The sequence below is a fragment of the Trichomycterus rosablanca genome, chromosome 14 (assembly GCF_030014385.1).
Source record: "Trichomycterus rosablanca isolate fTriRos1 chromosome 14, fTriRos1.hap1, whole genome shotgun sequence".
Classification (NCBI taxonomy): Eukaryota; Metazoa; Chordata; class Actinopteri; order Siluriformes; family Trichomycteridae; genus Trichomycterus; species Trichomycterus rosablanca.
In genome coordinates, this window is record NC_086001.1 from 18,751,983 (window position 1) to 18,818,553 (window position 66,571).

Sequence of the window (66,571 nt, forward strand, 5' to 3'; positions counted from 1 at the left end):
TTTTGACCCTAAACAAAAACCAAACCCCGGGTAGAGGAGCTGAGTGAACGTGGTCTGAACTCTGTGGAGGAGCTTCATTGTATCAGAGACGCTGTAAAAGGACAGAGTTCCTGCTTCATAATCCACATACACTCCTATTCTAGAGAAACTCGGCATTGAGGGAATTTTAGTCTCTTTGTTGTCGTGCAAGAATGAAAATCTGGATGGAGAACAGAACAAACTCCAACACTGATCATTCCGTCCAAACCCACACTCACCACCACGTCCCTTCCTGCTGATGCTTTTATATGACACTGCTATAAAAACCCCATTAATCCCACTCCACTCAACCTCCCAGTAACAGCGTCCACTCACACTCTCTCTACACACAACCTGGCAGTAACCATCAAATCTATCTGGATGATCAGGATACGACTGTAATGTTCCACTCCAGGTCACCACTTTGTTCTCCTCAGACAGACGGAGGTTTTTATTTACTGTGTTTGGATCCAGTGTAAACCGACAAAAATCTGGAGAGGAAACACAAAATAACTAATTAACATAGAAGAGAGAGAGTACGGTGTGTGTGTGTGTGTGTGTGTACAGTGTGTTTGTATGTGTACAGTGTGTGTATGTCTAAGTGTGTGCGTGTAAGAGTGTGAGACAAACACACACACACATTGCACAAACACTGCACAAATACACACAGACACTACACATACACACAAATACTACTCAAACACACACAAATGCTATACAAACACACATGAACACTACACAAACATGACACATACACACAGACACTACACAATCACACAAACTACACAAAAACACAAATGCTACACAAACAGTACACAAACACACAGACACTACACAATTACTCACAAATGCTACACAAACACTACACACACAAACATGACACAAACAGTACACAAACATGACACAAACAGTACACAAACACCCACAAGCACTACACAACACACACATACATTACACAAAAACATACAAACCCTACACATACACACAGACACTACACATACACACAAATACCACTCAAACACACACAAATGCTACACAAAAGCATGAACACTACACACAAATACATAAACAGTACACAAACACACACAACACTACACAGGCATACATAAACAGAACACAAGCACACACAAACACTACACAGAAATACAGAGACACCCCACGAACACGACACATTCCCAAACAGTACACAGACACACACCAGCAACACACAATCCAACAAAAAACACACAGTCATGCTAATAAAGCTCTTTGAATTGTATGTGTGTGTTTCAGGGTGTGTGTGCATGTATGAGGGTGTGTGTGTACTTTTTCAAATACTTTTTCACTGTACTGTGTATGTGAGAAATTTACAGTGTAGAAAATCTTCTCTGATTTCAGGTTCAGGAGGTGAAGTAATCTGGACTTTCTTCACTGCAGAAAGAGTTACAGTACAATAACTAATCACAGTAAATACATATTTACACCAGAAACTGTCACAGGTACAGGCAGTAAGACGTTTGACATGTTCTCCCAGTGTTTGTCTAAATTGACCTTAAATCTGAGTAACTGACCAAGTGCGAGTGTATTTGATGTTTGAGTACTGAAGCATTTTGGAGACAATGAAACACTGAGGGCTTGAACTCACCTTCATCTGGTATCTTCTCACACTGCTCTTTCCAGAATTCTTCTACTTTCTCTCTCAGCTGAGATACAGACTTTGTAACATCATCAAATGAGAGAAAAGGACTGATTGTGACAGCAGCTGATTCTGCAGATCCAGCAGGAGCCGAGAGAGACTGAAAATTCTACATCCAGATAAATAATGTTCACAGAGAAACAACAAGATGATGATGATGAATCACAAATAGTTCAACTAATAAACTTGTGTCTGTAAAACTGTTGACAAAAGTTGGTACAAGGACAATTTTAGACTACTGTGAAGATTGTAAAATGTTCCAAAAACATCTTAAACAGATAATCCAGCTGTGTTTGGGTATAAAAGGAGCATTCAGGTACAGACCAGTTGTTATGAGCAACAACTCTAAAATGCATTATTAAACAATCCTACAGTTTAAACACAACATTCTTCATCAAGCAACACCAGCCCTGTTATTTCACTAGCTGTCCACTAGAGGCCACCATTACCTAAATATTCAACCTAATCTTTTGAAGTCTGCATAACGTGTTTTCTGTTTGCCCTCGATGTTCACAAGTCACAAAATACTACTTCTTGTCTTTGTGATGCTACTGTCATCAAGTTTTTTCACATTCTGAACATATTTTATTACTCAGACTGGTGCAGCAATAATATAATTATTATTAGTTCTGTTACCTGGAGGAAATGGACGGGATCCTCTGTGTGTGAAAGCTGTTCCAGTTCAGCATCTTTCCTCTTCAGCTCTACAATCTGCTGCTCCGCCTGTTTCAGGACATTTTCAGCTTGACTTACTTCTGCTGTCTCTCGATCTCTGATCAGATCTTTTAGCTCAGAGCATCTTCTGTTAATTGAGTTGATTAGTTCAGTACAGATCCTCTCAATGTTCTTCACTGCTGTCTGTGCAGAACACTGTTAGAAGATTCAAAAAGAGAAAACGTTTCTAAACTCAGATATTTAGAAATCAAAAGAAAGTCAGAAAACAAGTTAGGGATCTAATCATAGAGAAGCTTAGATGTATAAAAACCTCAGAGCTCAAGTTCAGATCATTACAAGAGACTGACAATATTAAAACTACAGCCACACTGCCAAGGTCAGTGTTGTGATGTGGTTGCTTCATCACATAAATGTGTCTTTCTTCCTGTGTCCATCCCTCACATTCATATGTAGCTACTGGCCACACTAAGACTTTCATCACTCATAGTTTGGTGGGCATTTTTGACTTCACCAGCACATTCTGCAGTATTTGATACTCTACTTCCCAAATATAAGAAATAATTCCATTCTTCTACCTTCCACCTTAAACTCCAGCACTTCTTCGGTGTTCATCATTTTTTCATCACAGATTTTACTGCATTTATCAGCATGTTATATTTCCTCACAGATTTCCGATGAATATCAGGAAACAGCAGCCTGGCCAGGTCTGGGGAATTCAATTTAGTGATCTTTTCAAGTCTTTACCAGAAATCTTATTCAGTAATTTATGTTTAAGCACCTTGATCCAAAGCAACAATCAATAATCTTTTTGGGTGGCTCAGTCAAAGTCCTAATCTGTTCTTATAACCCTTCTAATTATTAGCACAACCTCAGAATTGCTGTACAGCATCAATAATGAACTAACCAGACAGAATTTCAAGAATTTTTTTAATTCATGAACAAAAATGCTCCATCATTTGCAAAGTAACCTGAGGTATAAAATATCTCATTTTAATGGAGATTGGTTTAATGGAGGACAGTCGGACTGATCCTGAGAGCTTTTTGTTTATAAAACTTACCTTGTGAGACTCCACAGCATTTATCAGCTCACAAAGTTCCTTCTCTCTGTTCTGAATTATCTTCTGGAATTTTCTCTGGATCTCCAGCAGCTGCTTCTACACAGAATAACAATTCAGGATTTACTTGCATTGTGTACGAGCACCACATAACATCAGTGTAAATAATTAGTTGTTACTTGTTGAAAAGAGCTGTATAATATTTTACCTGTTTCTCAGTTCTTTCTGCTGCAGCTGATATTGTATCATGTCCTTTATGATTGTCTAGCATACACAACGTGCAGATACACTGCTGATCAGTACGACAGTAAACCTCCAGCAGTTTATTATGCTGAGAGCAGATCTGCTCCTGGAGTCGTCTGGAGGCTTTAACCAGCTTGTGCTTCTTATAAGAAGGAATTTGATAATGAGGCTGAAGGTGAGTTTCACAGAAAGAGGCCAAACACACCAGACAGGATTTAACAGCTTTGTATTTTGTCCCAGTGCAGGAATCACACTCCACATCTTCAGGTCCAGCAGGAGGTGGAACTTGGGATTCTCTCTTTTTCAGATTCTCTACAATGTTTGCCAGAATAATGTTTTTACTCACTTCAGGTCTTGGAGTGAAGGTTTTTCTACACTGTGGACAGCTGTATGTTCCATTATCATCCTCCTGATCCCAGCAGTTATTAATACACACCACACAGAAACTGTGTCCACATGATGTAGTTACTGGATCCTTCAGTGTTTCCAGACAGATTGAACAGCTGAACTCATCCTGAGTTACTGACATTTTTGACTCGGCCATTTTTCTACATGTAAACAGATACACCAGTGAACGCAGCAAGTTATTTACAGCAGCTCAGACTTCCTGGTTTAGTTTGTGAGCATTATGTTCATGTTTACGTTTCTTGATTTTTGTTAATTTTTAAAATGTTTTGATTAATAATAATAATAATACATTCGACTTATATAGCGCCTTTCATAATACCCAAGGATGCTTCACATAGTGATTACAGTCAAAAAACAACAATCAAATAGAGACGAGAGAAGAAGAGTGAAAGTGCTGAGAAAACAAGAGCGTTTTAAGAAGAGATTTAAACTCAGAGAGAGAGGAAGAGAGACAAAGAGGGAGAGGAAGAGAGTTCCACAGTGTCGGGGCAGCAACACTAAATGATCTACCACCCATGGTGGTCAACCTAAACCTGGGTATAACCAGGAGACCAGCATCAAACGATCTTAACCTGCGGTAAGGAACATAGCGATGTAAAAGATCAGCCAGATACAAGGGAGCCAGACCATGAAGTGCCTTGTAAATGAGCACTGAAATTTTATATTGGAGACGTTTATTGACTGGGAGCCAATGAAGTTGTTCAAGTACCGGGGTGATGTGTTCATGTTTTTTTGACCGGGTCAGTACTCAGGCAGCAGCATTCTGAGCAATCTGCAAGGGTCGGAGGGATTTTGATGAAAGTCCATAGAGGAGAGAATTGCAATAGTCCAGTTTGGAAGTAACAAAGGCATGTACCAGGGTCTCAGCAGCTTTAAAAGACAGGAACGGACGCAAACGAGTGACCTTTTGAAGCTGGAAGAAGGCAGACTTTGCCAATGAACGTATATGTGGCTCCAGTGACAGGAGAGAGTCGAACAGCACCCCAAGATTACGTGCCTTGGAAGAAGACTGAACAGAGATACCAGCAATAGTGAGGGATGTGTTAGAGAGAGAAGAGACAGGAGATTTAGAGCCAATAATAAGATACTCAGTCTTACGGGCATTCAGTAGAAGAAAGTTTGCACACAGCCATGAGTTAAGATCACGGCTGCATTCGGTGAGGGATGGGGGTGGAAATGGATCAGATGGTATAAGGTTTAGATAAACCTGGGTGTCATCAGCGTAGCAGTGAAAATTCAACCCATGATGACGAAATATTTCACCAAGGGGCAGGATGTAAATAAGAAACAGCAATGGTCCCAACACTGAGCCCTGGGGAACACCCTGCTTTACAGGAGCAGCATCAGATGTATGTTTACCCATGCAAATGAAATGACACCTATCAGATAAGTAGGATTTAAACCAAGTCAAAACTATGCCAGAAAAACCAGTCAGAGAGCCGGGTTATGAGAATTTCATGGTTAACCGTGTCAAAAGCAGCAGTAAGATCAAGGAGTAAGAGGATCGAAGCAGAACCTTTGTCAGAGGAAAGAAGAAGGTCATTGAGTACACACAATAGTGCAGTCTCTGTGCTATGACGGGCACGAAAACCAGATTGAAAGGTGTCAAAAAGATTATTAGAATTCATAGAGTCAAGTAGCTGGGAGGCCACGACACGTTCCAGAATTTTTGCAATAAATGGGAGATTAGATATTGGTCTGTAATTACTTAATATGGAACTATCCAAATCAGGTTTTTTAATTATGGGAGTAACAGCAGAAGTTTTCAGAGCTACCGGAACATGGCCAGATTCAAGAGAAAGGTTGACAAGGTGACAAATAGAGGGCAAAAGTGAAGAAACAACCTGCTTGAGAAGAACTGTGGGAGCAGGATCAAGGAGTGAAGTAGTGGTCTTGGAGCCTGTTATAATTCTAGCAATGCAGTTAGGATAGACAGATGCAAAAGACGAGAATGAGTGCGAAGAAGAGAAAGTACAAAAAGAAAACAGAGAAGAGAGCAGCGATTTACATAGCTGATCTTTCAGTATTTCCTGGTAAATGGTGGACACTTTATCCCTGAAAAAATTAAGAAATGCATTACATAAATCCGGTGATGGAGCCAGGGAGTCTGAGGGGGGACGCAATAGTTTATTCACAGTAGTAAAGAGTCGCTTGGGATCCACGCCTGCCTTTGTAATTGTAGAAGTGTAATAGGTAGTACGAGCATTATTTAAAGCCTCTTTATATCTGACCAAATGATCCAGATATGCTTGATGATGTACGTATAAGCCTGTTGTCCTATAAAGACGTTCAAGACGCCTACCAGCTGTTTTTAAACCATGAAGTTCTGCTGTAAACCAGGGTGAGGAAAGGCGAGGAGGGCACAGACCGAGTTATAATTGGGGCTAGGGTGTTAAGGGTATCGGCCATAGACTGATTGTAAACAGAGATGGCCTCATCAATGTCATGTAGTGAGGTAATAAGAGGTAAACTGGAAGATTCCAGGACAGACGAGAAAGCTAAAGGGTCAACAGAAGAGATATTACGGTAAGAGAGAAGGGTCTTAAAAGCGGGTTTAGCAGTGTGGAGTGAAATACATGATGTAATAAACAGATGATCGGATACGCCAATATCATAGCCTGATACATTAGTGATAGCTGGGGGCCAGTGATAGCTCAGTGGTTAAGGTACTGGACTAGTAAACAGAAGGTTGCCGGTTCAAGCCCCACCACCACCACCACCACCACCACCAAGTTGCCACTGTTGCCCTTAACCCTCAATTGCTCATCGTGTTCCGCTCATTGTGTAAGTCGCTTTGGATAAAAGCGTCTGCTAAATGCTGAAAATTTAAATGTAAATGTAGTGATAGTTCCAGCCGAGGAGCAAATCAAGTCCAAAATGTGACCATGTTTATGAGTTGAGAAATCAACATGTTGATCCAAATCAAAACAGTTCGAGAGTGACAAAAAACCAGGAGATACAGAGTCAATATGAATATTAAAGTCTCCAAGGACGACTAATGAACTTGACTCCATCAGTGACAGTGGTTAGGACCTCACCAAATTCAAGTAAGAAATCAGATTACCTACTGTACTCATGCTATGGGACTTTTATTATTTGTATTGTGGTTGTAGTAAGTAGTACAGATGACTAGTTAACTACTACAACCTTCGTCTTATCAAAATTTGCGTTTTTCAATTGTTGTTAATCTTTTAAATTTTATTATTGCTGTACCTTTACTGTAGTACATTTAATGATTCGTTACTGTACCCATGCTGTAGGACTTTTATAATGTGGATGTAGTAACTAGTACAAGTGATTAGTTAACTACTACATCCTTGGTTATTTGAAATTATGTTTTTTTTACTTTTAATTCTTTATTACTGTACCCATACTGTAGGGTTTGTTTCTGTAATTTAAGTGTAGTGGGTGGTACATGTCACTAGGTAACTATTGCATCGTTTATTATATTTAAATGATTTCTTTTAGAATTGTTGACACTATATATTTTAACTGTACCCATACTGTAGGACTTTATACAGTTGTATTGAATGGTACATGCCACTGGGTAATAACTACACCTCGGCTTCATGCACTTTTTAGACGCTCCCTTAGCATTTCAACGCAGATGAACCTCACATTTACAAATTAACAGAAAATAAAAATGTACAGAATAAACTTCTTAAACATATTTGATTGTAGTTTGTTCCTTGTTTACTGCAGAATCAGTTAATGCAGTTTCACTCATTTTTGGATGTTTATTAGCCGAGAACGAGCCGAAAGAAACACTGCGGTAAAGTTAGTTTTATATTCGACATTCGTTTAACATTCGCCATTCCGATCTATATAAATGGTTCAAAAAACACCTAACACCTATTTATTTTACGATTTCTTGCACAGATTTAAGTATACTACATACTACAAAAAATATTTTATAGTAATTTTAAGGTTAAATGTATTTATTTAAAGAAAGATTAAAATGAAACCGCTGATTAAGCGCCAAGTTCAGCTAAAGCGTTAGGGAGCGTCATCAAACTATCAGAAAAACGTAGGAAACATTTACTCTTGTCACGGTGGGGCTAAGGACTAAACAAAGACAAGACAAAGGGGGCGGACACACACGCAGAGATGTAGGGCAAGATATTTATTAATGAACTAAACAAGGGAATGACAAGAGTATGGAACATGAACTAGGTACACGGACTGGGAACACAGACTGGGAACACGGACTGGGAATATAAACTAGGGATACAGACTAAACATAGGTTAGGAACATAGGCTAAACATAAGCTAGGAACATTGGCTAAACACAGGCTAGGAACACTGGCTAAACACAGGCTAGGAACACTGGCTAAACACAGGCTAGGAACACAAACTAAACATAAGCTAGGAACACTGGCTAAACGCAGGCTAGGAACACTGGCTAAACACAGGCTAGGAACACAAACTAAACATAAGCTAGGGACATTGGCTAAACACAGGCTAGGAACACTGGCTAAACACAGGCTAGGAACACAAACTAAACATAAGCTAGGGACATTGGCTAAACACAGGCTAGGAACACTGGCTAAACGCAGGCTAGGAACACTGGCTAAACACAGGCTAGGAACACAAACTAAACATAAGCTAGGGACATTGGCTAAACACAGGCTAGGAACACAAACTAAACATAAGCTAGGGACATTGGCTAAACACAGGCTAGGAACACTGGCTAAACACAGGCTAGGAACACTGGAAAATAACCACCATAAACCAAAATAACCCCTGCCAGCCTGTTCCTCAGCTCTCCTTTTTAAACTGGTCCCTGATTAGGAACAGCTGGGGCTGATTGCTCAGGGGGACCAATCAGGAGTGAGGCATGGCAGGAGTGAGTGTGCTCACGGAGAAGAGGGGCGTGGCACATAAGAGCACACCAAGGCTAGCAGTGTGACAGATGCCCCTCCCAAAGGCACTACACCTGGAGTGCCTAAAAAAAACAAAAACAAGGAGGTCCTGGGCCCTGCGGGGTAAATTTGAAGTCATTAAAAATGTCCTCAGGCAGGCATGACAAAAGTTCAGATGCGCCGTCGGTGGGTGCTGATAAAGAACCAGGAGCACCCTCTGGGGGTGCTGACTTGACAGGAGCGCCTTTGGAGACAGGAGTGCCATCGGAGGGCGCCAACTCGGGAACAGAAGCACCATCAAGGGGCGCCAACTCGGGAACAGGAGCGCCATCAGGGGGCGCCAACTCAGGAACAGGAGCGCCATCGGAGGACACCAACTCGGGAACAGAAGCGCCGTCGGAGGACACCAACTCGGGAACAGAAGCGCCGTCGGAGGACACCAACTCGGGAACAGAAGTGCCGTCGGAGGACACCAACTCGGGAACAGAAGTGCCGTCGGAGGACACCAACTCGGGAACAGAAGTGCCGTCGGAGGACACCAACTCGGGAACAGAAGTGCCGTCGGAGGACACCAACTCGGGAACAGAAGTGCCGTCGGAGGACACCAACTCGGGAACAGAAGTGCCGTCGGAGGACACCAACTCGGGAACAGAAGTGCCGTCGGAGGACACCAACTCGGGAACAGAAGTGCCGTCGGAGGACACCAACTCAGGAACAGGAGTGCCATCAGGGGGCACCAACTCAGGAACAGAAATCAACTGCGGTGAGCCTGGCGAAGAGGCTTCGGGAGTCAGCTGCGGTGAGCCTGGCGAAGAGGCTTCGGGAGTCAGCTGCGGTGAGCTTGGCGAAGAGGCTTCGGGAGTCAGCTGCGGTGAGCCTGGCGAAGAGGCTTCGGGAGTCAGCTGCGGTGAGCCTGGCGAAGAGGCTTCGGGAGTCAGCTGCGGTGAGCCTGGCGAAGAGGCTTCGGGAGTCAGCTGCGGTGAGCCTGGCGAAGAGGCTTCGGGAGTCAGCTGCGGTGAGCCTGGCGAAGAGGCTTCGGGAGTCAGCTGCTGTGAGCCTGGCGAAGAGGCTTCGGGAGTCAGCTGCGGTGAGCCTGGCGAAGAAGCTTCGGGAGTCAGCTGCTGTGAGCCTGGCGAAGAGGCTTCGGGAGTCAGCTGCGGTGAGCCTGGCGAAGAGGCTTCGGGAGTCAGCTGCGGTGAGCCTGGCGAAGAGGCTTCGGGAGTCAGCTGCGGTGAGCCTGGCGAAGAGGCTTCGGGAGTCAGCTGCGGTGAGCCTGGCGAAGAGGCTTCGGGAGTCAGCTGCGGTGAGCCTGGCGAAGAGGCTTCGGGAGTCAGCTGCGGTGAGCCTGGCGAAGAGGCTTCGGGAGTCAGCTGCGGTGAGCCTGGCGAAGAGGCTTCGGGAGTCAGCTGCGGTGAGCCTGGCGAAGAGGCTTCGGGAGTCAGCTGAGAGGACCCTTGAGAAGAGGCGTCCGGAGTCAGCTGTGTGGACTCTTGAGAAGAGGCGTCCGGAATCAGCTGCGTGGAGCCTGGCGAAGAGGCGTCCGGAGTCAGCTGCGTGGACCCTTGAGAAGAGGCGTCCGGAGTCAGCTGCAAAAACACTGGAGAAACGTCATTAATCAGCTGCACAAATCCTTGAGAATCTCCTTGATTCAGCTGTGAGGACTCTGGAGTGGTGTCCAAAGTCAGCTGCGAAAACACTGGAGAAACGTCAGTCAGCTGCGAGGACCCTGGAGAGGCGTCCAAAGTCAGCTGCGAAAACACTAGAGAAACATCACTCAGTTGTGAGGACCCTGGAGAGGCGTCCGAAGTCACTTGCGAAAACACTAGAGAAACATCACTCAGCTGTGAGGACCCTGGAGAGGCGTCCGAAGTCAGCTGCAAAAATCCTTGAGAAACTCCTTGAAACAACGGTGAGGACCCTGGAGAGGCGTCTGAAGTCACTTGCGAAAACACTGGAGAAACGTCACTCAGCTGTGAGGACCCTGGAGAGGCGTCTGAAGTCACTTGCAAAAACACTGGAGAAACAGTACTCAGCTGTGAGGACCCTGGAGAGGCGTCCGAAGTCAGCTGCAAAAATCCTTGAGAAACTCCTTGAAACAACGGTGAGGACCCTGGAGAGGCGTCCGAAGTCACTTGAGAAAACACTGGAGAAACGTCATTCAGCTGCGAGGACCCTGGAGAGGCGTCCGAAGTCAGCTGCGAAAACACTAGAGAAACGTCACTCAGCTGTGAGGACCCTGGAGAGGCGTCCGGGGTTAGCTGCGAAAACACTGGAGAAACATCACTCAGCTGTGAGGACCCTGGAGAGGCGTCCGAAGTCACTTGGGAAAACACTGGAGAAACGTCATTCAGCTGTGTGGACCCTGGAGAAACTGGACTCAGCTGCGAAAACACTGGAGAGGCGTCCGAAATCAGCTGCTTGGACCCTGGATATGCGTCAGAAGTCAGCTGTTTGGACCCTGGAGAAACTGGACTCAGCTGCGAAAACACTGGAGACATTGGACAGACTTGGACAGACGAACTCGGCCTAGGACTGACCCGAACTTGAGAACACGGCACTGGGGCCGGTGAACAAACAAAAAGACCCCTGGAGCCCTTGGGGTGACGACGAGAAAATTGAGCTCGCATGAGGCCCTCAAACTCTTGCACAGAGTTCAGCACTGCTCCCTTCTCAGTCCAGAGCTGCCTCGCCCATTCTCGCGCAGCACCCTTCAGCCTAGACATCATGAACATCACCTTTTGTGTTTCAGAAGGCTGCGGGTCGAGAAGGTTTTGCAGGTAGAGCTGGCTCTGAAGCAGAAAGCCCTCAACCAAAAGGTCGCTTCCATCATAGGGAGCTGGCTTGTAAAGTAAGAAGATTAGAGGAAACCTCATGGAGTCAAACTCCGGAAAATTACAAAGACTAAACATCTCGCTGTGTCCTAGAGAGGGGTTATTATGTCACGGTGGGGCTAAGGACTAAACAAAGACAAGACAAAGGGGGCGGACACACGCAGAGATGTAGGGCAAGATATTTATTAATGAACTAAACAAGGGAATGACAAGAGTATGGAACATGAACTAGGTACACGGACTGGGAACACAGACTGGGAACACGGACTGGGAATATAAACTAGGGATACAGACTAAACATAGGTTAGGAACATAGGCTAAACATAAGCTAGGAACATTGGCTAAACACAGGCTAGGAACACTGGCTAAACACAGGCTAGGAACACTGGCTAAACACAGGCTAGGAACACAAACTAAACATAAGCTAGGAACACTGGCTAAACACAGGCTAGGAACACTGGCTAAACACAGGCTAGGAACACAAACTAAACATAAGCTAGGAACACTGGCTAAACGCAGGCTAGGAACACTGGCTAAACACAGGCTAGGAACACAAACTAAACATAAGCTAGGGACATTGGCTAAACACAGGCTAGGAACACTGGCTAAACACAGGCTAGGAACACAAACTAAACATAAGCTAGGGACATTGGCTAAACACAGGCTAGGAACACTGGCTAAACGCAGGCTAGGAACACTGGCTAAACGCAGGCTAGGAACACTGGCTAAACACAGGCTAGGAACACAAACTAAACATAAGCTAGGGACATTGGCTAAACACAGGCTAGGAACACTGGCTAAACGCAGGCTAGGAACACTGGCTAAACGCAGGCTAGGAACACTGGCTAAACACAGGCTAGGAGCACTGGCTAAACGCAGGCTAGGAACACTGGCTAAACACAGGCTAGGAACACTGGCTAAACACAGGCTAGGAACACAAACTAAACATAAGCTAGGGACATTGGCTAAACACAGGCTAGGAACACAGGCTAGGAACACAGGCTAGGAACACAGGCTAGGAACACAGGCTAGGAACACAGGCTAGGAACACAGGCTAGGAACACAGGCTAGGAACACAGGCTAGGAACACTGGAAAATAACCACCATAAACCAAAATAACCCCTGCCAGTCTGTTCCTCAGCTCTCCTTTTTAAACTGGTCCCTGATTAGGAACAGCTGGGGCTGATTGCTCAGGGGGACCAATCAGGAGTGAGGCATGGCAGGAGTGAGTGTGCTCACGGAGAAGAGGGGCGTGGCACATAAGAGCACACCAAGGCTAGCAGTGTGACAACTCTGCACTTATTACAGAGAAAAAAATCCATTAAAGTCTTGTAATGTATTAATGGATTCATGTCAATCTATTTTTTATGAACACAAAATAATGTATCTCACAACCTACAAACCTTGTTTTATAGATGATACCTTTATTTTTATTTTATTTTTATTTATACTTAAGATCAATGAATACGTAATACTTTTATATTGGAACTAAATAAATCTATTAAACTCTTACATGATTTAATATAATAAACCCAAACTATTTTTAATATACACATACTAATGTCCCTCACATCCTACAAAAGTTGTTTTTTAAATTATACTTTTATTTTTATTTTATTTTTTTAATTTATACTTAAGATCAATGAATACGTAATGTGTGTATAAGAGATAAATCTATTAAACTCTTACATGAATTAATATAAGAAACCCAAACTATTTTTAATATACACATACTAATGTCCCTCACATCCTACAAACCTTCTTTTTTAAATAATACTTTTATTTGTAATTTATTTTAATTTATAGTTTATATCAATGCATACGTAATAAGTGTGTATAACAGATAAATCTATTAAACTCTTACATGATTTAATATAATAAACCCAAACTATTTTTAACATACACATATTAATGTCCCTCACATTCTACAAAAGTTGTTTTATAGATACTACTTTTATTTTTAATTTATTTTAATTTACACTTAGGTTCAATGAATCCATAATACTTTTATATTGGAACTAAAGAAATCTATTAAACTCTGAAATCATTTAATATACTAAACCCAAACTATTTGTATTATACACATTCTAATGTCCCTCACATCCTACAAAAAATGTTTTTTTAAATAACAATTTTATTTTTATTTATAATTAAGATCAATGAATACGTAATGTGTGTATAAGAGATAAATCTATTAAACTCTTACATGATTTAATATAAGAAACCCAAACTATTTTTAATATACACATACTAATGTCCCTCACATCCTACAAACCTTCTTTTTTAAATAATACTTTTATTTTTAATTTATTTTAATTTATAGTTTATATCAATGCATACGTAATAAGTGTGTATAACAGATAAATCTATTAAACTCTTACATGATTTAATATAATAAACCCAAACTATTTTTAACATACACATATTAATGTCCCTCACATCCTACAAAAGTTGTTTTATAGATAGTACTTTTATTTTTAATTTATTTTAATTTACACTTAGGTTCAATTAATCCATAATACTTTTATATTGGAACTAAAGAAATCTATTAAACTCTGAAATCATTTAATATACTAAACCCAAACTATTTTTAATATACACATATTAATGTCCCTCACATCCTACAAACCTTGTTTTGTAGATACTGCTTTTATTTTTATTTTATTTTAATTTATAGTTAAGATCAATGGATCCATAATATGTGTATATCAGAGATAAATCTATTAAACTCTAAAATGATTTAATATAATAAAGTCAAGCTTTTTTTGATAAACACATATTAATGTCCCTTACATTCTAAAAACATTGGTTTATAGATACTGCTTTTATTTTTTTTATTATTTTAATTTATACTTTAGACCACTGAATCCTCAACACTTTTACATTGGCCACAAATAAATCTATTTAATTAATAATTTAATATAATGAAGTCAAACTATTTTTAATATACACATTTTAATGTTCCTCACAACCTACAAACCTTGTTTTATAATTACTGCTTTTATTTTTATTTTATTTTTATTTATAGTTAAAATCAGTACATTCATAATACCTTTATATTGGAACTAAATACATTTATTAAACTCTGATAAGATTTTATATAATAAAACCAAACTATTTTTATATACACATATTAGTGTACCTCACATCCTACAAACATTGTTTTATAGATACTGCTTTAATTTTTTTTATTTTAATTTATAGTTAAGATCATTAAATCCAAAATAAGTGTGTACAAGAGATAAATCTATTAAGTTCTGATATAATTAAATATAATTAACCCACACTATTTTTTATATACACATATTGATGTCAATAACATCCAACAGTTGTTTTGTAGATACTTCTTTTATTTAGATTTTATTTTATGGTTCAAATCCATAATAAAAAAACCATAATAAGTGTGTATCATAGATAAATCTATTAAACTCAGATTTGATTTAATATAATAAAATAAAACTATTTTTTAAAAACACATATTAATGTCCCTTATATCCTACAAACCTTGTTTTGTAATGACTGCTTTTATTTTTAATTTATTTTAAATTAAAGTTAATATCTGTAAATACATAATAATTGTATATCTACAATCATCCTCATCCTGAACATCTTTTACTTCCTGCAGCTTCTCCTGCAACTGAATCCTAACAAAACGTAACATAAACTTTAATATGAAATCAACCACTCGTAGTCACCATGTACTGACAGTGTTTACAGTGTACTTTGTAGTGGTTGTTGTGTTAGAAAACACTGCAAACACTGCAACACCCTTTTTATATCCTGGTTATTTACTATATTTATATAAAGATTATAATGTTTAGTCATTATCCTCATATAATCTGTTTAATTTGGTTATTTTATTGGACTGAAAGAACTGCTCTATACATGATTGAATAAAAACTTTATATAAGTTTACCATCCCATTACTTAATAATCCTACAGTAAAATACTTAAACGTTCATAAATATGATGAATTCATATGATAATTTGATTTGCTTATCTTATGGAGTTTTAAATGTAGCCATTTGCATCAGTTTGCCATCTAATTTCTTTAAATCATCAAGGTAAAAACAGAAGATGTGGTATTATGAGTAAGTAGGACAGTTATTTAAATATAGTGGATTTAACTGAAAGCAGGTTTCTTTATTTTTAATACCAAAGAAGGTCTGAATTTGGAACATGTAGATTGTTCTACATTTAGACTAGAACAGACTTTATTTCTGGTACATCTTTGTGCATCAGGACTCGATAAGTTTATTAAAATGTAAAACTTAGTTCTGTTTTAATCTCTGTACTTACAAATCAGTACATTCATAATACCTTTATATTGGAACTAAATACATTAAACTCTGATAAGATTTAATATAATAAAACCAAACTATTTTTATATACACATATTAGTGTACCTCACATCCTACAAACATTGTTTTATAGATACTGCTTTAATTTTTTTTATTTTAATTCATAGTTAAGATCATTAAATCCAAAATAAGTGTGTACAAGAGATAAATCTATTAAGTTCTGATATAATTAAATATAATTAACCCACACTATTTTTTATATACACATATTGATGTCCTTAACATCCAACAGTTGTTTTGTAGATACTTCTTTTATTTAGATTTTATTTTATGGTTCAAATCCATAATAAAAAAACCATAATAAGTGTGTATCATAGATAAATCTATTAAACTCAGATTTGATTTAATATAATAAAATAAAACTATTTTTTAAAAACACATATTAATGTCCCTTATATCCTACAAACCTTGTTTTGTAATGACTGCTTTTATTTTTAATTTATTTTAAATTAAAGTTAATATCTGTAAATACATACTAATTGTATATCAGAGATAAATCTATTAAACTCTGAAATAATCTACTATAATAAAGTAAAACAATTTTTTATATACACATATTAATGTCCTTCACATCCTACAAACATTGTTCATAAGATTTATTTCCAGTATAAAAGTATTATGGGTATTTTGATCATGATTATAAATTAAAATAAAATAACAATAAAAACAGTATCTATAAAACAAGGTTTGTAGGATGTGAGAGACATTAATATGTAATTAATAAAAATAGTTTGACTTTATTATTTTTAATTATATCAGAGTTTAATAAATTTAACTCTTATACACACTGATTATGGATTTATTATTATGGATTTTAACTATAAATTAAAATAAAATAAAAATATGAGCAGTATCTATAAAACAAGGTTTGTAGGTTGTGGGGGACATTAATATGTGTATTTAAAAAATAGTTTGTGTTTATTATATTACATCATATCAGAGTTTAATAGATTTATTTAGTTCCAGTATAAAAGTATTATGTATATAACAATTTTATCTATAAATTAAAAAAATAAAATAAAAGCATTTTCTATAAAACAGGGTTTGTAGGATGTGAGGGACATTAATATGCATATATTAAAAATAGTTTGGGTTTATTATATTAAATTATATCAGAGTTTAATAGATTTATTTATCTATAGTATAAAAGTATGTATTTTATTGATCTTAACTATAAATTAAAATAAAATACAAAAAAAACAGTTTTTTTAAAACAATGTTTGTAGGATTTGAGAGACATTAATATGTGTAGATTAAAAATTGTTTAGGTTTATTATATTAAATCATGTCAAAGTTTATTAGATTAAACTCTGATACACACTTATTATGGATTCATTGATCTTAAGTATAAAAAAAAAAAAATACAAATAAAAGCAGAATCTAAAAAACAAGGTTATAGGATGTGGGGAACATTAATATGTGTTCAAAAAAAATAGTTTGGGTTAATTATATTAAATCATGTCTGAGTTTAATAGATTTATACACACTTATTATGGATTCATTTATCTTAAAAAAAATAATAAAAAAACAGTAATAAAAGCAGAATTTAAAAAACAATGTTTGTAGGTTGTGAGGGACATTAGTATGTGTATAATAAAAATAGTTTGGGTTTAGTATATTAAATCATGTAAGAGTTTAATAGATTTATCTCTTATACACACATTACGTATTCATTGATCTTAAGTATTAAATTAAAATAAACTAAAAATAAAATTATTATTTAAAAAACAACTTTTGTAGGTTATGAGGGACATTAATATGTGTATATTAAAAATAGTTTGGCTTTATTATATTAAATTATATCAGAGTTAAATAGATTTATCTCTTGTACACATTTATTACGTATTCATTGATCTTAACTGTAAATTAAAATAGAGTAGAAATAAAAGCAGTATCTATAAAACAACTTTTGTAGGATGTGAGGGACATTAGAATGTGTATAATAAAAATAGTTTGGGTTTATTGTATTAAATGATATCAGAGTTTAATAGATTTCTGTAGTTCCAATATAAAAGTATTATGGTTTTCTTTGATCTTAAGTATAAATTTAAATAAATTAAAAATAAAATTATTATTTAAAAAACAAGTTTTGTAGGTTGTGAGGGACATTAATATGTGTATATTAAAAATAGTTTGGGTTTATTATATTAAATCATGTAAGAGTTTAATAGATTTCTTTAGTTCCAATATAAAACTATTATAGATTCATTGATCCCAAGTGTAAATTAAAATAAATTAAAAATAAAAGTATAATTTAAAAAACAACTTTTGTAGGATGTGAGGGACATTAATATGTGTATGTTTAAAATAGTTTGGGTTTATTATATTAAATCATGTAAGAGTTTAATAGATTTATCTGTTATACACACTTATTACGTATGCATTGATATAAACTATAAATTAAAATAAATTACAAATAAAAGTATTATTTGAAAAAGAAGGTTTGTAGGATGTGAGGGACATTAATATGTGTATATTAAAAATAGTTTGGGTTAATTATATTAAATCATATCATAGTTGAAAAGATTTATTTGTCTCCAATATCAAAATATCATGGATTTATTAATCTTAATTCTAAATTTAAAAAAATGACATATTAAAACAGTATCTATAAAACAAGGTTTGTAGGTTGTGAGATACAATAATTTGTGTTCATAAAAAATAGATTGACATGAATCCATTAATACATTACAAGACTTTAATGGATTTTTTTCTCTGTAATAAGTGCAGAGTAAATGTTTCCTACGTTTTTCTGATAGTTTGATGACGCTCCCTAACGCTTTAGCTGAACTTGACGCTTAATCAGCGGTTTCATTTTAATCTTTCTTTAAATAAATACATTTAACCTTAAAATTATTATAAAATAGCTTTTGAAGTATGTTGTCCACTTAAATCTGTGCAAGAAATCGTAAAATAAGTAGGTGTTAGGTGTTTTTTGAACCATTTATATAGATCGGAATGGCGAATGTTAAACGAATGTCGAATATAAAACTAACTTTACCGCAGTGAAAGAAACTCGAATGTCAGGCGAATGTCCAAGACTTCCTGGTTTAGTTCGTGAGTGTTCTGTTCAAAACAAGTGTGTTTAAATCAAATCAACAATCTGAACTACATAAAGTAACAATACACAGTCATGTACAGAAGTGTGGAAATGTATAAACTCACCTGCGTTCATCAACTTCAATTATCAACAAAACTACAAACACAGACACGGAACAGATCCGCACTCGAACAGAACAGGATCAGATCAGTTTCACTTCTACTGAACTAAAGGAGAGAGAGAGAGAGAGAGAGAGAGAGAGACCTGGTCACCTGGTCAGGGTCACGGTGGGTCCGTCTTTAATTGCTACAATACACGCTGGACAGAGCGCTGATTTATTGGAGGAAATAATTTATCATTCAGTTTGGTTTTAAATAAAACACAAACACATATTATTGTCATGCCTTATCCTGCAATTGTTTTCAATGCTTCTTCATTCAAATCAATATGTTCATAGTAGAGATGCTACACTTCTGGAAAACTGGAAATTTCAATACTTGAGCCAAATTCTGAACTTTTATATAGTTTTGAAAGTTGATTAGCCTAATACATTATATCTTTTTTGTTAAGTTATACATGTAAATGTTACAGTAAAAGTCTAAAATAGCCACATTTAGTAGTTTCCCAGCTAACAATTTTTGGTTCCCAGAACGTTCTGGGAACGGATCATTTTGGTTGCCCTTTGGTTCCCCAGGAAAGTTTTCTTTTACGGAAATAGAACGTTCCCGTTTGGTTGTGCATTATAGTTCTGGGAACGTTCCCCTAACGTTCCCGTAACCTTAAAATTATTGAAACCTTTAAGGGAACCTTGTACTAACCTTTAAATTATTGAAAACTTTAGACAAGAAAACCTCACTTTCTAGTTGTGCTAATGGAGAGTTCTGCTTGCTATATGCGTACACTGCAAAAAATGTTTTCCACATACAAACTGCTAGTAAATTTAACAGACCATATATTGAAGTAAAAGTTACTCACAATTCTATCTGGATTTTACTAAAAATTCTTCAGTAAAAGTTACTTTGCTACACACTGCTTCAAGTATATTTTAATAGCTGTATCTTAGTAGATTTTACTTAAACTTTGCAGCACTAAAAGCATTAAAACATGGCTTATAAAATGCTATATTATATATTATTAAAATGCTATATTATAAAATAATTTTACATTATTCAATTTAACATCAATGATTACCATATACAAAAACCACTTTAACAGACAGACAACATTTTTTGTCAAACTTTTTTGTTTTGCTCAATTAATGGAAATGCATTTTCACTTACAGTTCAGTGGACAAAATGTCTTTCAAACAGCGTGTTTTCTAAAGTCTCACTCGCTACACAAAAGTAAAAACTGTAAATGGAAAACAAACTATAAAAGTGTCACAGTGTAAGGATTAAATAAATGATATCAATCTTTCAAACATTTTTCTGAAAACTTGCAGTAAAAAATAAAAATAGATACAAGTAAAAGTTTGTCAGAAACACTTGCTCCAGGTGGACTGACTGTAGATATCCTCCTGAACTCATCTTTCACCTAAGACAAAGACAAAAAATTAGTAATTATAAAGTTTATGTAGACCTCAGAATGTTATGTTACATATTAAAATTCAATTTTACTTTCTCAAGGTTTGCTCACAGGTTGCCTAATAATGCACATTTGTATTTGAAAGACCCGGGACTATACAGCCTCAGACAGATTTATTTTTAAGTAGCAAAACAGGCTTTCATAATCATTAGACAAAAGAACTATTTTAGAACCAACGTTTTAAGCCCACGTTCATTAAACGGAAGAAGTTATCCTGATTAATATAACTACATAACATGAATTCTGCCATGCTAACGGATGCTAATTTGGAGTCAATAGTGTAGAAAGTTAAACAAATTTAAAATATTTATAATATTAACTGGCACGGTAATATAATTTCTTAAAAATGACAACTTACCATAAAACAGTCCCCTTTGGCTAAAGTATGTCCTCAACAACCGAAAAACTTTGTGGTGAGAAGACTTGAGAAGATTCAAAAGTCTCAGCAGCTCGTTTTGCACTCCGTGTGTGAAACTTGCCAGGCAATGCGCATGCGTGGAACATAAAGTAATATTTACTAGAAGTTTTTAGTTTTGCTTTGCTTCAATCCAGGGCCGGAGTTGGGCCCCTTTTTCAGCCCGGGAGTTTCATGCCCAAACCCGGCCCACTTTTTCCATGGAGGAGGAATTTGAATAAATGAAACAGCAGCTAGCTCTTACAATGCCTTTTTATTGGGTATAAGTTCAGGTATATGTTGGTAAGTTAACAGAAAACACTTCACATAAACAAGTTTAATTCAAATTTAAATCAGATAAAGATTTAAAAGGTAAAAAAATGTGATAATGATGAAAACATATTTACATTTGTACAGGAGCAATAAGTTGAAATAAAAATATTTGAAATTAAAATTGCATTTGTCTTCCCAACAGAGAGGTGCTCTATTGTTAGGTTTACACTAAACTCTTAAGTAGCTTCACTACACACATATTTAGTAGGCTACCTACAGCATCAAAAGCCTCCTAAGAAGTGCACTGGTTTCTGCAACTTTATTAATAATGGTGTCATTGTCTATAGATATGAGACATGGCTTATCTGCTGCTCTGAGGCTAAAAAAAACATTTCATTAAGGGTTAGCCTATTATGCTGAATAACATAACATGCTTGAATTTTTTTTTTTTTTTAACAATTTAGCCTATATTATGATGGTGTAAAATTGATAGTGATTTAGGCTATTTGTCTCCATTTGTTAAAATAAATTAGGCTATCGTGCTGACATCTTTCTGAATGTCTGAACAATTTAACATATACCATGTATATTCTCTACGTTACATTTTACATTACAAATAACTATCTTAGTTTAAATAACTCTGTTAGACTATCCTCTACCTGTCCCTTCTGTAGTCATGGCCTCCTCGGGATCATCAGTACAGTAGCGTCTGAACAAAAACATTCCATTAATGAGTTAGGCTATTTAATATATTACACTTCAAATTATGTTTATTATTTTCAGCTTGAAACTGGATATTTGTGATTAATGGTGTGTATTGGGTTCTACAAAATAAACAACGCTAAGTTGACGTTGCAAATGTTGCGCAATACCGGCTGCATGGGGTCTGTCCTCTGGAAAACAGGTCTGTTAATTTGGCACATTTGGCAGCATCTTCTTCCAACGCCTTTCTTTTTTTTAACCTGGCCTTTTCGGCTCCACCTGGCCTCTTCCTGCCCTCCATCACCACCGACTGATGGTTTGCGCTATTCTGTTGCTATATTTACTTTTACCGGCGCTCCAGAAAAGACGCCTCGTGGGCCAAACCAACTTAAACATTTGGGAGGGGAGAATTCCCTCAGATGGTAGAACCCATCTAATCTACTGCGATTTAGGGGCTGTGCTGTCAGATGAATGGAGAATGAATGCAAGAAGAAGTGACAGATAAGTGTCAAAAAAATTTTTCTCATCCAACCGGCCCAAACTCGAGATTGACATGAGCCGGCCCATCGGGAATCCTCCCGAATCTCCCGATTAGCCACTGCGGGCTTGTTTGGCAACCAGCACTGTGTAAATATTGGACAAAACACATGATGGGTTATTTTAACTTGTTGGGTTGTGCAGTTTAATCATTGTGCTGGATTAAATAAATGTAAAAAAATTCAGCATTAAAGCATAATCTCATTAAAATAGGCTACAATTTAACACTATAATACAATACAATTTATTAATTGCTGAATTATATTAAATAATTATTATATAATAACTGTGATTAAACAAAAATATAAAATACATCTAACATACATCTTAAACTGCTCTTCTTTACATGTTAAATTACTCCTCTGTTGAATAAATCAAGGCACCTGAGACGCTGCTCTGCAGGACTGTATATAAACTGAGAAAATGATCACGTCCAAGCTCTAATACCAACCGGAAGAGCTTCCTCTGTTCCTACTGCTGCAAATACTCAACCATGTTGGATCCAGACTGTTATAACATAAACATTTCATTCTCATGTTTCCTCTCCTTGTTTCTTGGTCTCCAGAAGACACTTCAGAACAGCAGAAGTTGGAGCTTCATCTCTGTAACCAGACTCAGTTCCAGAACTCTTTGATTTCTGCAGGTTTTGTAGATAAAGAGCTCTTGGACGCATCGATTTGCTCTTCTGCTCTCAAAGGTCGTCTTCTCAGCTCACTGTGCACAACAACATCTACATCAACTGGACAGTCAATCACTAAATGTTCAGTCTAATGACTTTAACCTTGTAGAAACTCTAGAAATGTAAAACTGTAATATGGGTGAACAAATCGAAGCTTTTTGTAATAACATTTATCCACTGCAGACCCTTTAAGTGATTTTTTTGTTGATTGCTCCAGTGTGGAATGAAAAAGAATGATGGTGATGCTGGAAGACACTGGATGAAGAATTCCTCGTTACTCTCATAACTCACATCATCCTCATCCTGAACATCTTTTACTTCCTGCAGCTTCTCCTGCAACTGAATCCTAACAAAACGTAACATAAACTTTAATATGAAATCAACCACTCGTAGTCACCATGTACTGACAGTGTTAACAGTGTACTTTGTAGTGGTTGTTGTGTTAGAAAACACTGCAAACACTGCAACACCCTTTTTATATCCTGGTTATTTACTATATTTATATAAAGATTATAATGTTTAGTCATTATCCTCATATAATCTGTTTAATTTGGTTATTTTATTGGACTGAAAGAACTGCTCTATACATGATTGAATAAAAACTTTATATAAGTTTACCATCCCATTACTTAATAATCCTACAGTAAAATACTTAAACGTTCATAAATATGATGAATTCATATGATAATTTGATTTGCTTATCTTATGGAGTTTTAAATGTAGCCATTTGCATCAGTTTGCCATCTAATTTCTTTAAATCATCAAGGTAAAAACAGAAGATGTGGTATTATGAGTAAGTAGGACAGTTATTTAAATATAGTGGATTTAACTGAAAGCAGGTTTCTTTATTTTTAATACCAAAGAAGGACTGAATTTGGAACATGTAGATTGTTCTACATTTAGACTAGAACAGACTTTATTTCTGGTACATCTTTGTGCATCAGGACTCGATAAGTTTATTAAAATGTAAAACTTAGTTCTGTTTTAATCTCTGTACTTACAGTCAGAGCAGCGTACCGTAAAACAGGGTTTAGAAGCGCACTAAAACTTTTAGTGTAGACAATGTGATCAGTACCGTAAAACAGGGTGTAGATGCGCACTAAAACTTTATTAAGTAGAAATAGCGCGACCGAGCAAGTCCAGAAGATCTAAAACAAATGCAGCACCCAGATTCACCCTCAAAAAGCTTCATAAATCTTTTTTCTAGCAAGAAAACTCAATAAAAAACAAGAACGCAACAAGAACTCACCACGTTTTCTCCCCTCAAATGATCCACAGGTGAGTTTAATAACTACATGCAGTGACCCACAGTAATACTCAGTATGAGCAGAAAGACGCGACTAACTTACACTTTTACATTTAGTTCTTATTGTTATATTTTAAATTGTGTTTGTTTGTAAACTGTGAATTAGTTCTTAATCTGGTCGTGATGTTAGTGAATTAAACCTACATCTCTCTGATGGTCTGATCGATCAGCTGTCTGTTCTGACATGCTGCTTAAGCCCGGCTAGCTCAGTCGGTAGAGCATGAGACTCTTAAGCTGAATCGAGATACTTAGAGAGTATGTACTAGATTGGAGGAAGTATGCACTACTCTGCCGGTAAAAAAGTACATACTTCCAGTACAGAAGTATGCAGTATGCACACATCACACACACTACATCTGCCCTCTTTCCAACGTCAAGTGATGACGTGGGACGTGATGACATAATATCACCATGGTTACAGACTCATTACAAACCCCACTCGCCAAATTTTTGGATATTTATCGTGTTTTTGTCATTAATTCGTCTTTAAAATGTTTTATTTTATTTATCTTACTTACACTTGTAAACAGAGGACCGCTATCTTTCTTGTTTCTTATTACGCTTCGAACGCCTACGCAGCTCCAGTTGCATTATGGGATTCATTAACGGACCGCAAGTGTGCATCGCTTGCATACTCAAACATGGCTGCCCAATAAGTAGGTCATCCGGGTACTTCTCGCGTACCTCTTTGTGTATACTGTGTATTCGGACATACTAACCGCTCTCGCGTCCTCATTTCGCGTACTATTGAGTATGGAAGTATGCGATTCCGGACGCAGCCTTAATCTCAGGGTCGAGGGTTCGAGCCCCACGTTGGACGACTAGCTTCATTTAACGTCTACTGAAACCAAAAGGACGTTCTTCCACTTTGGACAGCCGGTCTCCAGTGACTTATCAGGTGGATATTTGTGCTTGTAGGACTGTTGTTTACTGGATCTTAATTCAATTTGTTTATTAGGACAGTACACATGGGACACATGATTTGCTAATGTTTACTTTATGCTAATAAACAGTATAATTACACAAGTTTATATCAAGCACAGTCATGGACAATTTAGCGACTCCAGTTCCAGTTTAGTGGTTCCAGTGTTTTGTCCATTTCAGATCCACATGTACAGAGTAGTTAAAACCAGCTGTTGTGGTGTAAGTGCTGTAGGTTGTGATGTAGTTTTTCTGTTATTCCTCAGTGAAATTGATTGAAGTCTGGATTTCTCATTGTAAAGTTTTGCTGGTTGAATGGGGTTAGTGTTGAATTATGTACAAAGATCTAAAGAGACTAGCTGAACTGGCCGGTTAGCTCAGTTGGTTAGAGCGTGGTGCTAATAACGCCAAGGTCGTGGGCAGTGATGGCTTAGTTACCTTGAAAAAGTAATCTGATTACTGATTACTGATTACTCCTTTAAAAAGTAACTTAGTTACTTTATGGATTACTTGATTTTAAAAGTAACTAAGTTAGATTACAAGTTACTTTATTAGTTATATAATGCGGAATATTTCAAAGATATTCCTTTGCAATACTTTATTATTTGGCTGCCAACTTGTGTGTACTGATGAGACTCAATTGAATCCCAGAACATGCTAGTGTGAATACATGGCAAACAAATTTTAATTTTCTTTCAAGAATATGATACAGACTGACCAACACTATTACGCTAAATCAGCATTGAAAATTGACTTTACTTTTAATAGCCTTCTACAATGCTGGAGCTTCTTAAAACGGAAGATTTTCTTTTAAATAGAAGTGTTATTTACATGCTATTAAATTGTTTTCCAACAAAATCCGCCCAATTTGGCGGATAATCGCCCAATCTGGCAACACTGGAATGCGCAGAGAAGCTGGCGCTTTTACTCGTAGCGCGCCATGAATACTACTAAATAGTACTACCTCTGTAATTGTGTTGGTGGTTGGCATTTATGTTGAGTGTATTACTGCACTGTTTTGGTGAAGAACTACTCATCTGAGGTGCGCTGCTCCTGCGTGCAGAAATGCTTCCGCAAAAAAATTGCCGACAAAGCGGTGGTGGGGGGGCCAGAGGGGTGGCCAAAGATTACTTTATGGTGGCCATGGCAACCACTGGCCACTCCCTGGCTCCGCCCCTGCCAAGAAGAAAGCAAAAATATCTTTTCACTAAGGAAAATGACAAAAATAGTAACGCACAGTAACTTGGATAAGTAACTTTAATCTGATTACTGGATTGGAAATAGTAACACGTTAGATTACTCGTTACTGAAAAATGTGGTCAGATTAGAGTAACGCGTTACTAAGTAACGCGTTACAGACCATCAGTGGTCGTGGGTTCGATCCCCGTACGGGCTACACCCACTTTTGGACTTGAACTAACAAACAAGTGATCCTTCTCTAACTAGCAGGTCCTATTGACCTGGGCTTCAAACGTCGTCTCTGACAAGTATGAGATCTTTTTACTGCCCCTCTCATTCAAGTCAGAAACATGCCATTATTTCAATTTGCCAAACTTAATGACCCTTCTGTAAATGGTTTCATGTGCACGCTGCTGCTACTGGCTTCTTTGGTTCGGCACAGTGGCTAAGTGGGTAGCACTGTCACCTCACAGAAAGAAGGTCTTTGGTTCGATCCCCAGGTGGGGCGATCCAGGTCCTTTCTGTGTGGAGTTTGCATGTTCTCTTCTACTAATATTCATGCACACACACATTATACATTTTCATTTTCGGCATTTAGCATTTAACGCTTTTATTCAAGGCTACTTACAGTACTGTAACAGTATGTTGTCTAAGCAATTGAGGATTACAACAGGGCCTAACAGTTGCAACCTGGCAGTGGTGGGGCTTAAACCAGCGACCTTTTGATTACTAGTCCAGTACCTTAACCGCTAGGCTACAACTGCCCTATAATACACACATGTTTTATACACACACCTTATATACACACCTTATACACACGTTATACACACACCGTATATACACACGTAATACGCACACCTTATACACACCTTATACACACGTTATACGCACACATAATACACACACGTAATACACACACGTTATACAGTACACACACCGTATATACACACCTTATACACATGTAATACGCACACCTTAAATACACACCTTATACACACGTTATATGCACACATAATACACACACGTAATACACACACCTTATACACACAGGGTGTGTCATGGTATGTGGGCATGTCAGTACCAGGGTGTGTCAGTACAAGTACCAGGATGTGTCATGGTATGGGGGTGTGTCAGTACCAGGGTGTGTCATGGTATGGGGGTGTGTCAGTACCAGGGTGTGTCATGGTATGGGGGGGTGTCAGTACCAGTACCAGGGTGTGTCATGGTATGGGGGTGTGTCAGTACCAGGGTGTGTCATGGTATGGGTATAATTCGATTATGGGTATAATCAAAAGACAGATCGATAGACAGACTATTTATCTATCTGTCTAACCATCTGTCTGTCTGAATATCTGTCTATCTTTCTGTTTATCTATCTACTCAATCTGTCTGTCTGTCTGCATCCTATATAATCTGTATCTATCACCGTGTGTGTACAGGAGCTGTACGTTCCAGGCCGACTGTGAGGCAGGTAGACGGGCGTGGATCAGTGCCATTCAGAACCTGACTGAGAGAGAAGAAACAGTTGAGAGTGAGGTGAATTATCATCACCACTATGCTCCGGGAGGGGAGGGGTTCGGTTCTCGGCTCTGTAACACCAGTTTAATGCGTCTGAATCAGCAGGAATCAGACGGGTACAAGAACGAATCGGAATCAGATTCCTCAAGCAAGCAGACAGACTCCCAGGGACCGCGGGCGTCTTCTGAAGCTCCAGGTAACCTTAACACCACCACGTTCGAGCCCCACACTATTAAACTCTAGTGACTATATGTTTAACCCTTGGGCTTCGTAGGTGGGATCAGTTCTGGAGAAGTCATCTGTGATGCTCCCGAGAACAAGGGTGAGTACGCCGGCCCTTTATATGGACCCTTATTTGAGGATCGAGATTGAAGCCCTGAAGAACCTCAATCATCAGCACGTGTGCCGCTTGTACCAAGTCATGGAGACTGCTGACCAGATCTACCTGGTTCTTGAGGTACCATCAGTGGTTAGAAACTATCAGATTTGATTCAATCTCTGGATTTACGATGATTTGCTGCTCACTTGACTTGCTCTCTCCTCCAGTTTTGTCCGGGTGGAGATCTGTTCGACCACATCGATAATAACGACATGTTGTCGGAGGAGGAGACGCGCAGGATCTTCCGTCAGATCGTCTCGGCACTGGCCTACGTCCACAGCCAGGGATACGCCCACCGTGACCTTAAGCCAGTGCGTCAGCCAAACGATTTCCACTTATACTTTGTGCTCTCTCTTTGTTAGTGCTTGTACATGTGTGTTTTATTTTGACTCTCAGGAAAACATGATGCTGGATGAGAAGAACAACATCAAGCTCATCGACTTTGGTCTCTGTGCCAAACCAGAGGTTCGTGTCTCTCCTAAGACTGTAGTGTATACTTAAATCAAGAGTGCCATTCAGAGAGTCTAGTAAGGTGGTGTGCTTACCCCCATCCAGCATGCTTTAATGAAGCCTTGCACACATGGTGTCCACAATTAGTTTCAGTGATCAGTTAGATGAACAGGACATCACAGAGCCATGCTGGTTCAGTTTGTGTGCTGTGTTGCAGATGCGAGTCAACAGTTGGACCTTCGGTTGATAAAAATCTGTTTTGTTGTAGGGTGGATTGGGTACTGCTCTGATTGAGGGCTGTGGAACCCCTCCCTACTTGGCACCAGAAGTCATTGATGAGCAACCCTATCATGGTGCAGAGGTAGGTTTGTGTGGGGTGTGTCCCCAGGTTATTCCTGATAAACTTCAATTGGAGAGTCTCCAAATCCAAGGTGTTCAGTCCCCTCTATAGCCCCATTCATGACTTATTCTATGAGGTCTGGATGAGGGGACTGACCAGGGTAAAGCATGGTTAAAAAAGACAATGAAGATGTGTGTGTGTGTGTGTGTGTGTGTGTGTGTTTTAGGCAGATGTTTGGAGCTTGGGTGTTGTCCTATATGTCATGCTGTGTGGCTACCTCCCGTTCGACGGTGACGACTTTGTGGAGCTCCATGAACAAATCACTGTAAGTCTTGGAACTACAATGAAACACCATTGGCATACACGTCTTGTTACGATTATGAAATTGAATCCATTATTTAATGCTCAGCAGCATGTTAAACATACAGTAAAAGTAACAGTAATGGCTTGTGGTGATGTCCTTTGATCAGATGTGATTGTTTTGCTCTGTGTTTCCTCAGAAAGGACATTTTGACACTCCTGACTGGCTGTCTCCTGGTTCTGTACTGCTGATTAAGGAAATGCTGCAGGTGTTTGTTTATGGGTGTGTTTAATGTAAGCAAAGTGGGTGTGTGTTTCTCTGTGGGCTTCATCACCTGAAGTTCTTGTATCTTGTCCTGTAGGTGGTTCCAGAGCAGCGCATAAAGGTGGAGCATCTGCTGGATCATGAGTGGGTAATGAAGGGCTACAGCAGCCCTGTGGAATGGCACAGCACATGCCCGGTACAACATCCACACTAGACATAGTACAGTAGCATGATGGAGATCCATCGTACAAAAGATTGTATCTTTATTATCTCACATACTCATATATTTGTGTCTGTGTGTGTGTGTGTTTGTGTCTCAGCTGGATCATCTAGATGAGGAGAGCATCACCGAGATGGCTGTGATGTTCAGACAGTCCAACCAAAGCACCAAGCAGCTGGTGTGTGAGGTACATTTCAGTACTTCTATCTGCATCAACACAGATGCTAAAATGTAGACACATATTTATTAATACTGAGGTTCTTGTGCTCCGTCTAATAGAGATGTGTGTGTGTGTGTGTGTGTGTGTGCAGTGGAAGTTTGATCAGACCACAGCTACGTATCTTTTGCTCTTGAGAAGGAAGCAGCGCAGTAGTCCAGTGTGTAGCTGAGCGGACGTGTAAGAAATCCAGGTAACATTTCCACAATCAGTGTATTTTACCTGATAAACGCTGCTCTACATGCTCATCTGTCCAAACACTACAGCTTCTGGAATGTTCTTACATCTCTTCTTGTTTTATTTAGCAGGAGACGTTGTCGGCGCATCAAGGAGGGACGATGGTGGAGCCGTCCAATCAGGACACGTTACATCTCAATTTCACATTTCAATGATTGTTGCAGATGTTTCTCTCTAACCCATCCTCTCTCTCTCTCTCTCTCTCTCTTTCTCTTTTTACCAGAACGATGCATTTTGGGTATCTGTGTGTGACTGGTTAGAGGAACTCCACTGAGGTGCCGCCCTTGTTGATCCACACAGCTGTATGAGAAGTGTAGAACATGGATGACCAGGATCAACAGGCCTCAAAATCTTATAACATTAAATAATAAATAAATAAACTCACTGAATATATGAAGGTGGATGGATGTTTATTTTCACAATAGCAGATTTTTTCTTCATCATTTTGTGTATGAAGTCAGCAATATGACGTGAAAGAAGGCACAACGTTTCCCGACATGTTACAGAACAATGAACTCAGCAGTGAAGATACAGACCTACTGTCAGCTCACTCAGAGCAGCCTGAGATCGTTACCCTAAAACGTAATGAACTCATGTCTCTTAAAGAGGTCCAGTTACAAAATACACTATATTACCAAAAGTATTCACTCACCCATCCAGATTATTGAATTCTGGTGTTCCAATCAGTTCCATGGCCACAGAGGTATAAAACCAAGCACCTCGGCATGCAGACTGCTTCTACAAACATAAGTGAAAGAACAGGTCGCTCTCAGGAGCTCAGTGAATTCCAGTGTGGTACCGTGATGCCATCTGTGCAACAAGTCCGGTCGTGAAATTTCCTCACTACTAAATATTCCACAGTCGACTGTCAGTGCTGTTATAACAAAGTGGAAGCGGAACAACAGCAACTCAGCCATGAAGTGTTAGGCCATGTAAAATGACAGAGCGGGTCAGCGGATGCTGAGGAGCATAGTGCAAACACTCAGTCAATCACTACAGACCTCCAAACTTCAAGTGGCCTTCAGATTAACTCAAGAACAGTGTGTAGAGCTTCATGGAATGGGTTTCCATGGCCGAGCAACTGCATCCAAGCCTTACAGCACCAAGCGCAATGCAAAGCATCAGATGCAGTGGTGTATAGCACACCACCACTGGACTCTAAAGCAGTGGAGATGTGTTCTCTGGAGTGACGAATCACGCTTCTCCGTCTGGCAATACGATGAACGAGTCTGGGTTTGGCGGTTGCCAGGAGAGCGGTACTTGTCTGACTGCATTGTGCCGAGCGTAAAGTTTGGTGGAGGGGGGATTATGGTGTGGGGGTGTTTTTCAGGAGTTGAGCTCAGCCCCTTAGTTCCAGGAATTCTTAATGCTTTAGCATACCAGAAGATTTTGGACAATTTCATGTTCCTAACTTTGTGGGAACAGTTTGGGGATGACCCCTTCCTGTTTCAACATGACTGCACACCAGTGCAAAAAGCAAGGTCCATAAAGACATGGATGAGCGAGTTTGGTGTGAAAGAACTTAACTGGCCTCAACCTGATAGAACACCTTTGGGATGAATTAGAGTGGAGACTGCAGGCCAGGCCTTCTCGTCCAACATCAGTGTCTGACCTCACAAATGCGCTTCTGAAAGAATGGTCAAAAATTCCCATAAACACACTCCTAAACCTTCCCAGAAGAGTTCAAGCTGTTATAGCTGCAAAGGATGGGCCGACATCATATTAAATTAAATGGGACCTCACTCAAGTTCATATGCGTGTAAAGGCAGACGAGCGTATACTTTTGGCAATATAGTGTAGTTTTTATAGGACAAACATATAAGAACCTACAAAACCTCTTAGATGTGTATTAAGAAAGTCTGAACATAAGAAATGACTAGACAGTGATGTCTGAAGTAGGACTGAGATCTCGGATCATTAAAATAACATGAAACTAGTTACGGGTTACAAATGGTTTTTGTGCTGCCATGCAGCTGGTTGAATGGAGTTTTATTTTATGTAGAATTATGTAAAAAGATCTAAAGAAAATAGATGAAGTGGCCGCTTAGCTCAGTTGGTTAGAGTGTAGTGCTAATAACGCCAAGGTCGCGGGTTCAATACCCGTACTGGCCACACCCACTTTAACGATTAAAGCTAGCATGGCTGAGAGTCAGGTGAGCATGTGCTGTGTATCAGGACTTTCTAACCTGAGTAATTTAATCACTGAAAGTAAGAATACCACCCTGTTCTTCTGCCATCTTTAATTCTGGCTTCATTTCACCTAATTAACGTGGCATGACCTTTATAAATGCTTACAATCAATTTTGTCAATAAAATTTTGTCAATTTTGTCAATAAAAAAGAGAACTGCTGTGTAATTTAGTGAATTTAGTGAAAAGAAATTTAGACCGTGTAGAATAAAAGTATTAGGAAAGTATGAGGTTAAAAGCATCAGCTTTTATTTATTCTTAAAAGAAAAATACATGAACCTCAGTCATCTCACACGAAGATCTGTTCTGCTCAACAACAGTAAAGCTCTCCATCGTTTCTGTGTGGCAGCTCCATAACTGAAGGGCTGTCAGTGTAGAATCGGGTATGTGGGTATATGCCCTACCCTTTGTATACAGGCTGGTTAGCTCAGTTGGTTAGTGCGTGGTGCTAATAACACCAAGGTCGTGGGTTCGATCCCTGTAAGGGCCACACCCACTTTTGGACTTAAACTAACAAACAAACACCTTCACTAACTAACAGGTCCTATTAACCTGGGCTTCAAACGTTGTCTCTGACAAGTGTGAGATCTGTGTACTTTGGTCAGTGGAAGTAGTTTTATAGCTTTATAAAAAACATTGTACTTACTTACTATTTCCATTCTTGCAGGAGTGTGGGTTTACCTTCCACTTCAATAGTGAGGCGTGTCCAGCCCTGCTACACAAACTGTCATTTTTGTCCCTGTTAAAAACTTTAGCTTAGTTAAAGCAAATAAAGACACATTTAAAAATTCTCATCTTTTCTTACAGATTTAAAGTTGCATAAAACAAATGTTTGTACAAATAATATAAAACCAAAGTACAAAATAAACATTTCACTTATTTTAATTATCTCACAAATCACTTCTCAGTTTTAAAGGTCAAAGGCAGCAGCATCTTTTAGATCAGAACAGCTGTTAACATTAAATATCACTAAAGTGGAAATACTGAAGACAGCAATGCAAACCTTTCATTTAAATACAAGCTGCAGTAAAGTTACATACACTGTAAAACATTTTAAATTGGTTAAACTCAGAAACGAAAGTTGCCTTAAAGAGCTGAGTAAACTCAACTTGAAGAAAACTGTTGTAACAACTCAAGAAGTTAAGTTAAAAAGTTGCTTAACTAATGATTATTGATTGTTTCAACTTAATGCACTGAGTCAAAATAACTTACTATGTTTATTTTATCTATTTTAGAAAATGAGCTATCTAGTTAAATAAACATACAATTCCTCACTATTTTAACACATACTTTTAAGTCAATACAACTTCAGCTATATTCATATAACTTATTGTCTAAAGTTAACAGTGCTTATGTTTGTCATTTCTAGACTTCATGTTGACTAATAAAAGTTTTCCCAGATTCTTTAAACTTTACAATGAATCAACTTACACACTTCTGTTCACAAATAACATTTATTTAAACAAATGTTACAAAACACTTTTAACATGCAACAAGCAAGTTTTCTCCTCATTGCCCATAAGTGCAAATTATGTTTTTTTGCAAAAGTCTAGACAGACCTTCTTTTAAGAACAATACATGTTCAAAAACAATACATGTTTTAAGAACAATACATGTTTTAAGAACAATACATGTTTTAAGAACAATACATGTTCAAAAACAATACATGTTTTAAGAACAATACATGTTCAAAAACAAAAATAGCCTTTGGCTATTTTTACAAGATTTCTCTGCGAAAACAATGTGGAACAGATTACAACATTTCCTCTATTTTTTTTACATGGCCTGCAAGCACCTTGAACTAAACTAACTAAACATAACTAAAGTGTCCTCCAATGATACACTATATTGCCAAAAGTATTCGCTCGCCTGCCACACGCATATGAACTTGAGTTCATTTTGAAAAACTTCCCATATAGAAGCACTTTGTAGTTCTACAATTACTGCCTGTAGTCCATCTGTTTCTCTACATAGTTTTTAACCTGCTTTCACCCTTGTCTGTTTTAATCTTTACCTAACTAACTGGGCAAAAGGGCCAGGGGTTTGGTCACTTTTGGCCAGCCTTTCCATTTGCTTTATTGACACGGTGCAGCTTGTTAACTGAGTGTTTAATGTGTTTTGGAGCCAACTGGCTTGCAGAGCCAATTCTTAACAGCTACCACAGATTACTCTGCAAGTGTGCCTTTAAATTTTCAATCCCCTGCCTGCTAGAGGCTAAAGATACCTGGTCATGGGTCTCTTTTTGTTTTTGCAAAGAGTCCTGTACCTGTTGCATTGGTACCTGTTGCATTGGTGCCTATTCCGGGGGATGTAGCTCAGTGGTAGAGCGCATGCTTTGCATGTATGAGGCCCAGGGTTCAATCTCCTGCATCTCCAGTAGCTTGTTGTTTCACTCTGCTAGAAAAAAGCTTTAAGTGTGCTTCTAAAGCCGATGGCTTTAAGAACGGTCACTATCAAGCTGGCGTTCTGCTTGTTGCTCTTGAACTTTAAGCATGTGCTCAGCTTCCAGTTGTTACTTTTGCACAAGAACGTTTTTTCAACTTTCTGCCAGCTACCTGGAGAGGCGCGATGGCCAAGTGGTAAGGCGTCGGTCTCGTAAACCGAAGATCACGGGTTCAATCCCTTGAAATATCCAGGTACTTAGTCAGACTCAATCACAAGCCAGTTTTAAACTTCACCCAGCTGACTGAGCAAAGGTACAGGAGTTAGATGAATTTTGGATTGGACTTTTTATTGGCTTGCATGACATGATGGAGCTTGTTAACCGAGTGTTTAATGTCTTTTGGAGCCAACCGGTTCAGAGAGCCAGTTCTTAACCGCTACCACAGAAGACTGTGGTAACAGCAAGTGTGCTGTTAAATCTGCAATCCCTCACTTGACAGAGGCTAGAGATTCCTGCTCCTGGTTCTGCTTCTCTTTTTGCAAAGACTCTCGTACCTGTTGGAGGTTTACATCGGTGTATAGTAACGAAGAAATAATACTTCGTTTCAGTACTTAAGTAGTTTTTTGGAGTATTTGTACTTTACTGGAGTATAAAAAAATTCGACTCCGCTCCACTCCACTCCACTTTTACTCCACTACATTTCCTAAAGAAATTGTGTACTTTTACTCCGATACATTTGCTGTATGCGAATTCGTTACTCGTTACTACAAAATAAAACGACAAGAATTTTTTACCTAAATAATGTGAGATGTGTGACAGACTACAGCAGGTTTGGCGAATCTGCACTTGTAAATTACATCAGCGGTTAAACACATTAATGCGCAGATGCAAAAGTTTTGTAAAAGCGCATCGTTTACTCAAAGATACGGAATAATCGGCATTTCAGAATCTCCCCGACTAACACACTGATGTAAGTTAGGAATGATTAACAAAGTAAAGCCACAGCACCATTGTTTTTATTATTATTATTATTATTAGCATTAACATTGTTCAGATATCTAGCTACCAATTACATTCGAACAACAAATAAAACGTTTCACTACATTAATTCAGTGTAGACATGATGTGTCCCATCATTTTTAAAAACTCACCTACAGACAAATATTTCCTCAGATAACTTCTGTATTACACTGACAGAGGAAACATTCATGGTGCTGAGGAACATGCAGCACATCTTTAACCCTTTAATGGTCTCAACAAGAACTCAACTTTCAAAATTGTATGGATGATTTTTCAGCTGCTGCTTCAGGTTGACACATAAGTTAGAAACGGTGTTTTCTTAAAGTAAGAATACCAATGTTTTTTACGTTTAACACAGGCCAATCAGGGAGTAGATACAGCCCAAAAAAGATTATTTAAATACAGCTTATTTTACCCAGCTATTTAGATTATACTAATGGTTGAGCAGATCATTAAAGGGTTAAAAGTGCCACACGTTTAGTTAAACTTGCTTGAGTTTTGCTTTTAAATTAATACTGCCAAAATTCAGTTGTTTTAGGTTACTGGGATATATACAGTATCTATAACTTGAATGTACTACCCAAATCAAAAAATGGAACAGTATAGAAAATGCAAATAAAATAGATGCAGTGTTTTTTACATTTACATCGACTCTTATTCCATCTTATATGAACCCAAAATATTTCATGTATTGTCTGGTCAACTTCATTCTTAACATACCCATACGTGCATTTTAAGCTACAACACATTCTAAAAAAAGTTGGAACGGGGCAATTTAGTCCTCGTAATAAGGTTAAAAACAACTAAATAATGACGTGATTTCAAATAGGTGATGTGAACAGCTGATTATAATCACAAATTGGCACAGATCATGTTCAGATGGAAGGAAGAAAAAAGCTTGTTAAGGTGGTTTACAGGCTTAAAAGAACAATCTTATATTTTTCTAAATGACCGCTTCAGTTTATACTAACAGCATTTACTTTTACTTCTACTTTTAATACTTAAGTACATTTAATATCAAATTACTTTTAATACTTAAGTACATTAAACATCAGATACTTTTAGACTTTTACTCAAGTAATATTTTAAAAGGTGACTTTTACTTCTAACTAAGTAAATTTCTGGTAAGATACTTGTACTTTTACTCAAGTATGGCCTTCAGGTACTTTATACACCACTGGAGGTTTACCCTGGGAAGCACAAGTCGGGGATGTAGCTCAGTGGTAGAGCGCATGCTTTGCATGTATGAGGTCCTAGGTTCAATCCCCAGCATCTCCATTCAGAAGCTTTTAATTAGGGACCATGTCTTGCCTTCCGTTCTTATTCTCTACAATAGAGCTATAGAGCCACAGCAATCCTGCCTTGTTATGAGAGGGGATGTAGCTCAAGGGTAGAGTGCTTGCTTTGCATGTATGAGGTCCAGGGTTCAATCCCCTGCATCTCCAGCTTGTTGTTTCACTCACTTGAAACAAACTTCAAGTTTGCTTCCACACCGATAGCTTTAAGAATTAGCACTTTCGAGCACAAATTCCAGTGCTTACTCGTGCACAGGGACATTTTTCAGTGTGTGACCTTTCTTTGCTGTGCTGCCACTGCCATGGGCTAAGGCGTCGCTCTCGGAAACCAAAGCTTACAGCTAATTCCCAGAGTGTGTCTTATTCGTGCTTTGTTTTTGAAGTCATCTTACTGCTACACAGGGATTGTAGCTTAGATTAAACTGTTCAAATGTCCGGGTAGTTGTTCCAGACCCATTCACAAATCAGTTTTAATCTTTACCTAACTAATTGGGCAAAAGGGCCAGGGGTTTGGTCATTTTTGGCCAGCTTTTCCATTTGCTTTACACGGTGCAGCTTGTTAACTGAGTGTTTATTGGTTTTTGGAGCCAACTGGCTTGCAGAGCCAATTCTTAACAGCTACCACAGATTACTCTGCAAGTGTGCCTTTAAATTTTCAATCCCCTGCCTGCTAGAGTCTAGAGATACCTGGTCATGGGTCTCTTTTTGTTTTTGCAAAGAGTCCTGTACCTGTTGCAGTGGTGCCTGTTCTGGGGGAATGTAGCTCAGTGGTAGAGCGCTGGCTTTTCATGTATGAGGCTCAGGGTTTAATCCCCTGCATCTCCAGTAGCTTGATATTTCACTCTGCTAGAAAAAAGCTTCAAGTGTGCTTCTAAAGCCGATGGCTTTAAGAACGGTCACTATCAAGCTGGAGTTCTGCTTGTTACTCTTGAACTTTAAGAATGTGCTAAGCTTCCAGTTGTTACTTTTGCACAGAACGTTTTTTCAACTTTCTGCCAGCTACCTAAAGAGGCGCGATGGCCAAGTGGTAAGGCGTCGGTCTCGTAAACCGAAGATCACTGGTTCAATCCCCCTTTGTGCCTTTAACATGCATGCTCTCATTTTAAAACATGACCAATATGCTCCAGTTCACATTCCCTCTAGGCTAATTTGAGAAACACAACTCATTTCCTATTTTCCCTTGCAGGTCTTATTTACCACATTAATGCTGTGCTTCCACACCAGCACATTTCCTCTACATAGGGATGGCAGCTTAGAGGTACTGCATGTCGTGCCTGTGTGAGCTCCAGAGTGTCACAATCCCTTGAAATATCCAGGTACTTAGTCAGCTGACTGAGCAAAGGTACAGGAGTTAGATGAATTTTGGATGGGACTTTCTATTGGCTTGCATGACATGATGGAGCTTGTTAACCGAGTGTTTCATGTCTTTTCCTGCTCCTGGTTCTGCTTCTCTTTTTGCAAAGACTCTCGTACCTGTTGGAGGTTTACCCTAGAAAGCACAAGGTGGGGATGTAGCTCAGTGTTAGAGCGCATGCTTTGCATGTATGAGGTCCAGGGTTCAATCCCCTGCATCCAGTTGTTACTTTTGATTAAAGCTTAGATTAAACCATTCAAATATCTGGGTAGTTGTTTCAGACCCTGTTAGAACATCAAGTTCTTTTGAAGAAAATCTTGCTGCTCAGATCTTCTACTCCAGTGTCGTTTACTGAATATGAGCAAACAAGCCTTTGAATTCTTAAGTGTACACTGGGAGAGACTTAAACACACACACACTTATAATAAGTCTTCCAATTTATTAGGTATATGAAGCAGGCTTATATAGTCTGTGTCTGCGTGAGAAATGTGAGCCTATGCCTAAACTTAGTTGAATTTTAATGGTGAGATAGCCCGAAGCTAAGTTAATGGTTAGGGAGCTGGGATTAGAGAACACACAAAAAACCTATATAAATAGGTGCTATGGTTAACTTTTGCTGGGATGTGTAACTCTGTTGCAACACAGAGGTCAAAGGAAAAGGACAAATGCCAAAAGTTTATGAACACTTTTATTCCATCTATCAGTTCCCCTTTTTCAGGCCCAAAAGGCCTGATCTCAATCACAAGCTTGTTTTAAGCTTCACCCAGCTGACTGAGCAAAGGTACAGGAGTTAGATGAATTTTGGATTGGACTTTCTATTGGCTTGCATGACATGATGGAGCTTGTTAACCGAGTGTTTAATGTCTTTTGGAGGCAACCGGTTCAGAGAGCCAGTTCTTAACCGCTACCACAGAAGACTATGCAAGTGTGCTGTTAAATCTGCAATCCCTCACTTGACAGAGGCTAGAGATTCTTGCTCCTGGTTCTGCTTTTTTTTTTGCAAAGACTCTCGTACCCGTTGCAGGTTTACCCTGGGCAGCACAAGTCGAGGATGTAGCTCAGTGTTAGAGCGTGTGCTTCGCATGTATGAGGTCCTGGGTTCAAGCCTCAGCGTCTCCATTCAAAAGCTTTATTTATTAGGGACCATGTCTTGCCTGCCGGTCTTATTCTCTACAATAGAGCTATAGAGCCACAGCAATCCTACCATGTCAGAAAAGGGGATGTAGCTCAGTGGTAGAGCGCATGCTTTGCATGTATGAGGTCCAGAGTTCAATCCCCTGCATCTCCAGTAGCTTGACGTTTCACTCTGCTAGAAAAAAGCTTCAAGTGTGCTTAAAATGGTTTTAAGAACGGTCACTATCAAGCTATCAAGCGTTCTGCTTGTTACTCTTGAACTTTAAGAAGGTGCTCAGCTTCCAGTTGTTACTTTTGCAGAAGAATGTTTTTTTAACTTTCTGCCAGCTACCTAGAGAGGCGCGATTGCCAAGTGGTAAGGCGTCGGTCTCGTAAACCGAAGATCACGGGTTCAATCCCCGTTCGTGCCTTTAACATGCATGCTCTCGTTTTAAAACATGACCAATATGCTCTAGGTCACATTCCCCCTAGGCTAATTTAAAAATCACAACTCTTTTCCTAATTTCTATTGCAGGTCTTATGTACCACATTAATGCTGTGCTTCCACACCAGCACATTTCCTCTACATAGGGAAGGCAGCTTATAGGTACTGCATGCCGTGCCTGTATGAGCTCCAGAGTGTCACAATCCCTTGAAATATCTAGGTACTTAGTCAGACTCAATCACAAGCTTGTTTCAAACTTCACCCAGCTGACTGAGCAAAGGTACAGAAGTTAGATGAATTTTGGATTGGGCTTGACATGATGGAGCTTGTTAACCGAGTGTTTAATGTCTTTTGGAGCCAACCGGTTCAGAGAGCCAGTTCTTAACCGCTATTACAGAAGACTATGCAAGTGTGCTGTTAAATCTGCAATCCCTCACTTGACAGAAGCTAGAGATTCCTGCTCCTGGTTCTGCTTCTTTTTTTGCAAAGACTCTCGTACCCGTTGGAGGTTTACAGTGGTGTATAGTAACGAAGTAATAATACTTCGTTACAGTACTTAAGTAGTTTTTTGGAGTATGTGTACTTTACTGGAGCATAAAAAAATTCGGCAACTTTCATTTTTACTCCACTACATTTCCTAAATAAATTGTGTACTTTAACTTCGATACATTTGCTGTATGCGAATTCGTTACTCGTTACTACAAAATAAAACAAGAATTTTTTAGCTAAACAATGTGAGATGTGTGACAGACTGCAGCAGGTTTGGCGAATCTGCGCTTGTAAATTACATCAGCGGTTAAACACATTAATGCGCAGATGCAAACGTTTTGTTAAAGCGCATCGTTCACTCAAAGATACGGAATAATCGGCATTTCAGAATCTCCCCGTCTAACACACTGATGTAAGTTAGGAATGATTAACAAAGTAAAGCCACAGCACCATTGTTTTTATTATTATTATTATTAGCATTAACATTGTTCAGATATCTAGCTACCGATTACATTCAAACCACAAATAAAACGTTTCACTACATTAGTTTGTAATTAATTCAGTGCAGACATGATGTGTCCCATCATTTTTAAAAACTCACCTACAGACAAATATTTCCTCAGATAACTTCTGTATTACACTGTGTGACTACCACAAAACGGCACTCTTTATGGGTAATGTAGGGCGAATGCTTGAAAGCACTGAAAAGAATTAGCAGGAGCACAGAAGTTGTTCTTTTTTTCCCGTCACCTTCATTTTTGGCCACAACAATCAAAATATTTACAAGCGCGCTATGAAAAAAAAAATAGAAAACTCAACCTCTACCACCAGAGGAAACAGACTTGTGACTGCAAAGTCACTTAAGTCACATTCATTGATGTTTACAAGTCACAGGCCTAGCATAGCTTTTAGCCCTTCTCCAGAAAAAAGAACCCCCTACACCTTTTCCAGAGCTGTATTTAAACAGGTAGCTCCTCCCCTGGATCATACCATACCTCATACAGGTAAAGACAAAATATATATAAAAAATAAATATCTAGTTCACAGAGCATTAAATATGGCAAAATGTTATGAGTTACAAACAATACTCAAACTCATTCAGTAACAACATTTCCAATATTTACAGCATATGCTTATCTAACATTTCTTCTCTTTTACAGGTTCTTCACCCCTCCGCTTCTACAGAGGATGGACTCACCCAGGTAAGTAAAGCTAAGGAGTTTTCCAATAGTACTCTTTTAGGACCCCACTGGTGAGTGTGAGCAGTGCCAGAATACAACAGGTGAGTGTTTACACTACAGTCCATGTTGGTAATGTGTCAGGGTACCTTACATCATTACACACTGACAGAGGAAACATTAATGGTGCTGAGGAACATGCACGTCTTTAACCCTTTAATGGTCTCAACAAGAACTCAACTTTCAAAATTTTATGGATGATCTTTCAGCTAGTGATGGCAAAATGAAGCCTCATGAACCAATGGGGCTTTCCAGTCCAAAGATTCGCCAAAAGGTTCATTACTCGAAGCCTCATGAACTGTTCTCACTAGTGACACCTGCTGTTAAAAGAGAAATATGGCAATCTACAGTAATCTGAGCCAGAGTATCTTTGAATGTCTATATAGGAAATCAATTATCTTTGCCACTCTGTATCAATGAATATAAAAGGTTGTTTGCTAGGAAATATTATTAGGTATTAAGTGATGATAAACACTTAAAATAAATACAACAATGATGACACTGACACTGAATGTAAATGTGCTTATTAAACTGGGAGTGCAAGAGTGCTCTATGAATGATGTGTTTATTGAACTTTGAGTGAAGGACAGTAAACTACGACAAAGAAGTATGGAGAAGGGACAAATTCAACTTATTGATTTTTATTTAAAAACATAAGCTTTTTAACAGTGTTGGGGTTTAGGCGATTCCTTTTTTTGAATACAATCTCCCCAGCCTTAGAGAATACCCTTTCACATGGCACTGAGGAGGCTGGAATGCATAAAAACGTTTGTGCCAACTTATATAAATGTGGATATATATATTTATGTTTGCTCCAGTACATGAGTGGATATTCTTGTCTGGGCAGGTTTACTTCAGATAAGTATCTGTCAACTTCAATGGTTGCATCAACTATTGCACTCGAATTCTGCCTGCTCTGTCCCACATTGGAGTCCAGCAAATGCCAAAGGTCACCTATAAGTGTACAAGGGTACAAAAACAGCAATCAGTGATTGATATTACATTATACACACACATACACACACACATATGCATATACAGGGGTTGGACAAAATAACTGAAACATCTGTCATTTTAGTGTGGGAGGTTTCATGGCTAAATTGGACCAGTCTGGTGGCCAATCTTCATTAATTGCACATTGCACCAGTAAGAGCAGAGTGTGAAGGTTCAATTAGCAGGGTAAGAGCACAGTTTTGCTCAAAATATTGCAATGCACACAACATTATGGGTGACATACCAGAGTTCAAAAGAGGACAAATTGTTGGTGCACGTCTTGCTGGCGCATCTGTGACCAAGACAGCAAGTCTTTGTGATGTATCAAGAGCCACGGTATCCAGGGTAATGTCAGCATACCACCAAGAAGGACAAACCACATCCAACAGGATTAACTGTGGACGCAAGAGGAAGCTGTCTGAAAGGGATGTTCGGGTGCTAACCCGGATTGTATCCAAAAAACATAAAACCACGGCTGCCCAAATCACGGCAGAATTAAATGTGCACCTCAATTCTCCTGTTTCCACCAGAACTGTCCGTCGGGAGCTCCACAGGGTCAATATACACGGCCGGGCTGCTATAGCCAAACCTTTGGTCACTCGTGCCAATGCCAAACGTCGGTTTCAATGGTGCAAGGAGCGCAAATCTTGGGCTGTGGACAATGTGAAACATGTATTGTTCTCTGATGAGTCCACCTTTACTGTTTTCCCCACATCCGGGAGAGTTACGGTGTGGAGAAGCCCCAAAGAAGCGTACCACCCAGACTGTTGCATGCCCAGAGTGAAGCATGGGGGTGGATCAGTGATGGTTTGGGCTGCCATATCATGGCATTCCCTTGGCCCAATACTTGTGCTAGATGGGCGCGTCACTGCCAAGGACTACCGAACCATTCTGGAGGACCATGTGCATCCAATGGCGGTGCCGTGTATCAGGATGACAATGCACCAATACACACAGCAAGACTGGTGAAAGATTGGTTTGATGAACATGAAAGTGAAGTTGAACATCTCCCATGGCCTGCACAGTCACCAGATCTAAATATTATTGAGCCACTTTGGGGTGTTTTGGAGAAGCGAGTCAGGAAACGTTTTCCTCCACCAGCATCACGTAGTGACCTGGCCACTATCCTGCAAGAAGAATGGCTTAAAATCCCTCTGACCACTGTGCAGGACTTGTATATGTCATTTCCAAGACGAATTGACGCTGTATTGGCCGCAAAAGGAGGCCCTACACCATACTAATAAATTATTGTGGTCTAAAACCAGGTGTTTCAGTTATTTTGTCCAACCCCTGTATATATATATATATATATATATATATATATATATATATATATATATATATATATATATATATAAAATCACATATTACTAAACCGAAGAAAAACTTACCACTGTCAGATGATTGGTCTGTTTGTATGGCCTCTTGTAGCTGAAGGGGGGTTGATGAGGGAGTGTTTCTGATGATTTCAGCACAATTCCCTTTTAACCTTGTTATAGCTTCTTCCAATTTAGTGGAGCTCAAGAATCCCAGCTTTTTAAACCTCGGATCCAGCAGAGTTGGCATGGTCCTGACAGTTATTGCCTCTGCCTTTAAAGAGCGGTCTATTACCCGGCGTACCAGATTCGCTCCAAGTTGCCTTGCCATGCTCGAGGTCAAGCTCTTAGTCTTGTTCTGGGTAGTGTGGCTTAGCATCTTGAGCATTGGTATTACCTTGGATGCACTTACCCATTTCTCCCCTGACAGCTCTATGGTAGCCTGCTGAAATGCACCAAGAACCTGAATTGTCTCTTTAATTATTTCATATTCCAGAGATGTTGGAGGGGTTATTTCAGTCCTTAGAGAGGCCAGAGCTGCTCCAACTGGCTCTCTAAGGTTATACAGGCGCTCCAGCATGACATATGTGCTGTTCCACCTGGTGTCCACTTCTAATATCATTTTAAGAGATGGGAGGCCCATCTGCTTTTGTACCTGCGTCAATGTTTCCTTGGCAGTCGTGCTGGTTCTAAAATAAGTAACCATTTTGCGACATTTTGCCCTCAACTCAGACAGGCCTGGTACTTCTTCAAAGGACTTTTTTACTATAAGATTTAGATTGTGAGCGACACATAGAGCATGTCTAACATTTAAATTGTTAACACAAGCAATCATGTTGGCTGCAGCATCTGTCACTATACATTTAGTTTTGTCCTTTATGCCCCACTCCTCCATGAATCTTGAATGAGCCATTGCTAGGTTCTCTGCAGTATGGTCAAGTCAAGTCAAGTCAACTTTATTTATATAGCGCTTTTTACAATAGACATTGTCTCAAAGCAACTTTACAAAATCCAGGACCAACAGATACAAAAACCCCTGTTGAGCAAGCCGAGGGCGACTGTGGCAAGGAAAAACTCCCTGAAAATTACAGGAAGAAACCTTGAGAGGAACCAGACTCAGCAGGGCCCATCCTTCATGGGTGGCCTGGAGGACACTAAATAAATACACGATTTACACAAATCATACAAACACAGAATTAAATGATCTAAAAGTCATAACTGGTAATAAGTAGATAAATAAACAATTAAATAATAATAGAGTTGTTATCCGCTCTAGTCTTCAATAAAGTCTGTAGTGATTTCTTGTCGTTGCAATTACTCCAGACCCGTCACATCTGACAGGAGAAGCATCGTTGTCCCGGCAGTCTCGACTTCAATCCTTAACCTCGGCGGGTAAACAGGTTTCCATCAGAATGCCCTCGGGGTAAAACAACAGAGAATGTAGTTAATAATGTACAATTCTAGTTGACAAACAGTTTTACAGAGAGTTTTAGACTCCGGCAGCCCTAATTATTACAGCATAACTAAAAGGGAGAGCGAGCAGGTAACTAGGTCATGAAGGCTTTCACAGGACATCAGCGCCCATCTCCCCACCGTCACCAAACCTGAGTGATCGGACAAGAGAGGCAGAACGACAGCAACCCAACATCCCTGATCACCACAAGTTTCTATGACCAAGAACCCCCAAGCTCTGCGCCTTTGTCTATACTAATCAAAAGCCTGAGAAAATAAATATGTTTTCAGTCTAGACTTAAACATTGAGACTGTGTCCGAATCCCGAATAGAGGCAGGAAGATTATTCCAGAGTTGTGGAGCTTTGTAAGAAAACGCTCTTCCACCAGCCGTGGTCTTTTTAATTTTAGGAACTATAAGTAACCCTGCATCTTGTGAACGAAATGGACGCGCTGGGCTGTAGTGATTAATAAGTTCACTCAGATACTGTGGAGCCAGACCATGTAGCGCTTTATAAGTTAGTAAAAGTATTTTGTAATCAATGCGAAATTTAACTGGCAGCCAGTGTAGAGATGATAGAACAGGAGTAATATGGTCAAATTTTTTAGTTCTAGTTAGCACTCGAGCTGCTGCATTTTGAACTAACTGGAGTTTGTTTAAGGATCTACCAGAGCATCCAGTTAGAAGAGCATTACAATAATCTAACCGAGAAGTTATAAACGCATGGATCAGTTTTTCGGCGTCATTAACAGATAGTATATTTCTTATTTTAGAAATGTTACGCAAATGATAGAAAGCAACTCTAGTAATATTATTAACGTGTGTATCAAATGAGAGATCTGAATCTATTGTGACACCTAAGTTTTTTACATCTGGGCTGGGAGTAACAGAGAACGTGTTTAAGTTTAGCACCAGGTTAGACAACTTGTCTCTTGCAGCTTTAGAGCCAACAAGTAAAACCTCTGTTTTATCTGAATTAAGTAAAAGAAAATTACACGACATCCAGTTTTTTATGTCGTTTACACAATCTTCTATCTTACTGATTGTGTCAGTATCATTTGGTTTGGCTGATATATACAGCTGTGTGTCATCTGCATAGCAGTGAAAGTTTATGCCATGTTTATGAATAATTTCACCTAGTGGAAGCATATAGAGTGTAAATAATAGCGGTCCCAGTACCGACCCCTGTGGAACACCATACTTTACTTTTGTAGTTTCCGAGCATTTATTATTTACATAAACGAATTGAGAGCGGTCAGTCAGATATGATTTAAACCAAGAGAGTGCGAGTCCTTTAACACCTACTGTATTTTCTAGCCTCTCCAGTAAAATGTTATGATCGACCGTATCAAACGCTGCGCTAAGATCTAATAGAACAAGAAAAGAGACACATCCATTATCAGAAGACATTAACAACTCGTTAACTACTCTAATTAATGCGGTTTCGGTACTATGATTGGGTCTAAATCCTGATTGAAATTTTTCATGAATACAATTTTCATTCAAATAAGAACATAACTGTTTGGAAACGACTTTTTCTAATATCTTAGAGACAAAAGGAAGGTTTGAAATTGGCCTATAATTAGCTAGTACATGTGGATCAAGATTAGGTTTTTTAATCAGGGGTTTAATAACAGCACTTTTAAACAATTTAGGTACATATCCAAGGCTAAGGGATGCATTGATTAATGTAAGCAGGGGCTCTACAATAGCTGGGAGTAAATCTTTAAGTAAACGAGTTGGAACAGGATCGAGTATACACGATGATGACTTCGATGATTTAATCAACACAGTTAGTTCATTTTGGGAGATTGGATTAAAGGAATTTAGTTGGATTAACTCGTTACTATTATCACCAATGCTGCTCGGAGTGAGTCCATACTTAACATTGGCAAGTGACACACTCTGACTCTGAAGTCGTATTTTTTCTATCTTGTCATTAAAGAATTTTAAAAAATCATCGCTGGTACAGTCAGGCGGTATATTAGATTCAGTTTCATTAACGTTTTTAGTTAATTTGGACACTGTCTCAAAAAGGAATCTGGGATTGTTTTTATTTTTCTCTATTAGGGATGAATAATATAAAGATTTAGCTTTTATAAGTGCATGTTTATACTCAGTTAGAGCATCTTTCCAAGCAATCTTATACACTTCTAGTGTAGTGTGACGCCACTTGCGTTCTAATTTTCGTGCTGCTTGTTTAAATGCGCATGTGTGGTCATTGTACCAAGGAGCAAGTTTTTTCTCCCTAATCAGTTTAGTTTTGAGTGGGGCTACGTTATCTAAGGTTGTGCGCAATACAGTCTCTAGGTTTTGAGTTGCCTGATCTAGTTCTTTAGGTTCTGATGCTGGTATATTTGGTAATTCTGGTAGGCAGTTTATGAACGCTGCTGCAGTTGCAGATGTATTAGTGCGCTTATATTTAAAACGATGCGGTTGCTGTATATTATTGGACAGGGACACTTCATAAATTAGTAGAGAGTGATCAGAGATTAAGTCATTCTGTGGTACAATTTCCAGGTTGTCTATGTTTATACCATAAGTAAGTATTAAATCTAAGGTATGTTTACAGCGGTGAGTGGGTCCTGTTACATTTTGGGTGATGCCTAAAGATTCTAAAATAGAATCAAATGCAGTTTTGAGTGGATTACATTTATCCTCATAATGGATATTAAAGTCACCAACAATTAAAGCTTTCTTAGTTGATAAAACTAATTTAGAAAGAAAATCGGCAAATTCGTTAAGAAATTCTGAGTAAGGACCAGGGGGTCGATAAACAGTAACCAGCTTAAACATACTAGTTTTATCAGATGAACCTTTATTGGTTATGTCAGAGATAAGAACTTCAAACGAGTTTGTTATGGGAGTTGATTTTACAGTGAGACCTATGTCCTTGTCATAAATTGCGGCTATTCCTCCACCACGACCACTAAGACGTGGCTTATGTTCATAACTGTAACCCGGAGGAGATGCTTCATTTAAACCTAGATACTCATCAGGTCTAGCCCAGGTCTCAGTTAAACAAAGTGCACTAAGACTATTATCTGTAATTATTTCATTTACAATTACTGTTTTGCATGCAAGTGACCTGATGTTTAGAAGTCCTAACTTTAGTTTAGCTTTACTATGGTTTTCATGATGCTCATTTAGATTAATTTTAATTAAGTTATTATGACATACTTTTTTATTTTGTTTTGGCTTACACCTGCCACGGTAAACAGACACAGTCTCAATGGTTTGTGACCTAAGGATTCCGGGTGACGTCCGATGGCGACTCGCAGACAGTCGGTTAGGCCTGTTAGTCTGCTGCCTGGTCTTGGCTCTGGATAGTCATTTAACACTATCTGCCGCTACACTAACGCGGTGGTAAAGCCTGTCACCTATGCTGCAAGAAATGCGAGCAGCACCCTCCCACGTGGGGTGGACACCATCCCGCTTCAAAAGACCAGGCCTTCCCTCAAAGGTGGACCAGTTATCTACAAAATCAATGCAGTTTTCTGAGCACCATTTAGACATCCAGCGGTTCAGCGACAACAACCTGCTGTAGGTTTCGCCACTGGGTCGAATCGGTAAGGGGCCAGAGCACACTACTGCCTCAGACATCGACCTAGCTAACTCACACACCTCTTTAACATTACTCTTAGTAACCTCAGACTGCCGTAAACGAACATCATTAGTGCCAACGTGGATAACAATCTTCGAAAATCTACGATTAGCATTAGCCAGCACTTTCAGGTTTGCTCTGATGTCGGGCGCCCTGGCCCCCGGAATACAGGTGAGTATGGGTACTTGGAAAATGCTCTACCCCAAGCAAAATTGTCCCTAGCTGGTCCTCTTCATCAATGAAATGACAAGTGACTGCAAGGTATGCTTCCATATTGATTGAAGTCCACATGTCAGATGTGAGGCTGACAGACACGACTTTTTGCAGTGTCTTCTTGGCCTTCTCCTTAGCCTCCTCATACTGCTTGTCCACCATTGCCTTTAGAGCCTTTAAAATCAAATATGAAGAGTTGACCTACTATTAATTTCATGTTTAAGTAGCAAAGAAAATCATAAAACACATCCCTACCATACACACCTGTCTGGTTGGTAGAACATATGTCGGTTCCAGTACATGAATTAATTCCTTACAGCCCACATCTTCCACAATGGAAAAGGGTTGTGAGTCTTTGATGACCATATTGACCAGGGCATCATCCACTATTTTCTTTCTGGAATCTGAAACAATATGTAATTGAAGTTATTACAAGGGCCAAACACATGATGTAGATAATTAAATAAAGATTATTTATTTATTATTTACTTTGACTGGTGTCTGGACCACTGGCAGCAGACTGTGCATGCTCATGTATTGCTCTGTAATGCCTTATCATGGAGGATGTGTTGTTGCTGTAAGTGAGCTCCTTATGACACAGCAAGCACCTTACCTGCATCATGACAGTAAAACACATTATGTATAGGTTATGGAGGATATTGTAATGATTACTTTCTGAATATACAATTTTCTGACAATACAATTATGACATACCTTGTTTTGAGCAAACAATTCAAAATGTTCCCAGACAGGAGAAGTCCTCCTCTTTCTGGGTGGCTCCATGGTGTCTATCTAGCCTACAACTAACCTACACTCTATATTAAAATAATATAGATGTATGTAGATAATATAGATGTATGTAGATAATATAGATGTATATAAATTATAATACAGATGTATATTAATAATAATATAGGTAATTAAGATATATAATACTATATATATATATATATATATATATATATATACAGGGGTTGGACAAAATAACTGAAACACCTGGTTTTAGACCACAATAATTTATTAGTATGGTGTAGGGCCTCCTTTTGCGGCCAATACAGCGTCAGTTCGTCTTGGAAATGACATATACAAGTCCTGCACAGTGGTCAGAGGGATTTTAAGCCATTCTTCTTGCAGGATAGTGGCCAGGTCACTACGTGATGCTGGTGGAGGAAAACGTTTCCTGACTCACTTCTCCAAAACACCCCAAAGTGGCTCAATAATATTTAGATCTGGTGACTGTGCAGGCCATGGGAGATGTTCAACTTCCCTTTCATGTTCATCAAACCAATCTTTCACCAGTCTTGCTGTGTGTATTGGTGCATTGTCATCCTGATACACGGCACCGCCATTGGATGCACATGGTCCTCCAGAATGGTTCGGTAGTCCTTGGCAGTGACGCGCCCATCTAGCACAAGAATTGGGCCAAGGGAATGCCATGATATGGCAGCCCAAACCATCACTGATCCATCCCATGCTTCACTCTGGGCATGCAACAGTCTGGGTGGTACGCTTCTTTGGGGCTTCTCCACACCGTAACTCTCCCGGATGTGGGGAAAACAGTAAAGGTGGACTCATCAGAGAACAATACATGTTTCACATTGTCCACAGCCCAAGATTTGCGCTCCTTGCACCATTGAAACCGACGTTTGGCATTGGCACGAGTGACCAAAGGTTTGGCTATAGCAGCCCGGCCGTGTATATTGACCCTGTGGAGCTCCCGACGGACAGTTCTGGTGGAAACAGGAGAGTTGAGGTGCACATTTAATTCTGCCGTGATTTGGGCAGCCGTGGTTTTATGTTTTTTGGATACAATCCGGGTTAGCACCCGAACATCCCTTTCAGACAGCTTCCTCTTGCGTCCACAGTTAATCCTGTTGGATGTGGTTTGTCCTTCTTGGTGGTATGCTGACATTACCCTGGATACCGTGGCTCTTGATACATCACAAAGACTTGCTGTCTTGGTCACAGATGCGCCAGCAAGACGTGCACCAACAATTTGTCCTCTTTTGAACTCTGGTATGTCACCCATAATGTTGTGTGCATTGCAATACTTTGAGCAAAACTGTGCTCTTACCCTGCTAATTGAACCTTCACACTCTGCTCTTACTGGTGCAATGTGCAATTAATGAAGATTGGCCACCAGACTGGTCCAATTTAGCCATGAAACCTCCCACACTAAAATGACAGGTGTTTCAGTTATTTTGTCCAACCCCTGTATATATATATACAGTATATATATATATAAAACACTAAACTACTCAACTAGTCTACTAAACCCTAACCTAATAATATAAATATTAGATATAATTATATTAATAACTGATAATATTACTATAATAATTATAACTGATATAATCTATAATGTTATTACTAAACTTTACAAACTAACTGTAACGCACACTCCAATCGCCTCGCAACCACACCAAACAACGCCAACTCAAAACCCACAAAGTGCCTTGCGGTTCAAACCCTCTTTATGTGGTTGCAAAATGAAACGATGACGTGTCCCACTGAATCCGAGGCCTCGTTTGTCATCAGTCACGTGATTTTTTACGTCACAATACACGCCTCGAACCGGGGCTTCATTTGACACGCCCCTTTTTGCTCGACACAGGCTCCGAAGCCTCGCTTCAAATGTCACATCACTACGTGTGTCCGCCCCCTCTTGTCCAGTCTAGCCCTAAAAGCGTTAAGCCGTTTTGCTACCTAGCTAACCATCAAAAATTAAGTTTTCCTTTAGCTTAACTTTTTACTTAACAAACTATATTTATGTACATAAATGCCATATAGATGTTAGAGGTGTGTTAATAACGTCAAATAATAGATATGTAATATCTTACCGTGTTTTTTATTGTAAGGTGATGAAGTATCTCAGATATTCAAATTCTCCTCAGAGATAAAGTGTAGAAAACTGCTGCTGGGAAAAGTTGTTCGTGCACATGTGCAGTTTTGACCATATGACCCAACATAATAATTTCTATTACACTTTAAGCAGTTTACTTTGGTGTTTTTCACTATTATGTACAATTTACTAAGTTCATTTTTTCAGTATAGTGTGTAAAACATGCTGCTAACAATAATATAAATAATAATAACTGTTAATATTATAATAATAACTGTTTTTGTCCATCTGTCTGTTGTCTGTCTTATTCACATTAGAATGATGCCAAAGTCTTACAAAGGAAATGGAGCTGCAACAGCAGAACTACAGTTCTGATATATGGTCTGAAGATTGAGTGTGGACATCTTTGGAAATAACAAACGAGGTAAATATAGTATCCATTAAATACCTAGAAGAACCATCTGAAGATTTATCCTTAAACATGGAGACACATTATGGATTTGTTCGAGCCAAACCAGTTTAAAAAGTTAAATCCCTCATGTGCACTTTATTTTACATACCAACATACTGTATATGTTTTACAGGCAGCAGAATAAAGCATGCCCCCTACCTGAGAGGAGAGGACATACCATTTGCAAATGTTCATGCTTCAAAGCTCAGTATTTATTTACAATACAAAATAAGCCCAACCCACTTCAGACACACATCACAGTGACTGTTCGCCATCATGGACCAATTTGTCATCTAAAAACAGAGACACAGTTTAGTCCAGCAAGCAACAGACGCAGAGGGAAAATTGGGAGAGCATGAAGTTCAGGAGTACCACAGACAACCAAGAACACCACCAATACAAGAGCTGCTGTAAATAAAAACATCATGAAAACAATTGCCACAGAATTTAGAAAATCCATCCAGATACATGACAACATTCTGATGGAATTGTACTTCAAACAGCAAGTTATGAATGAGCGAGACCAGATAGTTTAGTACACCAGGTTACACAGAAACAGGGATCAGCATCTTGTACACCTGTATTACTGTACTTGGATGCAACAGGAGGTGTGGTGTCTAAAATACCTAAACAAAATCGAAGAATCTTGTATTACTCCCTTACCTTACCTGGAAATGGTCGCGATGCTTCTCCTCTCCTCCTCTGTCAATTCCCCTATTAACATTTTGGTTAATACAGTTGCTGCTTAAATTGTTCAGGTATACCAGCCTCAGAGTTCATGATGTGGAGACTGAGCTTTGATGCCAGCTGTTATTTTGGTATTTAACAGAGAGCACATTGATGTGTACCTGGACAGAACATATGCACTGTCAAGAAGTGCAAGACCTGGGCAGAAATAAAGTCATTTACAATTTTGCATCTTTGCTCTGCCCATATTATCAAGGCAGTTGTTTCTGTTATTGCACAGTAGACTATTGACCGTGGATTTAAAGATTTCACCACACATGTGTTTGCCAGACTGCAGAACACTGTTACTTTGGAGGAAGCCTGTAAGAGTTCCAGGCACTTCAGTACTGTTTTGTTGGCAAACAGTCTTGAAATTCTCAAGGCCCTTATACTCAAGGAAAGATCACAAGTCCTTGTGTATTATACAGATGACGACAAGCCAGAAGTCTGGGATGATGCAAAGAAGAGGGTAAAACCACAGTAGATATAAGGAAGGTGAAAACGATGAAGAAAATGCTTAAAATCCTAAAAGATCTTTTGGACAATTATATTGGAATCTTTCCTCTGTGAAGTAGGTGATAGAAGATACAAGAACAGATGATGACTTTACTTTAGACACAAATTGTCATGTTGAGAAGTGGTTTGGCATAACAAGAACTTCCATTCTTCAAAATGGAAAGTTGATCTACACTTTGCGACACACAAGACTTTGTGACACTGAGGCCCCATGAACTGTTGAATGGTGAAGTCAGTTTATAATTAAGGATTTTATAATATGAAGAATCTGATCAATATTAACCAACTCTATTAACATTTTTAAGGGCAGTTGTAGCCTAGTGGTTAAGGTACTGAACTAATAATCAAAAGGTCACTGGTTCAAGCCCCACCACTGCCAGGTTGTCACTGTTGGGCCCATGAGCAAGGCCCTTAAACCCTCAATTGCTTAGACAATATACTGTCACAGTACTGTAAGTCGCTTTGGATAAAAGAGTCTGTTAAATGACAAAAATGTAAATGTAAATTTGAACTTACCAGTCTAAATCACACATTTTTTCTTAAACAATTGAATGCTACAGTACATTCATACCATTCTTAATAAACACAACAAGACTGGGCATCTACTTCTACTCAATCACTACATCACTGGTGTAATTGTTCATGGTACAAAAGAACAGTAGGCACATCAAGGGTAAAAAAATGTGAGTTTAAATTTAGTTTCTTTTATTTTATTGAGGTTCACAACAAGATGATGCAACAATACATTCAGGGAAAAAACATATACATAGAATATGAGAACGTGCTCATCTATTCTCATCTATTCCCCTTATCCCGCCCTCCCCATCTTAATCCGGTTACCTTTAACTCAAACCATTATCAGGCAAGCTTTAAACAATGCCCAAAGTGGTGTGTAAAAGAGTTATCTGGAACACAATGTGAATGCCCTGATATAGACAGGGTGGATACCTTTATGATACAGTGGGATAAGTTATCAGATGAACTGATGCAGTCAGTGAAGAGAGGAGAACGACCAAGATCATGGATGAGAAGGAAGATGGTCCGAATTAAGGTTAAAATGTCCAAAATCTTTATAGAGAGACGTGATTGGACGAGGGTTTTATTCTCTAGTCAAGCAATTGCAAAATAGCATAGATAATGTGAAGCAATCTACAACCCCGAACATAATAAAGCGAAAGCATCGCACTGAAGACTCTGACACAGATGAACAAAAAGCAGCAATCCAGGACACTTATGGGTGCACCAAATAGTATTTAAAATTTCTGCCCCTTGGCTGGACCCAAGAGAGCCAGCAGGAGAAGAAGGAAAAACTGCAGATGTCTCAGCAAACTGATGCGGTTAAGACCAGTTATTTGTGCTTCTGTAGTAATCAGTTAAGAAATTCATTCTGCAAACTAAACCACAAAATGTTAACATCATTGTATTGAGTCCATGGGTTTTCAATCTTGTATGGAATTAATGAGTAAGTACAGTATGTTCCCTTTGTACCATTACAGTAAACACTCCACATGACACAGAATCCAGCTGTGTTGGATGTGGAACGGTCTTAACCGTCCAGTGACCAACAATATCTTTTTTCTTTGCAAACAATCTACTTGAAAAAAATGACACAAATCAAATGTATTAAAAGGGAAATCAAATGTAATATTAAAGACCAACAACAGTAATAAAAGGGTTTGTTTACTCCCAGGTTTCTCTGATCCGGTCACATTCTTTCTGCTCTCCCAGTGAACTACAATAAGTATCTCTTTACTTTCCAGGTTGCAATACTAAAATAAAAACAAGTACAGAGGAAGTCACACCACACATGTAATTTAAAATCATATGTAAAATATTATATATACAAACAAAAGAAGAACTGAAATTGATTGCTAAGGTACATGTGCAATTTACAAGTTAAAACTGCATGTTATACTTGAGAATATAAGAATAAATGTTTGAGAATCAACATAAAACACAATTTCCAACAATCATTTAGTTTCTCACCTGTACTCACAACTCAAAGAACAGATACTACCTCACAAGTTCCAGCTCTCTTGCCTGGTGTGTATTCTCTCTTGCAGTGTATCAGACTGAAGAAGCTGTGCCTTAGATAAAAAGCTTGCACATGCCTTGCTTTCTTATAGAGACATTCCCATTGACTTCCAGCTGTTTAGTACACCAAAACACTCATTTATATACAGTGTATCACAAAAGTGAGTACACCCCTCACATTTCTGCAAATATTTTATTATATCTTTTCATGGGACAACACTATAGAAATAAAACTTGGATATAACTTAGAGTAGTCAGTGTACAACTTGTATAGCAGTGTAGATTTACTGTCTTCTGAAAATAACTCAACACACAGCCATTAATGTCTAAATAGCTGGCAACATAAGTGAGTACACCCCACAGTGAACATGTCCAAATTGTGCCCAAAGTGTCAATATTTTGTGTGACCACCATTATTATCCAGCACTGCCTTAACCCTCCTGGGCATGGAATTCACCAGAGCTGCACAGGTTGCTACTGGAATCCTCTTCCACTCCTCCATGATGACATCACGGAGCTGGTGGATGTTAGACACCTTGAACTCCTCCACCTTCCACTTGAGGATGCGCCACAGGTGCTCAATTGGGTTTAGTCCATCACCTTTACCTTCAGCTTCCTCAGCAAGGCAGTTGTCATCTTGGAGGTTGTGTTTGGGGTCGTTATCCTGTTGGAAAACTGCCATGAGGCCCAGTTTTCGAAGGGAGGGGATCATGCTCTGTTTCAGAATGTCACAGTACATGTTGGAATTCATGTTTCCCTCAATGAACCGCAGCTCCCCAGTGCCAGCAACACTCATGCAGCCCAAGACCATGATGCTACCACCACCATGCTTGACTGTAGGCAAGATACAGTTGTCTTGGTACTTCTCACCAGGGCGCCGCCACACATGCTGGACACCATCTGAGCCAAACAAGTTTATCTTGGTCTCGTCAGACCACAGGGCATTCCAGTAATCCATGTTCTTGGACTGCTTGTCTTCAGCAAACTGTTTGCGGGCTTTCTTGTGCTTCAGCTTCCTTCTGGGATGACGACCATGCAGACCGAGTTGATGCAGTGTGCGGCGTATGGTCTGAGCACTGACAGGCTGACCTCCCACGTCTTCAACCTCTGCAGCAATGCTGGCAGCACTCATGTGTCTATTTTTTAAAGCCAACCTCTGGATATGACGCCGAACACGTGGACTCAACTTCTTTGGTCGACCCTGGCGAAGCCTGTTCCGAGTGGAACCTGTCCTGGAAAACCGCTGTATGACCTTGGCCACCATGCTGTAGCTCAGTTTCAGGGTGTTAGCAATCTTCTTATAGCCCAGGCCATCTTTGTGGAGAGCAACAATTCTATTTCTCACATCCTCAGAGAGTTCTTTGCCATGAGGTGCCATGTTGAATATCCAGTGGCCAGTATGAGAGAATTGTACCCAAAACACCAAATTTAACAGCCCTGCTCCCCATTTACACCTGGGACCTTGACACATGACACCAGGGAGGGACAACGACACATTTGGGCACAATTTGGACATGTTCACTGTGGGGTGTACTCACTTATGTTGCCAGCTATTTAGACATTAATGGCTGTTTGTTGAGTTATTTTCAGAAGACAGTAAATCTACACTGCTATACAAGCTGTACACTGACTACTCTAAGTTATATCCAAGTTTCATGTCTATAGTGTTGTCCCATGAAAAGATATAATGAAATATTTGCAGAAATGTGAGGGGTGTACTCACTTTTGTGATACACTGTAGGTCTTCAAATCAGAGTAAGGAGTAAAGGCCTTAACAAGACCACCCAGCAATACAAGAGAGAAATCAGAAACAACTTCTTTTGGTTCAAAGAGCCAGTTTGATACTGCATTAATGTCATGCCGCTCTGACAGCATTTGCACCACTGGGATGTGAACTGAAGTATCTCCAATGTGAGGACAGAACTCCTTGATGTAGAAATATATGTCCTGATGTTCCTGTTGGTCTAGTGAGCCTTTTGACTACTGTACCTGTAGCATCAAAACTTACACTTGAACCTTGAGTCTTTACTAGTGTTTTGTAGACTAGTAGTTGAGAGGGGGTCCAATAATAGCAAAATAATTGTCAAGGCACATGTCATGAATACTGCCCTTATGAGGCACACTGTATTTTATCAGATGAAGGGAAAGGATAGGGTGTTTGTGTCCTACCTCCTTATCCCATCTCTCTTGTTTGGCTTTTCTTAATGTACTCAGGCTTGGTAGGTGTGTAGGCTCTGGGTCACTGAGTGCCATTATCTTGTATGCCTCTGTGGCTTGCCACAGTTTTTTTTACCCTCCCAGAGTTCTTCAAGACCTGCAGTCTTTTCTCTCCGGATAGTAGCAGTATCCAGTATGAAGACTGTCATCAATGTTATCAATTCTGCATTTTAGCACTGCTTGTGTGCTCACCTCTGGTAGACGCTCACTGAAAATGCACAATTCTTTAAATAAGTTTGCCATCCCATTACTGCATAATCCTACAATAAAAATTTATAAAAGCCATTTAATGTGTACAAGAGTAAGTGATCCTAAAGATTATAGTGATTTGATTATTTTATTAGACTTTAAAAAGTGGACTATAAAGAATCAGACACTTTATATTAGTTTCCCATCCCATTACTCCACATTCCTACAGTAAAAATGTCTGAAACTCATACGAGTACAAAAGTAAGTGTTTTTCATGAATATAAGTGTCATTTTATAACAAATTGATTTGCTTGTATAACAGAATACAGAATATACAGAACCGAAACAATGTTTTACTCAAGTTTGTCATCACATTACTCTGAATTTCTACAGTAAAAATGTCTTAAACTAATGTAAGTAATACAAGAGTAAATGTTCTTTTAAAATATAATAATGTGACATATTTAGATTTGATATTTTATTAGACTTCATATAGTGGTCTGTACAGAACTGAAAATACACACAAAAGTTTACCACCCATTACTCCACATTCCTACAGTAAAAATACTTAAATGCTTCAAAAACAATGAATTCATGATAGTTTGATTTGCTTATTTTGTGGATATTTAAATGTAGCTATTTGCATCATTTTATTTTATCATTTCTTTCAATCATCAAGGTAAAAACAGAAGATGTGGTATTATGAGTAAATAGGACAGTTATTTCAATATAGTGGATTTAACTAAAAGCAGGTTTCTTTATTTTTAATACCAAAGAAGGTCTGAATTTGGAACATGTAGATTGTTCTACATTTAGACTAGAACAGACTTTATTTCTGCTACATCTGTGTGCATCAGGACTCGATAAGTTTATTAAACTGTAAAACTTCTTTCTGTTTTAATCTTTTCTAGCAAGAAAACTCAATAAAACACAACAAGAACTTACCACGTTTTCTCCACTCAAATGAGTCACAGGTGAGTTTAATAGCAGCAGAAACAGCGTCCTGTAATAAGAGTCCCAATACCGCTAGATCCCACTGTCACTCTGTTCATTGTAGTGCTGCTGGGTCCTAGTGCCCTATAGTTCACCTACCATACTGCGCTCTATAGACGCCCAGACGCTCACTGCCGGCATCGGCAAACAGCATATGAGCCAAAAGTGGCCCACATATATGAAATGCTTATATGGCCCACATGTCCCAAAACAGATCTGGGCCACATCTGGCAAAGACATGGCACCACTGGCAAACTAAGTGAGCCAGTAATACTGGCTCTTATATTAAAAATGGTAATGTCTCACTTTTTAAAGCATTCAAATGCATTAATTTGCAAATAAATAAAACAAAAACGACAACATTTGCAAAATTAATGAAAATTAATACTACTACTGTAACTAAGAATAATAAGATACACTGTAAAACATTTCAGCCTCAATAAGTTATGTGAACTCATTTCTTCTTTTCAACTCAAATTGTCATGACAAGTTTTGGATTTTGAACTCAGGTTATTAAGTTTTCAGAAAATCTAATGTAAAATAATCAGTTGTCTTGACTACTTGTGAGTTTTTCTATGTTGTCAATGTTCATTTAACTCATGTCTGTAAGTTATCAGTTAAACAAAAGGTGGGGAAAGAGTGGGCGATTCCTATAGGTGGGACCATTTTTGAGTTAGACAGAACAATAAAAAATTTTTAAACGTTAAAACCATTGGAGCATGGGGAATAAGCAAGAATAACACACGTTATACGATAGTGGACTACATTTAGCGGCGGAGGGACACACCTGACTCTGGACTACAGTTTGAGGCGGATTAATACACCGAGTGGAGTTTGGCAAGTTGGAGCGTTTACTACTGAAAGCATCAATGGCAGGAAGCAGGTGAGTTTATCAAAGTTTAAAACCTGTGTGAAAAAAAGTGAAATTGTGTACGTCGACCATTAAATGTGACAGAACTGACGGATGTACTCGTTTCGTTATGTTTACCGAGGCCATGAACGCTTAACATTAGGTTAACAGTTAGCTACTATACCACTTGGGTCCATGGCAGATATTTTAAATAATGGTTGTGTAGGTTTGTGCTGTAATGAGTATAACGGAACGTTAACTGTGGTGAAATAAACTTTGGTTTGCTTTTAAACGAAACGTCTGCATGCGTGCTCGGGTAAGCTAATAGTGGAAAAGATTGTTAGCTAGCTAGCTAATTCGTTAGCCATCCACTTTCAAAAGTAAATAATGACTTGTAATAATGTGCGTTTTTACACTGTGTTGATCTGCTGAGCGTTAAAGAATTTGGTTATCTTTGTAAAGTTGTAATTGGGTTTAATTGACCTATGTGGGGATGAATGAAGAGAGCTAAATATCTCCCTATCCAGATAATAATTTTATTCACATACATGTTTGAGAACACAATTTAGCAGTCTTGTTTTTTCTCTCTGCAGAGTTCTGAAGATCCCTTTCATGAAGTGGAAATGGTCAAGGAAGAATACTACAGCACTACAAAGAGCAGATTTATTCCTAAACAACATTCATGGAACCTGTTTGCAATAAATGTGTTCAAAGGTGGCACTGTTTTTATTTTGGGTACACATTGCTGTTTTTAAAAGATTTACCAAGAGCCAAGGTGAAAACTTATGAAATATTTGTTGTTTAAATAAATGATATTTATAAAAAGAAGTTGTAAGTTGATTCATTGTAAAGTGTAAAGAAACTGGGAAACATTTATTAGTCAAGTCTAGAAATGATGAACATAAGCACTGTTAACTTTAGACAATAAGTTATGTGAATATAGCTGAAGTTTTATGAACTTAAAAGTGTGTGTTAAAATAGTGAGGAATTGTATGTTTATTTGACTAGATAGCTCATTTTCTAAAATGGATAAAATAAACATTAAGTTATTTTGACTCAGTGCATCAAGTTGAAACAATGAATAAAGTGACATTTAAATGTTTGTTGTATTGTTATATTGATGGAAAACATGATTAAGTGATGATTATTAAATCACAGGGTGTGATGATTAATGGGATTGGGAGAGGGGCATCAGTAAAATTTGGATCTGGGCCACATATGGCATGGTAACAGCCCAGTTGTTTTACATGTGGTTGAGTTGTGGGTCATTTCTGGCCCTGCTGGTTTAAAGGTGGCCGAGATGTGGCCCTTTTATGGCTGTAAAACAGCCGAGTTCCGGCAACCGCATCTGGCCCTCATCTGTGCCATCATTCCATGTGGTATGTGGGCCGCAAGTAAGTGCCGGACGTGGCCCAGATTCGGGCCATATCAAATTTGCTATCTGGGACTCATCTCGTCCTCAAGTCCTTTTTTGCCTCCTGTTGAATTGCTGCCAGTCTGGTCCACTGTTTGGGTATAACTCATGTTGGTCAGGTCTAGCCTTTGGGATTGGAAGTCCACTCTCAAGTCCTTCGTGTTTCTCAACTCGGTCTAAAGCCTGAGTTATACTTTCGCTTCTGAGCATAGCGCACGACTCAGCACACTGCGTGCGAACCAGTGAGAACGGCAGAAGCATTTATACTTGATGCGTCATTCGTTGCAGTTTTTTCCAAAACGACAGGTGGCAGTGCAAAGAAAAACCCCTGCAAAAACAGGTGAACGAGCATAAAAGTACCTCACGTGTTCCTGGGAGATGCAGCATTCCCACTACATGCAAACTTGACGCCCTTATCCAGGTAATGTGTTGAATTTTTTTTTGAGTAATGTAATTTTTGGTTAAAATACTGCACATCTGTACAGACAGACAAACAAATGAACATTTCATTACAATACAGGGGTGCCATACAGTACAACAGCACTGCTATTCCAGCTAGTGTTCCTGCATTCTGCACATTAGCAAAAATGTCAGTGCTGTTCCACTGAGCTCCCCCCTGTGCCTTTAGAGTTACAGTTGTGCACACTGGGAATAGCGGTCAAAATAATTACATAGTATTGTGTATTTGTACAAAACTGCAGTCTGGGTACATACACAATGTTGTTAAATAGCTGTATTTATCTAAATATGATTGCTGTAGCACAAAAAAGTTAAGTGAAATTAACTGGATCTCTATAGCACTGCCATCTCACAATTCACTCTTGAGAAGTCAGAAGTATTCAGTATTTATATAGAGACATTTTAATGTGGGGACATACTGTATTTTTACAATGTAGATAATTTAATGTGCTTTTTTATTACAGGTGCCAACCTTGATATTGGGCAGAAAGTGTACAATTACAGACATTCAAGAGCTAGAAGAGTCATTGAAAACTCATTTGGTATCCTGACTGCACATTGAATTCCACCCTGAAAAGACAGTGGATGTGGTGAAGGCCTGTGTGGCCTTCACAATATGTTAGCCCATACAGATGCAGCAGCCTCTCCCGCATCCAAATACATACCACAAAATTTTGCTGATGGGACAGCAGTGACCGGGGACGTCCTGCTCGGAGAATGGAGAAGGCAGGTGACAGGAGATAGCAATCTACTGGATCCAGAAAGACTGTCTACTACAAGAGCATCCCGGGCAGCTATTGCAGTCCGAAATGACCTTAGATTTTCTTTCTAACACCACAGGGACTTTTACCTTGGCAGAACTCAATAATACGGAGGTTGTTTAAACTAACTGCATTTTGTTGTGTGTGATTTATTTTTAACCTGTTTGTTTGGAACTACTGGAAAAATACAGACACTTTTTTTTTTTTTTTTTTTTTTTATATATTGCAAGAACATCAATACAAAAGCTAAAAGATTTTTTTTTAATAAAAACAAAACTGAGGATAGTGCTATGTGGAACATTAAATTCCTTCTATGAAAAAATTAAGAGCAAAAACATCTCAAGTGGAGAACTACAATAAATTGCCAAAAGTATTCACTCGCCTGCCTTCACATGCATATGAACTTAAGTTCATCCTGAAAAACTTACCATATAGAAGCACTTTGTAGCTTTACAATTATTGACTGTAGTCCATCTGTTTCTCTACATACTTTTTAACCTGCTTTCACCCTGTTTTTCAATGGTCAGGACCCCCACAGAGCAGGTATTATTTAGGTGGTGGATGATTCTCAGCACTGCAGTGACACTGACATGGTGGTGGTGTGTTAGTGTGTGTTGTGCTGGTATGAGTGGATCAGACATAGCAGCGCTGCTGGAGTTTTAAACACCTCACTGTCACTGCTGGACTGAGAATCGTCCACCAACCAAAAACATCCAGCCGATAGCACCCCGAGGGCAGCGTCTTGTGACCACTGATGAAGGTCTAGAAGATGACCGACTCAAACAGCAGACTTTACAATAGACTTTACATCTACAAGGTGGACCAACTAGATAGGAGTGTCTAATAGAGTGGACAGTGAGTGGACACGGTATTTAAAAACTACTGCTGTGTCTGAACCACTCATACCAGCACCATGTCAGTGTCACTGCAGTGCTGAGAATCATCCACCACCTAAATAATACCTGCTCTGTGGGGGTCCTGACCATTGAAGAACAGGGTGAAAGCAGGTTAAAAAGTATGTAGAGAAACAGATGGACTACAGTCAGTAATTGTAGAACTACAAAGTGCTTCTGTACACTGTAAAAAAAAGAAGCGTTTAAAACAGAGATAAACTGTAAAAATACGGTAATTATATTTACCATAATTACCATCTATCACTGTAATTTTACAGGAAATTGTCCTATAATTTCATGAAATCTTCTACTTTCAACATATATTAATTGTTAGAAGAGTGTCATACACCTCTAAAAAAACAGAATATTTATCTTTATAAATGATAAAGAAAAGTTTTACAGATAATTACTACTGTCATCACAAAAAATTAGCATATAAAACAAAAAAAACATGTAATTTTACTTAGCAAAAGCCCAATTTTAAATTAACTGTCAGAGGTATTGCAAAAAATATCTGTTAAATTGTCTTTTTTTATTATCTAAATACATTAATAAACTGTCAAAATAAAAGCATTTTCTTTCTCTAAAACATAAGTTAACTGTACTTTTAAATTGTTATTCTTCATTTAAAAAAATATACAAAATACAAAAATTTGAAGTAGGTTAAGATTTGTCTGCATAATACTTAGTGATATTTTGCAGCTGTTACATGTTATATAGAACTTTAGAACATATATAGAACTTTAAAAATGCAGTATATAAATAGCTTTTGTTAATTTCAGCTTCAAAATGGATCAAAATCCACCACAGTTCAGCTATTTTTGACCCAAATAATTTTCACACAAATTAACAGTAAGTGTAGAAACAAGGAGGTTATAATGTTATGGCTGATCAGTGTAAGAATCAGATGTCTAACACAATACAGCATACAATAAGTGCAATCAGAATTCATTTCAATGGAAAATGTTTAACAAAGCAGCATACAGTTAAGTGAAATGTCTGCAAAACATGGGCATGAAACACTTATAAATCTGAATTATGTACAAAAGTCAGTGCCAACATTAAAGTTTTCAGAAAGTGCAACCACAGTGGGATTCGATAAACAGTACGTCACAAGTGTAATACTCAGTATGGACCACATCTCACTGAACAGCTTGGTATTTAGTAATTGAGCTTTATGAGAGTTTGTTAGCATCTAGTTCCAGAAACAGTTTTTGGAGTACATCAAAAGTGTATCTGAATGTAGGAGGGTAACTCAAGTTCTAAATCATAAGGTTATAAATATATAAGGCATAAATCAGCCCGAACTGCAAAGGCAAGGAACACACTGCCCAGGTCTTCTAGAACCACACCACCTAATACCACTCCAGTATTGGCAGGGGGGTCCATGGCTTCAGCTCCCTCAACTCTAGTCACATAGATCCCCAGAACAGTCTCCTCAATCACCAGTTTAGTTGCTGCCATATTACCATCCTACAATGGAACAGAGGGGAAAATCACTTTTTTTGAACTTAACAGTACACAAATTTCCATTTAGGACTTAACATATCTGACATCTCACTTCAACCTTTATTTTAACTCAGACGTACATTGAGCCGAAAAGATGGGGTGGTTGATGTAACAACTCAGAGGAAACTTGTGCTTACCTTTACCCTCCTAGTGCTGATGGTATTGCGTGATTGGGGGAATCCTAAATTGTAGATGAAATTGGATCACAATCAGCAAGACAAATATTTATAAAGAAATTACCAGCTTAAATAAGAAAATAGACATAAAATACATAAAACAAAAAAGTAAAAGAATCAAACAGGATAAAAAGTAAGAATTTCCACATTTTTTCTTCTTCACTTAATCTAAACTTAATAACTCAGTGTTCAGTCAAAAGTAGCTCAATATTCTTCAATTTAGCATAAAATGTAGAAAAAAAAATACCAGTAAAAGGTCAGTCCAACTGCAACTACACATTTCCAACCATCTGTAAACAGAAGATACAAGACATCAATTATTTTGTTGTAAATAACTAAAATATTATTTCTATAGTAAAGACTTTAACATTACAAATTAATTGATTATCCGATACTGTTCACATGTGTGTGCTTTCCAGGATAACAGTCACAAAACTCAGGTTTGTAATGATACTAACGTTACAGAATCACTTTGTTTTAGTTTGTGCAGAACGTGAGCGGCAAACGAAAAGCCGTTCCCCTCAGGCTCGAGCTGCCTGCTCACATCTTAGCATAAAGGTTGTGTCCATGTTTTTTAATGCACTGATACCGCAAATATTACACATCTCTTTATTTTCTACCTTCTTCTAATATACTTCCGCATGAAGTAATTTAAGCCATTTTTACCTTTCAGGAAAGAATCTTACTGCCACAAGTTGAGAATACTGGCTGTTGAACTTGACTAGCTTAGCACTAGCTAGCACCACGGCAGTGCAACGTTATCACACAC

At 38.7% G+C, this 66,571-nt stretch overlaps 1 protein-coding gene and 6 non-coding genes across 7 annotated transcripts in view; 6 read left to right on the forward strand and 1 right to left on the reverse strand.

The window, feature by feature from the left end:
- The window catches only part of LOC134326542 (tripartite motif-containing protein 16-like), a 4,274-nt gene extending 64 nt beyond the window's left edge, over positions 1-4,210 (reverse strand). Inside the window, exons 1-6 of the mRNA XM_063008716.1 lie at positions 3,632-4,210; positions 3,427-3,522; positions 2,330-2,563; positions 1,643-1,802; positions 1,369-1,428; positions 1-509 (exon numbers count right to left, since the gene is read on the reverse strand). The exon at positions 1-509 is cut by the window's left edge and continues 64 nt beyond it. Coding sequence (XP_062864786.1) covers positions 1-509; positions 1,369-1,428; positions 1,643-1,802; positions 2,330-2,563; positions 3,427-3,522; positions 3,632-4,210 — 1,638 coding nt within the window. The remainder of the gene's footprint in view (positions 510-1,368; positions 1,429-1,642; positions 1,803-2,329; positions 2,564-3,426; positions 3,523-3,631) is intronic.
- A 30,951-nt stretch (positions 4,211-35,161) lies between these two features.
- On the forward strand, positions 35,162-35,233 carry trnaa-ugc (transfer RNA alanine (anticodon UGC)). The gene has a single exon. It is a non-coding gene; the product is annotated as a tRNA-Ala (tRNA).
- A 2,233-nt stretch (positions 35,234-37,466) lies between these two features.
- On the forward strand, positions 37,467-37,538 carry trnaa-ugc (transfer RNA alanine (anticodon UGC)). The gene has a single exon. It is a non-coding gene; the product is annotated as a tRNA-Ala (tRNA).
- Positions 37,539-37,633: 95 nt separating this feature from the next.
- trnaa-ugc (transfer RNA alanine (anticodon UGC)) lies at positions 37,634-37,705 on the forward strand. Its single transcript has one exon. It is a non-coding gene; the product is annotated as a tRNA-Ala (tRNA).
- Positions 37,706-38,565: 860 nt separating this feature from the next.
- Positions 38,566-38,637, forward strand: trnat-cgu (transfer RNA threonine (anticodon CGU)). Its single transcript has one exon. It is a non-coding gene; the product is annotated as a tRNA-Thr (tRNA).
- Positions 38,638-40,125: 1,488 nt separating this feature from the next.
- Positions 40,126-40,197, forward strand: trnaa-ugc (transfer RNA alanine (anticodon UGC)). The gene has a single exon. It is a non-coding gene; the product is annotated as a tRNA-Ala (tRNA).
- Positions 40,198-40,381: 184 nt separating this feature from the next.
- On the forward strand, positions 40,382-40,453 carry trnat-cgu (transfer RNA threonine (anticodon CGU)). The gene has a single exon. It is a non-coding gene; the product is annotated as a tRNA-Thr (tRNA).
- The last annotated feature ends 26,118 nt before the right edge of the window (positions 40,454-66,571 follow it).